The 72,089-nt window shown below is 37.2% G+C and overlaps 1 protein-coding gene and 1 pseudogene across 1 annotated transcript; one reads left to right on the top strand and one right to left on the bottom strand.

Annotated features, from left to right (window-relative positions):
* The first annotated feature begins 30,843 nt into the window (after positions 1-30,843).
* LOC149842647 (SPX domain-containing membrane protein At4g22990-like) lies at positions 30,844-45,031 on the top strand. The gene is made up of 11 exons (XM_089999338.1): positions 30,844-31,097; positions 35,847-35,921; positions 36,128-36,248; positions 36,431-36,742; positions 36,883-36,987; positions 37,169-37,626; positions 38,725-39,026; positions 39,127-39,317; positions 40,217-40,407; positions 41,034-41,167; positions 44,571-45,031. Exons 2-11 carry the CDS (start codon positions 35,869-35,871, stop codon positions 44,810-44,812), a joined length of 2,109 nt encoding a protein of 702 aa, XP_089855464.1. The 5' UTR covers positions 30,844-31,097; positions 35,847-35,868; the 3' UTR covers positions 44,813-45,031.
* On the bottom strand, positions 45,016-45,129 carry LOC149842646 (U2 spliceosomal RNA; annotated as a pseudogene).
* Between the last annotated feature and the right edge of the window lie 26,960 nt (positions 45,130-72,089).

The following is a 72,089-nucleotide window of genomic DNA, read 5'->3' as shown; positions in this document are numbered from 1 at the left end:
ATTTTAATCCTTAGATATAAGGGTGTCAACGGGGTTGGGTTTGGTTAAGATTTATGTAGAATCAGACCCAAACCTAACTTTAGATTATGGTATTGGGTCTGGAACCGAACTATACCTAGTAAAATAATACTTTTTTAGCATTTTTACATTGAAAATTTGTGGATCTTAATTGGAACTTGGGTCAAGCCCGAGTCTGATATGAAATTTTACAAACCATAATCAGATCCATATATTAATCAGACCCGAAGTCCGACCTGGATTCTAATCAAGACTTCTTGTTTATCACCAAACCTTGATCATATAGGGTGTGATACGGGTCGGCTCTGGGTCAACCCCAACCCATTGACATCCCTACTTAAATATGAGCGCACTAAAATGCAACTATAATAGAAGAATGAAGACAAGGTAGGTTTCAAAAAAACAAAACAAAAAAGTATTTAAGTCTGTCTTGTTCGACCCTTGACCCGGGTAAAACACAAAATTCAAGCTCTGATGATGCTATAAGGCCAGTTGTCCGAGATGAGATCATATTAAAGATTTGGGGAAGGAGATCCATTAGCTTGTAATGTCGCAACAAATAACAATGAAGGCTTGTTTTTCATATACACTAATGAATCGTGACATCATTTTGTGCAGTATTTGATGAATTAAAGAGCCTGATTCATTGTTTTTTGCTCTTGCAGGAAGGGGGGTCCGGGGGCTCCCCCCGGCGCGAGTCTAGAAGAAATTTTTTTGGACTTATGTTTGGGACCCGGTTTCGAGTGGATCAGACCCGATTTGGTTAGGGTTAGGGTTGTCGCCCTTACCTTGTTTATATTCTTGCTTTTCTTTCCCCATCTTGTAACTCTTGGATAAGAGTAATAAGATTTTTCTCTGGGCAGCCGTGGTTTTTTACTCTCTCTCAAATTTGAGGAGAGGTTTTTCCACATAAATTTGTGTTCTTCTTGGTTTTTGTTTGATCGTTCGTGTTCTTTGTTTCTTTTTGGTTGTTTCTTGCTCATGGTTTTCCTAACAATATTATTAGTGCAAACTATCACAAGTTTCACCTTCAAATATTTCTTTAAACCATTGTGATTTGTGAAGGTACTGTATGCATTTTCTATGTCTAAAAACCTGCCTCTCAGAAGAAAAAAAAGGGAAATTTTCAAAACAAGACCAACTTTTTTGTTATATCTGCTAGTCTCTCTCTCTCACTCTCTCTCTCTCTCTCTCTCTCTCTCTTTCTCTCTCTCTCTCTCTCTCTCTCTCTCTCTCTCTCTCAGATGAGAGATCTATTAGTTAAAAGCCGTTAAAAAAAACTAATCTTATGCAACCACCCCCATCATCTCGAACACACGATCCAAAGTCCAAACAATGCAATGCAAGTAGAGAAACATCAAATAATTTAAGACGAAGGAAGAAACACAAATTTTATGTGGAAAGCCCTCCCTACAAAAGAAATAAAGCATGGATGCTAAGGAAAATCTATTATTGTTGCAATACTTATGTTCTAAAACTTGTTCTCCACTCATATAAGAATCTCTCTCTCTTTCTCTCTCTCTCTTTATTCAAAGTAGGTAAAAGAACCTCAGTCTCTATCTCGTCTCCCCACAAGGAATGGAGAACTAAAAAATATTAGACCTATTTACTTAAATCATGGCCAAAAAGTAAACTTTCGTAAATCAAACCACACAATTGACCCTCTATACAAGAGGGCTCTCGAAATGGGCCACCCAAATAAGGATGGATCAACCCAACCCAATAAGAACATTTTCACTCAACTATGAAAGGGAATTCCAGTGCATGCATGTGCAGTCCAAATGTGCTCAGCTCCAATTCCTAGGAGTTATCCTTGCTAGGGGTGTCAATGGGTCAGGTTCGACCTAGACCCAACCCGGGTCAGGGTTTGGTGATAAATAAGAAGGTCCGATTACAATCCGGGTTAGACCCAAAGGGTCCGATTAATATATGGAGTCGGGTATGGTTTGTGAAATTTCATACCAGACCCAGGCTTGACCTGAGTTCCGACTAAGATCCACAAATTTTCATTGTAAAAAGAATAAAAATATTATTTTGCCGGGTATGGTCTGGGTTTGGTTCCCTGAACCAAACCAGACCCGTTGACACCCCTAATCCTTGCCCTTCATTAGAGCTTTCACTTTTCAAGTGCTATCAAGGGTATGAGGAGAGGGTGGATTAGGAGAAAATTAAGAAAAAAAAAGGATGAAAAATGCTTTTTTTATTTAAACCGCATCCAGAACAAAGACCTGCACTACAAGAAAAACTTTAATTAGCGACGGATGTTTGAGACGGAAATAATCCGTCGCCAATTTGTGATGGATTAGATAGAGAAAACTATCCGTCGCTAACATTTGTGTAATTAGCGATGAAAAAATTCTGTCTCAAGTTCCTTCGTACTTTAGCGACGAATCATCGGCAAAAAAATTTCGTCGCCAAGTAGCGATGAAGTAGAGATGAAATTATTTCGTCACTAATTTCCCCCGTAAAACCCTAATGCGAGCCTCTTTTCCCTTTCTGTTTCATCTGTTGCCCGCCCGCCGCCCGACGACCTCCTCTCTCATTGCTCCCCTTTTGTGTTTTCCGACGAGCCCCGTCCGGTGACCTCCTTTCTCATTCCCCTCTCGTTCTCTCTCTCGTTGCTCCTCCTCTGCATTTTTGGCGAGCCGACGACCCCAGCCTATGATGACCTTGCCAGTGACCTCTTGTCGACGCCTCCTGCATGTAACCCTCTCCCTTTCCCCCTTACTTTTCCCCTTGAAATAAGGGTCGTTGGCGGTCCGACAGAGGGTCGCCAACCTTTGCAGAAGCCTCCCCCTTCCCCCTATGGTTGTTGGAGGGCCAGTAACGGCCTGACAGCCTCTGTCGGGCCCTCCCCACCCCTCTATAGTCGACGAGGGCTGGCAGAAGCCCCGATCGCCTCTATGAGGCCCTCTCCTTGCCTCAATCTCTGGCAGGACAAGGGGCTTCGCCCTTGTCCTTTCGAATACCGACAGGGGGCTTCTCCTCCTGTCCTCTTGACTTCTCTGGCAATGGGGCTCCTCCCCTCTGTCCTCATTATGATCGGCATGGAGAGAAGCCCCTTGCTCTTTTGTTTTCTCTGGCAGGGGGTGGCTTCGCCCCCTCTGTCCTCGATAATTTTGACAGGGGGAGAAGCCCCCTGCCCTTTTGTTTTCCCTGGCAAAGGGTGGATTCCCCCCCCCCCCCCCCCCCCGATCCTCGATAATTTCGATAGAGGGAAAAGCCCCCTGCCCTTTGTTTGTTTTCCTGATAGGGAGAGGAACCCCCTGTCGGAAAATTTTGCCTCGGTAGGGGGCGAGACCCCCTACCTCATGATTGATTCCTGGCAGGGGGCTCAGCCCCAACCTCATGATGCTTTCCTTCGAAGGGTCTCACCCCTTGCCTCTTGTGAATGTTCCGACAAGGGGTTTTGCTCCCTGCCTCAACCTTACTGCCGGCAGGGGCAGCGTCCCTGCCTGTCTCGCTTTCAGCAGATGGTTGTGTCTCCCTGTCTGGGCTCATTTCTGACAGAGGGTGTCACTCCTCTTGTCATTGGGTAATAAACTTTATTTTAACACAGTGTCTTTTGTAGATTTCACAACGGATCCTGCTTGTGCCCCGCGACTCGTGGTGCGTAAGTGACAAAAGCAATGCAAATTGGGTAGATATCCGTGGTGAGTAAGTGATGCATGACTATCATATGTTATTTAATTTTTTGAATGCAACACTTTTCTGTTCACACACTCACTTAGTTGTAGATATCTAGGACTGCTTTGATGGAGTTCGGAGATCATGTTGAGCATGATTTTAATGTATGAAAATAGAAGTGTTCTTATTTTTGGAGTTCGAATTCCATGCTAGTCATGGTAGTACTTAGCAGGATATTGGAGTGTGTTTGTTGTAAGTACATGTTTGACATTATTTTGATATAAATAATTTGAATGTATTGCAATGTTTTATGTGATTGTATTGATGCTTGCATGAAGTTACTTTCAATTTGATTATGACTTTCATGTGAAATTGTATCATGCAAACATGCTTCAAATGACTTCCATGTTATGAATGAGTTTGCACATAAAAATGAATGATAAGTTATCAATGCATGCATCATAGTTCTTGTGATTGAATGACATTATATATATATATATATGTGTGTGTGTGTGTCAAATCATTACATCTACCACGAATGCATAATAAATTTGATATTTTCTTTATTATAGCATTCTTATGATTCTCTTTTAACTAGTTAGGATAATATATGTAACATCATAGGACAAAATGACTATAAACCATGAATGAATGCACCATAGGATAGTTGACAAGGAGGTATCGCTTAAATATATGGATAGTGTTGGCAATTTTATTGAATTTACAACAACAAGTGTCAGTAGTGTGGATCCCACAGGTCAAATTATGTGTCCTTGCACGATGTGTAAGAACAATCGATTTATAGAACCTCATGGCGTTAGACATCACCTATACAGGAAGGGTTTTGTGAGTGATTAGCAGAATTGGATGCTTCATGGTGAAGAATTTATGAACAATTTTGATGCACGGGTGGATGTGGTGCACGATAATCTATATGTGGATTTGATATTTGATGTCTCAAAACCAGAACTGAGTTCTACTATGAATCCTATTGATGTACTAACTGGGATAGAGGAAGAATCAGCAAACGATGCAGCTTATGATTTACTTAGAGATGTTGATGAGCCACTTTGGAATGGTTGCGAGAGTCACACTATCTTGTTTATAGTTCTTCAACTAGTGAATGTATTGCAATATTTGAATGTCTTGCATGAAGTTATTTTTTATTTGATTATGTATCTATGAAGATATAAAGTTGTGTAACTGATTTAATTGTATTGCAAGTCAAGGATAAGTTATCCATGATTAGCAAGTGATGTCATATCTTATGTTTTAATGTATTGCAATATTTGATGTGAATGATTTGAATATACTAAAATGTATTGCAATCATTTGAATGATTTGACGGTATTGCAATGTTTGAATATATTGCATGAAATAATTTTTTATTTGATTATGTATCTTTGATAAGTATAGAGTTATGATTTGAATGTATTGTAATGTATTTGAATGATTTGAATGTATTGCAATATTTGAATGTCTTGCATGAAATTATTTTCGATTTGATTATGTATCCATGAAAATATAGAGTTGTGTAACTGATCCAATTGTATTTCAAGTTAAGGATAAGTTATCCATGATTAGAAAGTGATGTCATATCTTATGTTTTAATGTATTGCAATATTTGATGTGAATGATTTGAATATATTAAAATGTAATGCAATGATTTGAAGGTTTTGCAATGTTTGAATATATTGAATGAAGTTATGTTCGATTTGATTATGTATCTTCAATAAGTATAGAGTTATGATTTAAACGTTTTGCAATGATTTGAATTATTTGAATGATTTGAATGTATTACAATATTTGAATATCTTGCATGAAGTTGTTTTTTATTTGATTATATATCCATGAAGATATAGAGTTGTGTAACTGATTCAATTGTATTGCAAGTTAAGGATAAGTTATCTATTATTAGCAAGTGATGTCATATCTTATGTTTTAATGTATTACAATATTTGATGTGAATGATTTGAATGTATTGAAATGTATTGCAATGATTTGAAGGTATTGCAATATTTGAATATATTGTATGATGTTTTTATTTGTTAGAATATGGTTCGTGAAGGTCACAGTGGTAGCCAGTCTCAGTCTTCATCTTCATGGGTTGCTTCGATAGGTATATCATTTATCTAATTATATACTTGATTAGTTTAAATGCACATTGTGTGAATTTCTAACTTATTTTTCTATAGATGATGTTTCGCCTGCACATGACCTACCTACACTAGCTATTCATACACGTCTCGAGACAACATCAGATGCAGGGTCTTCTCAGTCTGACACACGATGACTCATTCAAATAGTGCATATCGATAATCGACCGTAAGTATTTCATTTTCACTTATCCTATACTTATCTTATAAATATTGTATATTGATAGTTAATGTGTACCAATTCATGTGCAGAGCGAGGTTCGAGCCACAAGAAGTAATACGATAGATTAAGCAATCACTAGTTCAACATCTACTAGGACTGGTCGCTCAATGAAAAGAGTACTCAAAGGAGGTGTTGGACAGATTGTGGTTATCATTCATGGTATATAATCGTTTCTTATAGTTAATATGTTTCATATTTAATTTTTTGTTATAGTCATGTCTACTAACTTTCTAAAATTATTTGTAAGCTTCGAATCGCTTTGCGACTATGATGGAGAAGCAGGACGCAAAGAAGGTATAACAGAAGGTGAATGCCAGTCAATTTGCAGACATGTTGCACAATATGAATACTATAACAAGAAAAGCATCTAGTGGGATAGATGATCCACTGCAGTAGAGGAGCCATATCCCTCCTACTATCAGGTCAGATTTTTAGGATGCAATGTGCGACAAGTGGGCGGAGCATGAATTTCAAAACTGCTCAATGAAGGCTGCACAAAACCCAGCGAAGCTGCCCGATGTCCATCTACACACAGGTGAATCTAAGACTTCTCGGAGCCACCTGAAGAAAATGATAACTCATCAATATATATATTGTTAAATTTATAAGTATTGTTGCATAACTGTTAAATAATTTTTTTATCATTTAACTTCGCAGGAAGCAGAAAAAGGAGGCATTGTGCCATACAAGGATGTGTTTATTGAAACATATAAACGTAAGACCACGGGAGAGTTCGTATTGGAGAAGGCAAGAATGACAACGATATGCATTTATTGTAATAATAAACATTGTAATATACAAGTTATCATAAATATTATAATTTTTAATTATTAATCCACACTGTAATCATTACTTTGTAGGAGTCATACGAGCAACAGATGGTAGAGCGATATGGTGATGACTCCACTCAGCATCCACCTTTTGATCCTACAGCATGGGTGACTGCAACAGGTGAACCCAAAAAAGGGTCGTGTATTTGGGTTTGGGAATAATATGAACACCTCACCAGTCATTGCCTCCTCCAGTCAAGGCTCTCGGAGTTCTCCCGTCAGCATCAGCTTCAAGCATCCGACTGACTCGCCTAATTCTTGAGATGGTGTCCGCCAGCTTGTTAAGGACACAATGCGTGACTATTTACATGAAGCAATTTTCGACGTTGTCCGTATTGAGTTGTACAACTTTTTTGGGGACATGAGAACTTCGTCTGCAGGTGTCTGTCAGGTATGAAAGTTTCATGTCATTTATTTTATGTCATTAGATTTTAAGCTAGTATATGCATGCTTTCATTATATATGAGCATGATTTCATCACTATGAAAGTTTTTGACTGCCTTATAACACATATATGCATGATTTCATCACTATTAAATTTTTTTTACTACATTAGAAGACATATAAGCATGATTCTATCACTATGAAAGTTTGTTTACTACCTTAGAACACACATATGCATGATTGAATCACTATAAGATTTTTTTAACAACCTTAGAACACATATTTGCATGATTGAATCATTATGAATTTTTTTCTGTCAGCCTTAGAACACATCTGGATTCTGTTAATATCCTTCACTTTATTGTTAGCTAGACTATGTGTAATTCACTCATGTTACTTTGATTGCCTTAGCTTAGGTGCATTGCATATAATTTATTTTATTATATTTTGTTTATCAATACTAACATTTCTTTTCTCTTGTAGGATACTGAAGATAATCAGCACAAAAGAGTTGAAGGGGCAGATCAAGACACTGAAGAAGACGACGCACAAAATCTTGGTGATGATTAGATTCATGTGTTAGAATTTGTTTTACCTTCTTGTTGTTTCAAAAGAAACTCTTTGTAAATGTTCACTTATAAATAATTAAAACTTGGCAAGGATTATAGTGGATTGATAAATTGTTTTAGTTGCTTTGTATATGTATTTTTTATGTGTACTTTATTTTTTATACATAGAATATATAAATTGTATCACGAGAATTTTTTTCTCGATATTTATATTTTAAACATTTTTTTTAGTTTTTGTGATGGATTTTATCCGTCGCTAATTAGTATTAGCCTCCAATTTAGCGACAGATCAGAGACGAGTATTTAACCGTCACAAAACTAAATCCACTGATGTGCGATGAATTTTAATCCGTCGCTACAATAGCGACAAAATTAGCAACGAATTTATATCTGTCACACTAAATCTCTGCAGATTAACGATAGCCTTGCGACGAATTATAGCATTCGCTAATTCATCACAATTTAGCGATGGAAGTAGCGACATATATGTTCCATCGCTAATTAGCGACTAGAAATTTGCGATGAAGGTTAGCTGTCGCTAAACTCTACAACGACGGATTGACGATGAATTAACGATGGAATGTGACCATCGCTAATCCATAGATTTCTTGTAGTGCTGGTTGCGCTGGCACAACCCGCCATACCTATGGTGATTGTGTTGGCATTATGAAACTCCGATGCTAGGATCCCTGCCCCCGAGGCCTATGTTATCCATTGGCTTGTGCAGAAGGGCAACACCAATGGATATCGAGTCTTGACTGCCCCCAACACACTACGCCAACCCCACTTGGGGCATTTAAATCAATGCTTCCTTACCAAAATTTTAGTTTTAATATCAACGTCTCACATGGGGGCATGTTATATGCCCCCCCCCGAACATGCATTGTAGTTACAGTGCATTTTCGGGTCCCGACTAAGCACCGCGTGGCGCTCAATCGGGTGTACGGAATCTAGGCGAGTGTACGGGGCATCCCGTACACTTGAATGAGCGTCACGCGGTGCTCAGTGAGGACCCCTGAACACGCACTGTAGCTACAGTGCATGTTCGGGAGAAAACACGCAACACCCTCTTGTCTCACATGGTTTCATATAAAAATGAGATCTCATTAGAACTAATTTTTTTTCCCAAAAGGCAAGCTGGGGTTAGGCAGGCATCTACCAGTTTACAACTATACCATTGGGTTTTAAACCTGCAACGTCCCAACACAAGGTGACGGGCACTAGCTGCTCTTACCAAACAAGCATAGCCCCCCGTTGGTAGATCTTATTAGAACCATGCATACATAATTGGTTCATCCTTCAAATCATATCACATTTGACATTAGACGAAATAAGATGAATTGTGACAGTATTATGTATACACATAATTATCTTGAATTCATTTCTTGATCTGTCACGTCCAGTACACATCAACCATGACGCTCAGTACACCAAGATGTAACTTATCCATCAAAATGGACAAAAAAACACGCTGGCTTTATGAGACCAAGCATGAGAGAAGCGTTTTTTTTATCCACAATAACGACCAACACGTAGGGACCAAACACAGGGCAAATGTTTTTCAGTCTGACTCTGTCGAAAGTTAAAAGGTGATAATTGATAAAGGTGGAGGGCTAGTGATGTTATCAAAGATAATCCAAACGATAAACTCAATAAGCTTGCAGGTCACGATAATAATAAAGTCTATCCAAGATCATCTTGCGTCAAACGGGAAACTTGATAAAACCCGAGTTTATCACCCTAACAGCAGGTCATGATAATAATAAACTCGATAAGTTCAAGTTTATCGTCATAGCTTAAGAGGTCAACATGATTAAGGATATCGTTCCAGCTCAAGAGGCCAACATGTTGATGATAAGAATAGAGTTCAAGAGGATCAAGTCACTGAAAAAAAATAACAGCAGCTAAAGAATCAGTTGATAATCTAATCATATATAATCAAATGGATAATAATAATCAAAATAATGATAATCTGCTAAAAAAAATTGATAGACAATGTAACTATTTTAATAGTAAAAAACTTCACACGTAGAGTGTTACCACATTAATCTCGTGGAATTTGTCTCTCGTGTGTTTTTTTTTTAAGTGATGTGACCCATTTGAATGTGAAATCACTGCATAAGACATGAAGTCTTTGGCCAGTTGTACCGTGGACTATTATCAAAGTGAGATCTGGCGGTAGAGCTCCTTTAGATGCGGTTAGTCTCAAGATGAACGGCATCCAAATCAGAAACCTATGCCCATCACTTGGATGGGCCCCACTCTACCACCCATGCCATTCGTGTTTACGATGGACAGCATCTAAATGGTCTACAATGAACGGCTCACAATGAGCCTTGTTCATTATTGGATGGGTGTTGGAGTCATTCAAGGCTCCTCAGAAAGCTCTCAACCTGATCCTTTATCATTATTATGCAATCAGTGTGGATGGCAAAATGAGGGAACTTTTTTGCAGCTACAAATGCAGAGATTGTCTATGCCAATTTCAAGAAAAAAAAAAGTTAGAATCTCAAAGTGTATGGACAACCACAATGGGATGTCCACAATTTTTTTGGATTTTCTTACTCTGTATTTTTTTTTTTAAAGGCAAGCTAGGGTTAGGCGGACCCCTACCAAAACAACTGTCACCCTATGTGGCAGAGGGATTCCATCATGGGCCTTCAGAGACCCCGCTTACCACGTGGGATACAAACTGGGTGGTTACTTTCCAATTTTCTTTGCCTAATTGGGAACGTGACATTTTGCAAGTCCAAAACTATAAAATTAAGATTCCGTCAAGGACCATGGTTTTAAAACTCATTGACTCGTCTCTCCGCTCATCCTTGAGTGACCCGCGACTCAGCCGGGTCATGTTAACTTTATATTTTATATAAAATTATATAAATATATGTATATATATTATATATATATATATATTAATATATTATATATATATATATATTAATATATTATATATAATATGCATTATATGAAATATGTATAATCATATTTTTATATATAATATATATGTATATATTTATATTATATTTTATATAATATATATATAATTATATATAAAATATATTATATATGTATGACTCGCCCATGACTCAGCTGACTCGTCTGACCCATCCATGACTCGCCCCAAATCCCTATTAGGTGCCAATACTGTAAAAATCCATGTTAGGCAAGACCAAGATTGTCAGTGAAAGCCAAGCCCTATCAAGTTTCAACCAACTTAGACTGTGTTTGAAAGTCTCAGATCTCAAATGTAAGAGAGATTCTCCGATACGAGGTATAAAGCATTTGACAATGGACCCCTCACTGTTCATTTTCAAATCCGTGGATTTGGCATTTATTCTCTTTATATATATATATATATATATATATATATATATATATATATATATATATATATATAGAGAGAGAGAGAGAGAGAGAGAGAGAGAGAGAGAGAGAGAGAGGTTTACATCCTTGCCTCAGTTGAATAGCCTCGAATTTGGACGTGGGGCCAATACATACCCGACCCATCAGGGTGTATCTACTCATCCAAATAATAAAGTGTCGGGTTTGGATTTGGGTTCTGGTTTCCCGGGCTAAAAATGAAATTTTGAACGTGGATTTGTATAATGTCACAAGTTTACTTTGGGTTAAAACAGTTATAAAACGCTCAAGTCAGGTCAAGTACCCGGCAAAAACTATAACCCAAACCCATCCTGCATATTGCTTGGGTTGGGTTTGGGTCAGCATTTTTTATTCTCATACTTAATAATTGAGGTTTGGTCTCAGATCAGGTACTCGGTACAAACCTGACCCATTGACATCCCTAACATCAAGCCCTCGTATTTGAAACCATGCTTTCAAATACCCCGTCAATGCTGCTTAGGGATGGCAGTGGATCAGGGAAAATGGGGTCCCACCCCACTCCACCCTGTTTGGATCTGGGATGGAGGAGGGGATAGAGGTTAAAATCAAAACCCATGCAGGGATGAAGGCGGCGGGGATGGACTTATGCTTTCTCCCACCCCGCCCCATCCTGTCCAGGTCTCGATCCCTGCCCTGCCCCGTCTCCATCCCGATCCCCGCCCCGCCCTGTCCCATCCTGTCCCCAATACTTCTTTAAGGATTGCAATGGACCGAGGGAAAACGGGCCCCGCCCCATCCTGTTTGGATCGGGAATGGAGTACATGAAACCGGGATGGAGGCGGGGATGGAGGTTAAAATCAAAACCCGTGCAGGGATGGAGGCGGGGATTTTGATACGGGGCGGGGGTGGAGAGTCACCCGCCCCCGCCCCGTCCGCTGCCATCCCTAGTGCTACTTGAAAGGCTAGAACCCCCAATATTCATATTTATAAAACTATCCTTAAAAAACTGACATGAGCAAAGACTGTAAGTACAGAAGGCTGAGTCAGTGAGGCCAGGTCTCTGCACCGACACACTAATGAAGAAGATGTAATTCATGTCAAATGGGGCAAATTAAATAATACAACCAAGCTGGCAGAAGTATGAAATTCATGTCAAATAGTCAAATTAAATAAAGCAACCAAGACTGCTGAAATTAAAAATGATTGTGTAGGCGGTCAAGAATTTGGTTTTGGATGCCTTCTTTTAATTTTTTCAAAAAAATTTAAACACACACCTAAATTTTGAATAATAATAAAAAACAGGACTATGTTTTGTATATTGTTAAAAACACATCTAAATTTTTTCATGGTTAATAAAACAAGCCCAAGGTTTGCTTCAGTGTGTTTTTAACCATTGCCAAAATTTTAGGTGCATTTTTGAAAAACTTTCCAACAATAAAAAAAAGATTGCATCATGAGCATAAATCAATAACTTTATTTAACTCAAACTTGGGTTAATGATAACCCTAGAAAAAATTATGAAAGTGTAATTTTTTTAACGGAGCATAAATTTAGGTGTGCTTTTAATAATATCAAAAGCTGATGTATTTTTTATTATCATAAAAAACTACAGGTGTGTTTTTGAAAATTTTCCTTTGTTTCCAAGTGCAATTTCATCTTCATTTCGTATTCAAAAGGGTCTGATCTGCTCAGCTGTGAGGGAAAAAATGCTTGAAGCACCCTGAAAAGACCAAACACATATGATTAGGGGTGTCAACGGTTGGGTTTGCCCAGACCCGACCCTAAACAAACCCTATGGGGTCCGGGTATAGTGTTAAATAAGAAGACCCGATTAAGACCCGGGTCCAGACCCAAAAGTCTGATTAATACATGGAGTCGGGTATAGTTTGTGAAATTTTATACCAGACCCGGGCCTGACCCGAGTTTCGATTAAGTCCCACAAATTTTCAATGTAAAAATCATATCAATTTCGGGTATGGTTTCTCTTATGGTGGATCCGATTAGACTCGGATCAGAACCCGATATCATACTCAAAATTCATGGCCAGGTCTGGTTTCACCTGAATCTGAACCAAACCCGACCAATTGACACCCCTACATATGATCAAACATGGTCCCATCAAGGGCTGCAATCTGGCTGGATTCGTTATCTTTCACTATCTAATTCAGAAACAGAAAGCTAAACCAAATTTGGCCCTGAATCAATGGAGACCTATATATTTGGATATGGATTTTGGTTGGTAGATCCATACCTGTTAAAAGAGAAAAGTTGGATGTGAGTCGAAATATGACACATTATTTTGGATCTTAAAAAGAGATCTACATGTGTATATTGATGAAACGTGACGCATTCGAAAACATGGAACAAATAAACGATATAAAACTAGTTACAAATCTGGTGAATAATATACATAGTTTGGTTCTAGTTCTATTTAAAAAGCCAAAAAAAAATTGCTCACTGGAGATCCGCTCATCTGGTAGAGGCAACTTGCCAGTGCCACACATCACTTGCTCGGTATGGGCCCTGCATCGTTAGGCTACCGATTCAGCTGTATTGTCCGAAACCTATCTTCAGTTCTCTGTATCGGCCCAAAAATAATAAAAAATTATTATGTGTCAATCATAACGTGACAATGTTAAAACTAGGGGTGTCAATGGGTCGGGTTTACCTGGACCCAACTCGGACCAAACCTTATAGGGTCCGAGTATGGTAACAAATAAGGAGACTCGTAAGACCCGAGTCCGAACCCAAAGATCCGATTAATACATGGACCCATGTATAGTTTGCGAAATTTTATAGGCGGCTGAGCCATTTAAAAAATCATGCGTCATGTAAGTTCTCATCATAGTTTTAAAACTTAATGACTCGTGACCCACCTCGGATGGGCTGACCCATGATCGGCCTGAGTCATGTCAACTTTACAGTGAAGTCCTCCCCCATCGCAAACCATTGCTCTATTTTACATAAATTATGCAAAAAAATTTATATAAATATTTTCATACATATTTATTACCAACATATTATGTATGATATGCATATTATATGTTATATATATTTGCATATTTATACACACACACATACACATACACACACATATATATATATATATATATATATATATATAGTTATTTATTTATTTTTATATATATATATATACCATTTATTTATTTATGTAGGACTCAGAATGACTTGACCTATTCATTAGCTGACTCGGCTGAGTTAAACCAAGCCAAGTATTTATTCTTCACATTCAACCTGATGAGCATATTTTACGAGTGTTACGAGCTTTACTGTAATATCTCGTAATTTTACACTTAGTTGAATTTGAGTTTTTGAAATTTTGGTTAAGTATAGAAGAAAAAATTTGGGTAAACCTCGATAATAGGCCAGTGTTCTTTGAGCCTTGAATCGACCCAGGTCTGATCGACAAGGTCTAAACGAGTCAATCAAAAGGTTTGAAAAAGTTATATTTTTGACCTTTAAATTCAAGCGAATTTTGAAGGAAATTCAGGTGAACTTCAAAAACGAAATTCAAAGTATGTGCTGTTGGATGCGTCTCAGAATCCCAAGTCCAACGATATTTGACTTTTCCCAATACGAGCTACGGTTGGTTCGAAAATCATTTTTTCAAAAAGGGACCGCCTCGATGGGCCACATCTGGATTTGGATCGAGCTAGATCCAATGTCTTTGATCCAAATTTACATGGATCTAGACTCTGTTCAAGACCCATAATTAATTAGGATTTTATCTAGCCCAGGATCCAAATGGGGTTTGGATTTGGATATTGAATTTGGATCCAGATCTAAACCCATACCCAATAATAACATAGCTACTAATTCATTTTTATATTAAATTTAAAGTTAAATTAAAGTTAAAAAGGCCCTCAGAGGGATAAGATACCCTTTGGAAGCTTCTGGATGCTTATTTAGTAAGAAATAAGTCATAAATAATTAATTTATTATTTGATAGGTATTAATTTCGAATTTCAAAACTTACCTTATAGTTATTTTTAAGAAGATTTTACCCTAACCATGGAATGATGAGAGAAAAAGGTATAAAAAGGGATAAAGAAGAGCAATTAGTGAAAAGGAGAAAGTACTAAAAAGGGTTTAAAAAGGTTAACAAAAATTGTTGAGGAAAAATGGGGAAGGTGGGATTTGGAGATAGAGTGAGACTCTAATTCCAGCCCACCATATAGGGAAACCCTAATTTGTATGCAGATCTGTCTACTTTTAGAAGAAAACAGATTTGCACAAATCGGCCACTAGTCTAACATACACATGCGTGAAACAGATTGACCATGACTGCCATACGCAGATCTATCCCAGATCTACTGTAGGGTAAGATTAATACAAAAAAATTGGCTTATTCATATATAACCCAGTTTGATAAAAATGAATATGCATTTGAGTGCATATTGAATGATTTCATAGTTGCGTGTTCGTTATGGTTTTTGCCTTTGATGCATTAGTGGTCAAATTGGATTCACTGTAAGTCGTGTGGGCCTTGAGCATGTGTTGCTCTATGTTTAGTCTATGCATCACAAGAATCAACTTAGTGTTTTTAAATAAATTACATTATTTCATGTGATAACTAGTTGTGGTCCCGTGATGAGTTTTGCATATTGAATTGTGAAATGAATGTTTGGCTTTTGCATGCTGAATTGCAAAACGAAGAATTTAAATAAAGCATTATTTCAACTGAAAAGATAAATGAGAAAACAGTGTAATTAATGTTTTCCTGGATGTCCCTTTTTTAGTGTGGGAATCCTAAACTACGGTTTTGGGGAACCGTGATGATACTAAAACTCCGTGTGCATTTGTGCCCCTGAACCCAACTAGGTAATTTACCTCCCTGCCACGATTTTAGAGAGATTCTGCCACTTTGCTTGGGGTTGGTGTGTAGATATAGTTATGGTCATTGGTACACCAAAAGAGTGGCATTAGTAGATGCTGATTTCCCTAATGTCTCGACATTAGATGTTAAATTCTAATGTTTTGATGAATGGTGCTGAATCCTGAAGTCGGTCGAGGGCTAAGTAGAAAACTCAGTATTAAAATACCAATTTGTGTGTTAAGCTATAACTGGGGATCCAACTTAAACTCGGAAGTTGTTTCTCCGATTTGAGTATCAGTAGGTTATGATAATAAAAAGAGAAACAAAAATGTGTGCCTTAAATAGGGACATGCATACATAAAGAAAACTCTGATAATAACTTAATAAGTTATTCATGCATGAGCATTGAATCCATACATCTTATTGTTCTATATTAGATCATGCAACATTATTGCTTTTTCTGAATTATGATGTTCTTGGTTACATAATTCTTGTTCTTAGAATGTATAAATGATCAAATAAAGCGTGATGTAGTTGTTACATTTTCTCTATTATTATGCGTGAATCTCATTTATATTCTCTTATTCTTATTTGAGTTGATAGAGGGATTCGTACGCAGGATTTTACAGACACCCTACTTATTATATTTTTTACAGTTGTTGAGACTCAATGATGGGACTTGCTACTCTAGGATGCCACGAGGGCTACATGACTGTTAGACTCACGATCAGTTTGGACAGTGGGGCTCTACTTTAGAGACTTGTTTTTAATTTTGGCTATTGTTATTATTTTTCATGTTCATGTCACTAGACTTTTCATATTGAATAAAATTAGATTGTTTTCAGTATTGGTAATGTAAGATCCCTTGTAGTTGTGGATATGGTTACGACTGTAAGGCCGTGCCTTTGGGATTGTTTCTATAATTGTTTAAAAAAATGCCATTTTTTTACGGGTCAGAGTTGGGATTGTTACATCTACACTAGCTAGATATGAGTTGAGCCACGAGCGGCTTAGCTTGTTTCCCAACCCTACACCTAGTTTCAATATTGTGATAAAAGTTAGTGTCATCTGCATTTGTTCATAAATTTAAAGTATAATTTTTTTTCAGCATTTTAGAAAAAGAACAAAGCTTAAAACCTTTTTTCGGGTAACTGTGAAAAGACTATCTCAATCACCAAGGGGTGTTTGCATGTCATGGAAGAGGAAGCAACAACACCTTTTCCCGGTTTTTTCTTTCGCAAAAACAAAATCGAACCCTCTCCACGAGATCGCTTTTCACAAAAAAGGGGGTCCAACATGCTTTATGGCATGCTTATCGAGGTAATTGTTGCCTAGAAAATTAGACAGTGTTATATGCGATAACTGAGAGGCATCATGACACCGTTGGAAGTCTTGCCCAAGTAGAATTCTGCAGAGCTCCTCTTTCGTTTTTGGTCTTATCTTTATCATGCTGATGATCTTATCTTTATCCCTTGTAGTCTCCACCGTTGGTTAGATTTGCTTTTTTTTCCTATATAAGGGGATGTCCTGTATGTGGCTATTCATTGAGCTGGTAATAGCATAAGGCAATTTGCCTCTTCTTTTTGTGGACGTAGGCTCATATGGCCGAACCACGTTAGTTGTTGTCTCTCATTTGTGTGTGTGTGGGTTATTTTTAACATGGTATGAGAGTAGGTTCATGATTCTTGATAGTGTTCGTTGGTCGGAGTTTCTCATGGCAGAAGACGAAAGATCGAGTACCTACAATACAATGGAAAGATCGACAAACGATAATGGTGGAGCGTCATCGTCTAATACTGCGGTTACGAAGATCAGTTATCATGATCAAAATCACCAACACCCTCTTCTCAGGGACTGATTACCTAAGTTGGGCAAAGGCTGTAAAACTTTTTCTAAGTGGAAAATTCAAAGTTGGATACATCACTGGAAAAAAATGTGAAGCCTGATCCCTCAGATTCCACCTATGAAAAATGAGAATCTGAAAACGATATGGTCATGAGTTGGATATTAAACTCCATGAAGCCAGTCATTGCTAGAAGTTTCTTTTTTATGAACTCTGCCAAAGAAATTTGGGATGCGGTGCAAGAGATCTATGGTAAACAGTTCAACCTTGAAAGAGTTTATTAACTGCATGTTAAAATTGCTAAGTATAACCACGAAGACAAGCCCTTTAGTGTATACATTGGCACCCTTAAGGGAATGTGGGATGAATTGCTCCAATATTATTCCCCAATAGGTGACATTGTTGAAAACAAGAAACGCCTCGAGGAAGATAATTTTTTTAAAGTTCTGGCCGGCCTTGGCCCTGACTATGAGAACTTGCATTGCCAGATTTTAATGTCAATACCCCTACCATCATACAACACTGTCTTTGCCATAGTTCAATGTGAAGTGACCCGTAGGAAAGTTATGAATCCAAGACCATAGCACAAGGAAGAGCAATCAGAACAAATGGTATTTTCGGTAGGTTTCAAAAAAAATCAAAATTCCGTTAAGACAACCAACAATATTATCAAGGACTGTTTCAAAACAAGGCCTAAAATCAAATGCTCCTACTGTAAGAAAAGTGGTCACACCAAAGATCATTGTTGGGATCTCGTTGGTCGGCCCAACCGTGACAAAGAAACGGGTACAAAAAGGGATTATGCTAACTTTGTTACTAAAGATGATTTGACTCGGTTCTTCCAGCAGATGGCCATGACTAATCTTGTCACCTCGTCTCCGATCAACGATGTCCCTGCAGACCAGCAAGGTAAGATTCAAACTTTTTCTCGTGTTTCTTAAATAATGAATGTATTGATGATTCCAGAGTCTCAGACCACATGACAAACCGCTTCAACGGTATGACTAATTCTGAAAAACCAGTATATACGACAGATGAGTCTATTATGATGGTCTTCGAAGAAAAAAATATTAAGCCTATCAATCATGATTCTTCAGTTCTTATTGTCCCTAAACTTGCAATTAACATGATATCTGTGAGTAAGATTAACTCATGATTGTTTGGCTATTTTCTCATCAAAGGATGTGGTGTTTCAGGACAAGAAAACGAAGAAGGTGATTAGTAGAGGTATTGAACATGATGGGTTGTACGTTTTTAGTCAACCAAGTAAAACTCTTTTATGTTGCAACAATACTTATAGTTTATGGCACTCACGTATTGGACAAGCATCAGCCAAAATTCTAAGACTTTTACTTCCTGAACTTCATAATGATATTTTATCGTGCGATGTTTGCGAGTTTGCCAAGGCAACTCAGCTTCCTTTTCAAAAAATTTCCAGCCGCAGTAGCTTGTTTTTTGAGGTTATTCACTATGACGTGTGAGGTCCGGCCCTCATTGACTCTATCATTGGTTTTAAATATTATCTTACCTTTATTGAAGATAAATCTCGTGTGACTTGAGTGTGTTTTTTAAAGCATAAATACGAGGTGGCCAAAGTGTTCAATTTTTTTTATAATCTTTTACTCACTCAATATGAGCACAAGATAAAACATCTAAGATCAGACAATGGGGGAGAATACATTAATGAAGTTCTTGGTGATTTCTTGACCTAGCAAGGGATATTGCCTCAAACCACATGGGGCGGGACTCCACAACAAAATGGAGTTGCTGAAAGAAAAAACCATCACTTACTCAATGTTACCCGTTCTCTCATGTTTCAAATGAATATGCCGCAACAATATTAGGTGGATGCTATAGCTACCACATGTTATATTATAAACCATGTTCCAAGTTTCAATTTGAATAATGAAATTCCTATGGAAATTTTGAGGAATCACAAAATTTCTATCAATCATTTGAAAGTTTTTGAGTGCAAGTGCTTCATCCCCCTTCAAGACAAATTTCAAAACAAACTAAAAAAAAAGCCATTAAATGTGTTTTTGTCGGTTATTCCACTTCAAAAGGGGTTTTAAGTGTTTTGATCTTATCACAAGATAGCTACATGTTTCGAGGAATGTGAAATTCTTTGAAAACGAAGCCTACTACCTGTGTCCCAATAAGGATGAAAACCAGCCAGATATGAGCAGTCCCATAACCTTCTTACCTATCCCAGAGACATCTTTTGAATCCATCCCTAATGATCCAGATGACTCTGAAATCCAAGCAACAGTTAGCCCTTCTATATCATATCCAAATCCCATATCTGAGCCTTATGTAAGTCAGATCAATTCCAATTCCATCCAAGAGAGTGATAATATAAGGAGATCCTCTCGACCTCCGGTCAGACTCGGAGATTACTATTCTTATTGTGCCACTGAAAATCCCAGGTCCCATTCTATAGAACTTTAATTTGATTTCTCAAGGTTGCCCAAGACTTATCAAGCCTATCTATAGAAAATTTATTCCCAACATGAACCATCTAGTTTTAAAGAAGTCATTGGAGATATCAGATGAAAAAAGGCAATGAACAACGAGATGGAAGCCCTGATAAAAAACAATACTTGGTCCCTTGTCAAGTTACTGCAAGGAAAAAAATGGTTGGATGTTGATGGATATACAAAATTAAATACAATAGTGATGGCTCTACAGAAAGATACAAAGCTAGGCTCATAGCAAAAGGGTATACACAGAAAGAAGGTATTGATTTCTTTGAAACCTTTGTTCCGGTTGCAAAAATGAGTTCTATTCGTATTCTTCTCTCAGTTGCTGCCAATAAACAATGGGGTATTTATCAACTAGACGTTAAAAATGCTTTCCTCCATGGTGATTTAGAAGAAGAAGTTTATATGGCCCCTCCACCTGGTTTTGAGTGTGATCTTGGAAAAGTGTGCAAGCTTCAAAAATTTATTTATGACCTAAAACAATCTCCTCGAGCCTGGTTTTCTAAACTCAACAAAGTTCTTGTTAAAATTGGATATAAACGTAGTACTGACGACTATACGATGTTTGTGCATATCTCCTCTCAGAGCACTGTTATCCTATTGGTCTATGTTGATGACATAATTGTAACAAAAGATAACCTAGCTATGATACAAAAAACTAAAGAGGTCATGCACTCCAAATTTGAGATCAAAGATCTTGGCAAATTAAGATATTTCCATGGCATAGAAGTGGCTTATTTTGATAAAGGGTTTTTCTTGTGTCAACGAAAATACACACTAGATCTTCTCTGTGACACTCGAACAATTGGGGCAAAAGCTATTAAAACTCCACTTGAACCTAATTGCAAACTCAAGAAAGATGATGAAGAAGCCGTTACTAACATCAAAAGCTTTCAAAGGCTCATGGGAAAGTTAATTTATTTGACTATTACTCATCCCGATATCAGTTATGCAGTCAGTATTATCAGTCAGTTCATGCATCAACCACGATCAACTCACGTCGAAGCTGCCCACAGAGTTCTTCGGTATCTCAAAGGAAGTCCAGAAAAAGGAATTCTTATGAAGAAAAATAAAAACTTTGAGATTGTTAGATTTACTGACGCGGACTGGGCTGGTGATCCTAATGATAGAAGATCAACTATAGGTTTTTGTTCTTTTGTTGGTGGTAATCTTGTAACTTGGAAAAGCAAGAAACAATCTGTTGTAGCCAGATCCAGTGCTGAAGTTGAGTATCGTGCTATGATTGCGTGCATGTGTGAGCTTATTTAGATTAAAGCCCTTCTCGTTGATATGGGCCTGAAAATTTTCCAACCAATGGAACTCAAGTGTGACAATATGACTGCTATATACATCAGTGTTAATCTAGTGTTTCATGAAAGAACTAAACATATTGAGGTTGACTGTCATTTTGTGAGGAAAAAGATTCAATCTAAAGAAGTCTGTACTTCTCATGTTGGAAGTCAAGAGCAGTTGACTGATATTTTCACCAAATCCCTAAGTCGTGAGCAACACCACAAATTAAGCGACAAGTTGGGTTAGATTGACATCTACGCTCCAACTTGAGGGGGAGATTGTTATATGCAGTAACTGAGAGGCAACATGACACCGTTGGGAGTCCTGCCCAAGTAGACTCCTGCAGAACTCCTGTTCCATTTTTGGTGTTATCTTTGTCCTGCTGATGACCTTATATTTATCCCTTGTAGTCTCCACCGTTTGTTAGATCGGTTCTTTTTTTTTTTCCTATATAAGGGGACGTCTTGTACGTGGCTATTCATTGAGCTGGTAATAGCACCTCTTCTTCCTGTGGACGTAGACTCATATGGCCGAACCATGTTAATCAATGTCTCTCGTGTACTTGTGTGTGTGTGTGTGCGGGTAGTTTTTAACAGGTACCATGTCACTTTTTGCCTAAAGAAATCAGGCGTCATATAAGTTGTCAGCATGAAAAATAAGAGGACTAAATTTGTAGGAAACAAAGAGGAAAGTTGTCAAGTAAACAATAAATTGGCCATCTTGGTTAGATTCTCTAACTTGCGGTTAGCAATGGTATTTGAAATAAAAGCAAGGGTCATTTACGTTATTGTCTGTTTTATCTCTTATGACCTTACAAATGTGATGTACACTTAGGGGTGTCAATTGGTCGGGTTTACCCAAACCCGAACCATACCCTATAGGGTCCAAGTATGGTGATAAATAAGAATACCCGATTAGGACTCAGGCTCGGAATCAAAGGTCCGATTAATACATGAACCCAGTATAGTTTGTGAAATTTTATACCAGATCCGAACTCAAGCTGAGTTTCAATTAAGATCTGCAATATTTCAATGTAAAAATGATAAAAAATAATATTTTACCAAGTCTGGTTCATGTAGTTTTTATCGGGCCTGGGTATAGTTTTTCTTATAGTAGACCCGATTAGACCTGAGTCCGGACCCGATGCCATACCCAAAAATCTGGTCCTCAGGCTCGGACACGAAGGTCTGATTAATACATGGACTTGGGTATAGTTTGTGATTTTTTTTACCAAACATGGCCCCATCCCGACTTTCGATTAAGATCCGCAAATTTTCAATGTAAAAATGATAAAAAAATATTATTTTACTGGGTCTGGTTCATGTAGTTTTTATCGGGTCTGTGTATGGTTTCTCTTATGACAGGCCCGATTAGACCGAGGTCCATACCAGATACCATACCCAAAAACCTGGTCCAAGTCTGGTTCCACCTGGTCTAAACCAAGCCCGACCCGTTGACACCCTATCTACACGGTTCATTTAGTAGCACCATTTGAGCATGTTCTTATAAAGCTTCAAAAATCAACCACTTAAATTTTTTGTAAATTTCAAAGCTCATACAATAATCACTTTTCATCAAAAAAATACAATCCTACACTCGAATCTTATCAAATAAATCACGTTGAACGCATTCATGGGATCAGAATTGCAAAAAAAAATAAATAAATAAATCATAACCATCCACACCGTATGATCAGTAGGAGGAACTAATCATTCTAATTGTTTTTTTTTTAATTCTTTAAAAAAACTACTTGTTTAAACGGAGTTTTTTTTTTGGGTGCTAAATGCGTACCAGTTCAGCTACAAATCGAGCCTTCTCTGTCAACAATTTATCAAAGTAGGGTAGTTTCTTTCCATTATTATTTTCTCAGGGCGCCTTATGGAATTTTTGCTCTTTCAAGTGCCAAGAGGACTGACTTGGCCATCAAATAAATCCGTCCTTGCAGCATACAAACACGACACATGCCGATCAGCAGTCTCCATCATTTCATCAAAGGTACAATTATTCACTTTGTATAACTTATTAATAAACGCACCTACGAACATATGTGAATGTGGGGCCCAGCAGTGGTAGGGCTGCCTCTGCCTGGGCCCCATCGTTCTTAATTAACACTTCGTGTCTTTGGTATATGGTAGGGACAGGACACTGTTCCCAAACCCAGGGAATAAGATGGCCCCCCATTCAGATGGGCCCCACAAGATTTTTTTTTTATTCCGTCTATTTTCTTGTATAAACGGCATCAAGTGCTGAAAGATGAACGGCCGAATTTCATCCAAAAAAAGTTGTAAGTATTTGGGTGCCGTTCATTCTTATTGATGGACGGCATCCTATGTAGGGGTGTCAATGGGTCAGGTTTGACCCAGACCCGACCCGTACCAAACTTTATAGTGTCAGGATTTGGTAATAAATGAAAAGGCCTGATTACAATCGGGGTCGGACTCAAAGGGTCCGATTAATATATGGAGCCGGGTATGGTTTGTGAAATTACATACCAGACCCCGACCAAACCCGATTTCCTGCTAAGATCTATAATTTTTCAATGTAAAAAAGAAAAAATATATTATTTTAGCATGTATGGTTCATGTAATCTTATAAGATCTGGGTACGGTTTATCCTATGGTGGGTTCAATTGGACCCGGGTCCAGACCCAGTACCATCATCTCAAATCAGGCCTCTGGATCCGGACCAAACCCGACCTGTTGACACCTCTAATCCTTGGTGCCTTGGACGGTTTTCTGTCTCAGGCCCTTTGGACGAGGCTCTGGTTTGTTTAACAAATAAACAAGCTCAAACTGAAGTGGTAGTGCACGAACTACCTTGTCTGCAGTTAGGGATGTCAGTGGATCGGATTTTGTCCAACGTCCATTTAGTTGCATTTGGTAAGCCAAAACAATATCCAATTATATACTAGGGCAAAGACATGGTTTTGAATTTTTGCTATCCAATGCAAAAATAATAATATCTAAATTTGACAGATATCCTAATCTTTTTACATGTAAAAAAATCAGATATGGTATGAGCTTTTCACCATCTGAATTTGAAACCGTTTAGTCAACATCCAATTAATTAAATATAGTATTAGTCATATCCAATCCGAATCCGATCTAATTTACATCCCTATTTGCCAGCAGCCAGGATCAGGTCCCATCACATGACACACTTTGAAGTGTGCCGCTGCACCTGATACCCTCCATCTGGCTGGCAGTATGTCAGGTGTGGGGCTTATAAGCAGATGGAGGGCAGCGAGGTGCAGAGGCACACTCAACTCAGTGCGCCATGTGAAGGCACCTGATCCTGTTTCTTTCTGCAGTGCAAGCTTATCCCTTTAGTTTCCCATTGGCTACACTTGTAAAATCTTTTAACTTATAAATTTTGAGCTGGTCTTTGTCAAATGAATGAATGAGAGCTCCTCGTTTTGCATATGCATAAACACGCAGAAAAAAAGGTAATTATATAATGAAAAAGGCACGCAATGTGAGGTTGGTGAATAAGGGACAAGAAAGGAAGGTCCACATGTTTTTGTTAGGGTTGGCGGGTTGGCAGGTTGGCGGGGTCAGCATACCTCAACCCAAACCCGACCCGTTTATTAAACGGGTAACCCGACACGACCCGCCAACCTGCTTAATAAACGGGTTGGTGGGTGGGGTTGGCGAGTTGGCGGGTTGGCATACCCCTAACACAAACCCGACCCGTTTAATAAACGGGTTAGGCGGGTCAACCTGTTTATTAAATGGGTTCGTTTTTGCCAAACCCGAACCCGCCTAAGAGGCGGGTTGGCGGGTCGTGTCAGGTTTTGCCACCCCTAGTTTTTGTGTGGTCGTCTACATATGAGTGTAAAACCAACGTGCACCCAAAAACGTACTTTCGCTTCTTGGAAGAATTTAGGCCGTTCATTTTTCAGCGCTTGATGCCATTCATCTAAGAAATAAGCTGCATCAAAAATTCTTGTTCTGCTCATCTGAATGAGAGGCCATCTTATTTCATGGATGCCTTTCATCTTTTTGATGGATAGTATGGGAGGTGTCTTAGACAGTTTTCTGTCTACTTGCACCGGATCTGCTCCCGGGATATTGACTTTTAACAATATTCATTAAGGGCTTGTTTGATGCCTTGATCTAGATTAGATAGAACCAATGAACATCACAGACAGAACACATGTTCTGTATTAAGGCCACTGTACAAGAAATTGTGCTCTTTGTGTTCAACGTTTGTTTTACACTGTGTGCGGACAACATGAATACACCCAGATAATGGATCGGATAACTTCATTTTGGATCGTACGACTCGATCCGCTCAACCATATGAGTGTTTTAACATGTTTATTATGTATTTTGGCCTCAGATATGAATCTCGGATTTGATTTAAATACTAAAAAACATTTATAATTTGAGTAATTTGAGAAAGAATAAGAATTGATATTTTTTTGATATATAAATGCTTTAATCAATATCATATTACATCTAATTATGAAAGTTTATCATAAAAATATCAAACACTAAAATCAAATTAACTATAAAAATCAAATTATCAAATCCTATTAAATCATAAAACCTTAAAATGCAAGAAAACAAATCATAAATAAATACAAAAATTATAAATTATAAAAAAATAAACCATAAAATTAAATAACAAATCTCTAATTCAAACCTTAATCAAAGAGAATAAAATAGCCCTAATCAAATACAAGAACAACCCTAATCAAATTAACTATAATAAGCTTTCATTAAAAAAATGATTAAAAACCCTAATCATAGAAAATAAAAATAACTCTAATTATATCAAAGAAATCTCTAATCAAATTAATTATAAAAAAGTCCTAATTTTAAAAAATTGATTCAAAGCCCTAATCATAGAAAATCGAATAAAAAACCGTAATCAAATTAACTAAAAAAAACCTTAATTTAAGAAATTTGATTCAAAGCCGGTTCATAAGCTAAGTGTATCGGTTTTCTGCTGATATGATACTTATTGATACAGATTGATATGATACTATCAACATTGCTTAATCGGATCATGGCCAAACAAATTAGATGCCTAACGGGCATGACTTGGCATGCCAATTGATCTAATAATCATGGAAATCTCATGGGCCCTTGGTTTGGTCCATTTTGGGGTCCATTTAATTGCATAAGATCAATATCCAAACATCAGGATTCTGCTCAGTGTGGATACCCAACAACGTCAGTGTCATCCAATGGATCCAAACCCGACATAAATTTGGATTCTCAACACTTGTTGGGACTCATCTGGTTCAATACACTTTTTTTTTTGTTTGAAAGGCAAGCTGGTTCAGTAAATTTGATTTTTTTTTGGGGGTTTCCTGTGCCAAAAAAAAGTTGTATGATTGGCTGCATTTAAGTATTGTGCGATTCACTTTCTAGATCTCATGATGCAACCAAACGTACCCAAAGAAAAAAAAAGTGAAACTTGTGACAGTTTACACTGAAAATACTGCACAAAATGATGTCACGATCCATTAGTGTATATGAAAAACAAGCCTTCATTGTTCAAAGCAGGTTATATGCTCCCCCCCCCCCGAACAGGGCATCTCATGCTCGGGGGTCCCAAAAAGCACCACGTATTTAAGCCTGTGCATCTCGTATCCTCATGTTTGTCAGCATTAATTAGCATTGGAGTTTGATGCTATTGCAAAGACTTAATTACCCTCTCTTCCATTGGTGCAAAAAAAAATAATGATTGTAGAAAAGGAGTGATTGTAAAGACTTAAGTGCCCCGAAGATGATTATTTAAGACCCAGTCTCTGCACTGCAGGATTATCCGAGAAAAAAATCTCTCCTGGAGGAGGCCATGAACATCAACCCTCTCTCCTTTCTCTTTCTGCTTCTATGCACATCTAGCAGAAGATCCTACATTGCTCCATCAAGCACCGACTAACCTGCACATTGACTGTTGTGGAGCCTGATTCAGAGTTTTTACCCTTACAGGAGGAAGGTTTGGGGGCTCCTCCCAGCGTGGGTAGCATCATTCAACTAAATGAGTTGTGGATATAAACTAGACACATAGATAAATAAAACATTTTTACGGATTTGGAAAATGATCTCCCGTTAGGGAGATATGACTCTTACAAAATGAACTAAAAACTGTGTCATTCAAATAAGGCAAACTGATAGAGGTCTAGTTTTTTATCCAAATGGAGTATCAAATGACCATATAAATCTCTAAAAATTTACAGGAATAAATTAGACTTCATAACAAAGACACCACTTTATACGGATTTGAAATCCGATCTCTGGTTAGGGAGATATGGCCCTGACAAGTTGGTCCTAATTTTGGTAACGATATATAGCGATTTGTATCGCAAATCGCTGTAGTGTTTAGCGGAACATTACAAATCGGTATAGCGAGGTCCAATAACACAATAAATCACTGTGGGTCTCGTTAGAGACTCGAAAACACTATAAATTGTAGTTAAAAGATCAGACAACACTATAAATCGTTGTAGGGGTCGTTGGAGACCCGAAAATACTATAAATCGTAGTTAAAAGACCGGACAACATTATAAATCGTTGTAGGGGTCGTTGGAGACCCAAAAATACTATAAATCGTAGTTAAAAAACTAGACAATACTATAAATCGTTGTAGGGGTCGTTGAAGACCCGAAAATACTACAAATCGTTGTTAAAAGACCGGACAACACTATAAATCATTGTAGGGGTCGTTGGAGACCCAAAAACACTACAAATCGTAGTAGGGACACATTAGAGACCCAAAAAAATTATAACAACGATTTGCTGAAGAATATTGTCAATCAAATAGCGATTTGTTGAAGGAGGGCTACAACAGTCATGATATGGGGGCAAAAATCAGAACATTTACAAAATCTGGATACAAGGTTCTGGTATTAAATCAAAATAAAATAGCAATTGATCATGAAAAATTCTGAAAATTTACAGAGATGAACTAGACACATAAACGAATCGAAATGAGCTCTGATTACATATAAATAGATGAATTTAAAATACACCAGAATTGAAAGTACAATCTAAAAAACAACTAAAAATGATAAGAGTCAACTGCACATTCAAAAAGAAATAACAGGTTCCAATGAATTCGAGAAACATCTTTGTATTCTCCTATACATATCAACTCTTCAAGTTGAACGATGCTACAGTCAGTGTGCAGGTCAGTCGATGTTTGATGGAACAATATAGGATCGTCTGTTGGATATGCACAGAAGTAGAGAGGGAAGGGAGAGAGAGTGTGAGGGTTGATGTTCATGGCCTTCTCCAGGGAGAACTCTTTGCCTCCCTTGATTTCTTCTCTAGAGAGAGAGAGGGGGTTTTACAGTGTTTTACGGAGAAAGAAGAAGAAGACTTTGAAGAGTCAACATCATCCTCGACTTTCTGGATGAAGGACATGTTTGTCCTTTTTTTGAACGGAGAAAGAAGAAGAAGACTTTGAAGAGTCAACATCATCCTCGACTTTCTAGATGGAGGACATGTTTGTCCTTTTTTTGAACAGAGAAAGAAGAAGACTTTGAAGAGTCAACATCATCCTTGACTTTCTGGATGGAGGACATGTTTGTCCTTTTTTTGAACGAAGAAAGAAGAAGAAGACTTTGAAGAGTCAACATCATCCTCGACTTTCTGGATGGAGGACATGTTTGTCCTTTTTTTGAACTGTTTTTTTTTCTTTTTTGAATAAAGGGCATTTTTGTCATTTTCTCAAACCATCACTTTATGAGAAGAATAGCAAGAAAGGGTACTTAAGTCTTTGCAACAACACCAGAGTTCGATGCAAAGTTATGTCAACATACACGGGAATACGAGCCCCATGTGCTTGTATACGTGGTGCTCATTCAAAGCCCCAAACACAGACGTGGGATTCAGTGAATCATCGAGGGGGGGGGACATACACCACCCTCTCTTCATTGTTATTTGTTGCGACATGTACAAGCTAAAGGATCTCCACCCCAAAATCTTTAATATGATCTCATCTCGCACAACTGGCAATATATCAACATCAGAGCTTGACTTTTGTGTTTTTCCCGGGTCAAGGTTCGATTTGTTCCCATTCTTCTATTGTAGTTGCATTTGAATGCCTCGGATCTCATATCTAAGTAAGGGTGTCAATGGGCTAGGGTTGACCCGGACCCGACCCGTATCAAACCCGGGTCAAGGTTTGGTGATAAACAAGAAGTCTTGATTAGAATCCTGGTCGGAACCCTAGGGTCCGATTAATATACGGATCTGAGTTTGGTTTGTAAAATTTTATATCAGAGCCTAGCTTGACCCAAGTTCCAATTAAGATCCACAAATTTTCAATGTAATTATAATAACAAAATATTATTTTGCCAAGTATGGTTTGGGTCCAGATCCAATACCATAATCTCAAGTTAGGTTTGGGTCTGATTCTACATAGATCTTAACCAAACCCAACCCCGTTGACACCCTTATATCTAAGGATTAAAATTGGCCTACCCCTAAAAAAAGAAAATGTGATTGTATCTGTAATGAAATTTTATACTTAATTGAAAACATATGTTACTCGATTGATAATATTTTTTTTGTAGTATTTGATTTTCATAAAATTTATAAGTTATTTTTTAAATCATATCTTACCACATTTTTCAACAAAATCCACATTCCTAAATCATCTCAGATTTGGAACCTTAGGCTTTGGGATGCGACCTCTGTGGATCCAAATTTGGGAATTAAATGAGGGTCCTATAAACTTATGCAACTAGGACAGTACAGAACCATTTCCAGCTGATTTATCCAGGTTAGATCCGACCCGAGTCCAACATATTCATCCTACATAATAGCTTCACACTTGGCTCATAAACCAGATGGACTCAGACTCGGATCTGCCCGTGGCAGGCCTCGAAAACATGGGCCCGGACTCTGTAAAATGGCATACAGATTCGGATCCAAGACCAGATCCACAAGTCAAAGATGGTTCCGATCCGTTTGGGCCTTGGGATGACAGACTGGGGCCAGCTGTCACGCTTAAAAGCTTCCCAAACATCAAGGGTTTTTTCGTAATAACACGTGGCCGGCCTCACCGGAGCCAAAAAAAGAGGCATCCAAGGATCACGAATGTCCTCTGCAATTTCCGAGATATTCCAGGAATATCCAGAACAGGGTAGTTTAAAATAATATTAAATCTTGTTTTTTATCGTTCCCCGTTTGATATTCATAAATGCGAAAACTTTCTTTTCCAAAGCCGACAAGCCGAAGGCCCGTAGTATATAGTATACATTCACATGACGCTTATCGTACGCTGGCTTAGCGTCTGCGCGGCACTCGCACCACGCGATCGCGATTTCGAGAGAAGAGCAGAAGAAGGGAGAGTAGCTTCCGACCTTCGTTTCGGTCTGTTTGTCTCTCTCCTCTCTGAGAAGGCTTTCGCAGAATCGCAGAATACGTCGCCCCCGAGAGAGCGCCCGCGAAAGCAGGAGGGAGCGAGCCTTCTCTCTCGTCTCTCCGGAATTTGATCGATTCTTTTCCTTTTGTCCTAAGTTTTTCCGGCGTAGGTGTCCCTTAAACCCTAGAAGTTCGTCAAGATATCTTGCATGAATTCGAGTTTTTTTGGCTTTCTTATGAAATAAAACGGGCTCTCTCGGCTCTGCTTCTGTTGGAGATTTTTTTTAAATTTCGGCGTGTTGCTCTGTTGCGGGAGCTCCGAGTAGCGAGATCTTTAGTTTTAGATGGAACGAGCTAAAATTTCGAGTTTGAAATCGGTTAGGAGTTTGTTTTGAGTTTGAAGGGCCTCTGATCTTATCTTCCATGCAGCAGGTGTCAAGAATTTGAGTTTTTGGACCTCTTGTGGGAATTTCTACTTACAATACATTCTTTTTCGTTGAAACGGCTTGTGTTATGATCGTAACGAATCTTTTAGCGGTAGAAGATGCCTAGGGATTTTATTTTGGAACGTCGTTTGAATACGGACATGGCTTTCTTTTGCATGCGGATGGATTCTCGGTTCGTTGATTGCTCATGATATGTTTTGCTTAAAAATCTTCCGGTTATTCGTTCAAGTATCTTTAAAACGCAGAAGTTTCTTGAGAAAATGAATTCGGAGCCTAAATATTTCTGAATCATGAGAAAGTGACTTGATTTTTCGGTTCTGGTAGAGAGATCGCGCTCAAAATTCGCAGATCGACCTAATTACGGTGCATCTCTTCTGGAGGCAATGGAACATGCCGTTCAAAGCTTGCTTTTGGTCCGAACATGTCATTCTTTTCCGTGTCTTTGAAAAAAATGTCCGGCTTGTTTGCTGAAACCTGAAAAGCGGAATCAGCTTCCCGGTTTTGTCACCGTAATCTTCTCCTTCGTCTGTCATTTAGTCTAATTGCTTAATTCCTCATCCTACAGATTTATTTGTGAAACCGTACTTCCTCGGTAAAGCTTAAGCATTCAGTGAGTCGTTTATTTTGAATACTCTTTGGAGTTCTCTTCTTATTTTGACAAATTTTAGCCTTTCTTCTGAAAATCTAAAAATTTTCAGCGTTCTGAATCTCATTTTGTTTTTTTTATTCAGTAAGCCATTTATTTCGATTGCTTTCTGCAGTTCTCTTCTTATTTTGACAAATTTTAGCCTTCTGAAAATCTAAAAATTTTCAGCGTTATGAATCTCATTTTCTTTTTTTATTCAGTGAGCCATTTATTTCGATTGCTTTCTGAAGTTCTCTTCTTATTTTGACAAATTTTAGCCTCCTGAAAATCTGAAAATTTTCTGCGTTCTGAATCTCTTTTTGTTCAACCATTTATTTCGATTGCTTTCAGAAGTTCTCTTCTTATTTTGACAACTTTTAGCCTTTCATCTGAAAATCTAAAAATTTTCAGCGTTCTAAATCTCTTTTTGTTCTTTTTTTATCCAGCAAGCCATTTATTTCGATTGCTTTCTGAAGTTCTCCTCTTATTTTGACAAATTCTAGCTTGTCTTCTGAAACTTTTAAAATTTTCAGTGTTTTGATTCTCGCTTTGTTCTTTTTGCCCATGAATCTATTCATTTGGATTAGTTGACATTTGAGCAGGTTGTGCTTTCTTCTTATGCTTAGTAAATTTCGAAGAAATGAAAAACAAAAAACTGTTTTTCATTTTTCTCTTTCTGTGGAGAAATGAATCTTTGAGATTTATATGGAATCCTTCCAAATGCTTTCCGTTCATAGATACTGATTCTGCCACGTTGTGTTTAAATGTGCTTTTCTTTTAAGGTTTGTGTCCCTGGAATGATATGTTTGTCATATCCGATTGAAAGGTCTGTTCAGTTTTGAGTTTTCACTGGTAGATTGCAGTTCACGTGAAATTTTTAGCCTTTCTTTCTCCATTTGCTTCTTTTTCCAGATCATCTCATCTTTTGAGCTATATCTTGGGCAGATCTGGTAAAAAAATCTGGAACTCTTTTCTGTTCTTCTTGATGGTCATCTAAGAGGCTTCAACACTTAGCATTAGCTAAGCACAGGGCGTCCGTAATAGCATAAGTTGAATCAGCTGTGTATGCCTGAATTTTACCATTTCTTGCTTTTGGAAGTTTTCCAGATCTTAAAGTCTGAGCTTTTTCCAGTGATGAATATGAGTCTTCCTTAAAAAAAAATCAAGAATTATGAATTCATTCTTCTGAGCTTTTGTTTGAGAACAAGATTCATTACAGAACAGATTGTCCTATAACTGATTTGATTAACACAGTAAAGGGCCGCGCTCAGATGTAAATCAGTTTTGGAATCTCTAATGTGGAAGAGCAACTGGTAGATGACTCTTGCATCATCATGTGTCCTATTCTGGGTGCCCTTTAATTTTTTAAAGTGACCCATTTTTTCTCAAATTTCCAATAATACTGCAATTGTTAGTGACTTTGAATTATCCTCATCCTACGGCAACAAGCTTGATTGGGCCATAAATGTCCTTAATAAGATTATCTTTCTCGTCTGGAATGTCCTGTTGCTGCATGAATATAGGCACTTCCTTTTTGTAAATATTTAACTTCAGAATAAATTCCATGCTTTTCATGGAGAATGATGTTCTTTTTTCCATGCATCATTCAGGTGTTTCCTAGTTAGAGTTTCCAACTTTAGTGATTATAGATGCTTCATCCGTATGCACTCTGTTTAATAATCTCATTGATGCCTTCTGTGCATGGTGAACCACTCAACAGTGGGTATCTATTGTTAGAAATTTCATCTTGTGGTTTATTTGTCAAGGTGCTCCTCTTGAAAGTTACATGCTTAACTGCTTCACTAGTTGCTGCTTGGTCAAGTTAGAATCAAAGGAATGCTGTTTCTTATGGGGCTTTTCTATCGAGTAACAATTTTATCTTAACCATAATCACAAGCATCTCTGATATTCTGAACATATCTTTATATTATTGTGAAATTATCGTGAAACAGTAGTAGTGACACTCTGTCATGATATAGTGAAAAGGTTGACAATATCCAATATGTCCCAATATTATGGGAAGGGGAAAAATCAATTTTAATAAGATATATAATGTTTTTCTAATTATTTGATATATTTCTAACACTTCTATTATTACAGAGACCTCTCTCTCTCTCTCTCTCCTTATTCCTAATTGCCCTTTCATAAAATTTGTTGAGATCTTCCTGTATAAAAAAGAAAGGAACTTGTTTTGAACTAATCCATAACTTTGAATGATGTTTTTTTCTTCTATTTTTCTACTGTAGTTTCCTGTGTTCTGTTTTTTCTTTAATTGTTGTGATCATTTTGTACCTAGGTAATTTTTAGTCAACCTGGTATAGTACCTTGTGTTTCTTTGAATATTTTATTCTATACATGTTTAAGTAACAATATGCGCCTTGCAAGACTTGATTTTGGCACCTGACAATGAGTCGGGGCTGTCACACAAATACTCCGTTTTTGGCTTCCCTTCTGTATCCTCTTCTATACTAGTCATATTGAAAACTTCATAAAAATGACCGTATTCCCGTATCTGCAGCCATATCCATGTGACATAGAGTCGGGGTGTATGAAGTGTCAAGAATTGTGGTTGAGTTGCTTATGTGCTTGGCTTTCTTGGTTTGTATTGAATCCAATCAGATTTGGGATGAAAACCAAGCTACTTAGATTTACATGTTCAGGAGTGCAAAAGAAAGCAAAGGATGTACTTCTGTTGATTATAGGTGAACTAGTAGGTGTCCACCTATTCCTAGTGCTGCTATTGAAAAAAGATTTGTGGCATCATCCTCATATTTTGGTGGTCTGGACCAAGGTTGCCAGACTAGGAAGCAGAAGCAGGAAACGATACGGAAACATAAACAACAAGCGCAGCATTTAATTTATAGGAAGCAAGAAGCAAGGAATCAATTTGAAAGTGAAATGGGAATAAAAGAGGAAGCGATATGAGAATTGCATGAGAAGCGAAATGGGAATCGATTAGGAAGCGAATAAAAATCTTTGTTCTTAAATTTCATGATTTTTTATTGTAAGAATTAAATCTTTGTCAAAATCTAAAAATGATGGTTACCTCTTTAGAGAAAGCCCATGGGAAGTGAGTGAGAAGTATAAGATTGAAGCACATAGTGAACATGAAAAGGACATGACATATAGGAATCATGTATGTAGCATGGATGAGGCGTGTGGGAAGCATAGGAGAATCAAGATTCTCATCAACTTTCAGAAGTGAGGAGTATCGTACTCCAAAGTGAGTTTTTGGAAAACATGCTTCCCACCTACCTAAGAAGCTTCCGGTAGCTGTCTGAACTATCTGGACGTGCTTATGTTATGAACTTTTAAAGTTTCACTGAGTAATTTAGTCTTTTCTATGCTCAAAATTTTAAGCTTTTGCTTTTACACGTGTGTGGTTTTAATTATATCGTAATTTTCTGTGTTCTACCTCACTTTCTATTCAATAAATAATTTGTATGTTGGATATGCAGTGGTATCCTTCTTCTTTGAATACCTTTTATGTGAGAATATATCTTTTAATAACCATGCATTCTTTTTGTGCTATTAGGTGAAATTATATTTTCATGTGAGCATATGGAAGGTGGAGGAATTTTGTTTTTGCTACGAGTAGTAGATTCATGCTTATGTTTGTGAAGTTTGAGGGTTTCATCAAACTTTTTAAATTTATGTCTTAAGAAACTCTTCCCCTGTTGGCTCTTCAACCATTGCTCTTTGTATATGGTTGAAATTATTGTCAATCTTGGTTAATGAAAAGTATGTTGGTATTATTTTGCATATACTACAATTTGGATCTTATCTCTTGGCTTAGGTAGCCTTTCTCATTGACTCTTTGTTATCTTTTATCTGCTGTACGCAGTTCATCCTTTTTTGACAACAAAATGGTAGCCTTCGGTAAAAAGCTAAAGGAGTACCAGTTTCTAGAATGGGAAAGGTATATTTTGTTATATAAGCTTGTAAAGTATTCCAATTTTGTTGTGCCTACTAATTCTAAGTCATTCTTTGTAGTTAAAGTCTTACACTATAGAAAGGCTTGTTTTTTTCCCTGTTTGACAAGAGTCCTTTCTGTTCACTTCCTCTGGTTCAATGCCATGGTTTTGTACGTGAGGATGATGTATTTTGTACGTGTAACTCTTCCAGGTACTATATCAACTACAAACTAATGAAGAAAAAGGTTAGGCAGTACGCGCACCAGATTCAGGTTGGGGCACAAGATCATCGTCATGTTATGAAAGAGTTTTCAAGGATGTTAGATCACCAGGTTTGTAAACCATGGTTATATTGAGTTATATGAATATTTGCATCTAGATCAGTAATCTTCTTTCCTTGAGTCTTGAACTACACAAAAATGATTTGTCCTGATGGAACTTATTGTTAAGTTCATGTTGGTGGTGTTTTTACATATTCAACATTCAGTTTTGTCTTTGATCTTTCTGGTTTCAGATTGAGAAGATTGTCTTGTTTCTACTGGAACAACAAGGGATTCTTGCAAGTCGCATAGAAAAGTTAGGAGAGCAACGTGAGATTCTGTTGCAGCAGCCTGATATTGCTCACATATGTGAACTTCGGGAAGCATATAGAGCTGTAGGGCAAGATCTTTTGAGGCTTCTATTCTTTGTTGAGATCAATGCTATTGGCCTGAGAAAGATACTGAAGAAATTTGACAAACGGTTTGGTTATAGATTTACTAATTACTATGTGACAACTCGTGCAAATCATCCTTATTCCCAACTTCAACAAGTGTTCAAGCATGTGGTAATATGTCCAAATTAGTCGTAAATCGTACTTTCAAATTATTACAAACAGGAAAACTCAATAGCAATTTTAATGAATTTCTGTTGAAAGTCAAGGTCTCATGCTAGATTCATCAGCTTGGTCAATGATGATATGAACAGGGCATTGGGGCTGTAGTGGGTGCATTATCTCGTAATCTTGCTGATCTCAAAGACCATCAAGGGAGCTATTTATCTATTTACGACCAGCCAGCAGCTGCTCTGCAGGTTTATAGAGTCCTGCTTTATGATTACTTCTTTCTAGATGAATTTGTAGATCTTTTTCTGTATAAGAATCTTGTATCTGTTGTTAGATGCTGAATTTGTCCTGTTGTTGATTTCTGTTTTTCGGTCATATTTTTATGCCCTATAGTTGCTAAATTTCCTTGCCTATCCTGGTTATCCGCAGGATCCTGTTATTGACTCAATTAATGCAGCTGTGGACAGGCTGACACACTCAACGAACTTCCTCAAATTTTTAGGGCGGCATGCACTTATCATTCAAGATGAGTTGCTACCACCACCATCTGAGGAACCTGTTGATGAAGAGAAATACCATTTTATGTCATTGGTCTTGAACTTGGCAAATACATTCCTTTATATGGTTAACACCTATATAATTGTCCCTACTGCAGACGATTACTCAATGAGCCTTGGAGCTCCGCCAACAGTATGTGGTGTAATAATTGGGTCAATGGCTGTTGCTCAAGTGTTCTCTTCTGTATATTTCAGTGCATGGTCAAACAAATCATACTTCAGGCCACTTGTTTTCAGTAGTATTGTTCTTCTCTTGGGCAATACATTGTACGCCTTGGCTTACGATCTTGACTCAATAAGCATACTTTTAATTGGTCGCCTTTTTTGTGGGTAGGTGCCCTTTTTATATTATTTATCTCTTTCAATGTAGGACAGCATACGATTCTTGATTTTTGTGTGTATTCCTTTTTTTGTGTCTCTATTTGGCAAGTTGATGAGTAAGTTTAGCTTCAAATGAAGCTCAAGAACACATTATTGTCTTTTAAGGAACAAACTAAATGTGAAACACTTGTGAGATTAACCTTGATCTGAGATTCAAGTTTCATTTCAAGAAATAGAATTTAAGGGACTTTGTTGACTGTAAAACAACTTCTCTCAAGAATGCATTTAGCGTCTCTTAAGTAACATTAAATCTGGAACACTTTTTTAGATTAACCTTTAAGTATTTACTATTGCACATAAAATGCTTTTTACTTATCAAATTGGCTGACTGTAAAGGAGATCTAAATTCAAATTTATCCCTTCATTGGGATTTTGGGGTTGGTTTACTGTTCAAACAAAGGGATCGTGCTAGGCTCATATTCCATCCGTGATTTGATCACGTAAATCATCCTTCTTTGTGGTTATGATTCATGGGTGCCAACTCTGTTTCCTTATTCTGTAGACCAGTAAAACTGACATCTTTTCCTCTTGATTGAAAATTTGAAAACTATTAGGAAGCCTGTCCTCTCTTTTCAAGAAAAGAACAGTGTTCATCTAGAGAGAAGGATTCCAGTTCCAGGTAATAAGCTGTAGACAGCTAAATGACCAAAAAACTCTTAATGAGATGGTATAATTGACCAAAATGTTTAGGCTACAGAAATAATTGTGCTGACAAACAAAGAAACCTTCCATGATAGAACCCTGTACAAATTGAACATAAGCTTAATGGAGGCTATGCTTCATTTAATTGAATGATCTGTTTGAGCCCTTGAATGCTCTTAGAGTATCTACTTATAGAAGAATAGGCATATCACATACCTGCATTTTCTTTGCTTTCTTTTTTTTTAGAGATCCAGTTTTAGCTATCTATGAACATGTTTTAATTGTTTACCAGCATGGGTCATAGAGTTTTTTCTTCTGTTTTTTGGGCTTGTGATATGATGATTTTCATGGACAAGGTGTATTCATTGCATGACTCTGTGTGTGGCAATCTTGGTTAAACTGCAGATTTGGGTCTGCTCGAGCTGTTAATCGGCGTTATATTAGTGATTGTGTGCCTGCCAAAATTCGAATGCAAGCATCGGCAGCATTTGTTAGTGCCAGTGCTCTTGGAATGGCATGTGGTCCTGCTCTTGCAGGAGTGCTTCAGACTAATTTTAGGTTTTCTATACTCACGATCAATGAAAACACTTTACCAGGGTGGGTTATGGCTCTGGCATGGTTGATCTATCTGCTTTGGTTGTGGATATCATTTAGAGAGCCTGTTCTTGAAGCCCAACAGAACAAATCAGCTAATGATGCTAGTGCTGGTAATATTTTATCATTTTTTGCCTGATTTTCATGAAATGCCCTTTTGTACATTTTTCCATGATGTGTGTGCATTTCTAATCAGCAACATACATCTGACAGGAGGCACAGTTGATATTCAGTCACTTGAAAATGGACTTGCACAACCCCTTCTCCTATCAACCGCAGAGGAGAAGTTGCAGGAGGAAGACGCAGATCAAGAATTTGATGGCAGTGAAGAAGCATCAGAAGAATCACACATGCCTGCTACCACTATTGCATCTGCATACAGATTACTTACTCCATCAGTGAAGGTATGGAGTACCTTGCTTTTCCTTTTCTCGTTCCCACATTCCTTTCACACTGTTTTCATCAATTGCATTATCTGTCATACTTTTCATATAGAGGGTTGACTTATTTTCCTTACTTTCTTCTGCCAAACCTCTTCAAAAAAATTGGGAGTCTGAATTGGTTGGGTTCCATTCTTTATTTTGTTCAAAATAAGTTGAAAGACCGATCCCAAATTTTCTGATTTAAGGATCTAATCGTTCAAGGGCCTCTTGCTCTTCTAACATGCTGTACCTTATTTCATCTTAGCCTTTATTATTTACCCAAAGATTTCAACGGTGAGAAGCATATGCCATTTGTGTATATATATATATATATATATATATATATATATATATATATATATGGTTAATATTTGGTGCTATTGAGCTGGAAATCATAGGTTCAAGCTGTATCGTCTCAATCTGAACACATAGATTTGTTCAGCATAGTTTGTTGGCTAAGGATCAAACCTTAGATCGTGTTATTTCAATCTAAAAATATGATTTAAGTCATGAAATTTTAATGCATTGTGGGCCGTTGATTTTTTAAGCCCTTAAAAAAACTGCTTACATGTCACAGTCACTATTCAAAACTCATTTTCTATGAAGCGAACATTGTAGATCACATCCATAAGGTCTCATGTACAAAAAAAATATGAAAAGTAGGTGATTTATAGTTTTATACTCAATAGTTCTGTGCATTCAATAGCACCAAATATTAATCCACATATGTGTGTGTGTGTGTCTTGATAAATGGTTACAGTCAATAAGAGGTTGTTTGACATAATGTTTGCATTTGATTGATGCTCCTCATACTTTATCAATCTCTTAGTATTAATGTTAATGCATTAGAACTTCGGTAAATCTTCTATTTCATGTTGCAGGTACAATTATTGATTTATTTTATGCTCAAGTATGCAATGGAGATCGTATTGTCTGAATCAAGTGTCATAACATCACTCTACTTCAATTGGACGACAACCAATGTGGCCATATTCCTTGCATCCCTTGGTCTCACTGTATTGCCAGTAAATATATTTGTTGGCACCTACCTTAGCAATATGTACCAGGAAAGGTAAAAGTGGTCAAGATTTGTATGTAGCAGTTGTTTCATGTGCTTGCAACAAGTATTGTGGGTCAAGAAGAAAAATAAATATGTTGATCATGGAGAATATGCTATTTCATTGAGCCTAGAACACATTATTTACATCACACTTCCTTTTGTATGCCATGTTTGAAGTCTGGTATCCATCTACTTTGAGTCTCATTTGGAAAGAAAAATGAGTATGTTGTTCATGGAGAAATATGCTTATTTCATTGAGCCTAGAACACATTATTGGATTATTACATCATCACACCTTCTTTTGTATGCCATATTTTTAAGTCTGGTATACAACTACTTTGAGTCTGTTCATTTGCATTTAGATGTCCTTTCATCATCATCATTATTATTATTTGCATATATACATAACACCATAATCTTATTAATGACCTTGTGGTGTCAGACCTTTCACACAAACTCTATTAATTCCATAAGTAGAAAAGCTTCCGTCGTTCTTTGGTGCATGTGAACATTACATGGAGATCCAGATCCACCTTATGCTCTTACTCAATGTTGTATGAATCTGCATGCATGCTTATTTGCTGATGTCTTTTTTTTCCCTTTTCTAACTTTTTCGTTTTGGTGCAAATGTGTGGCAGGCAAATTTTATTGGCTTCAGAATTTCTTGTGTTGATTGGCATCATCATGAGCTTCCATGTTATAATCCCATATTCTATCCCTCAATATGTTTCATCTGCACTCGTCACATTCGTGTCTGCAGAAGTCCTGGAAGGTAATTGTTGATTATATGCTTACGAGTAATGGGTAGGTGCAAAATGATAGGTGCTAAATAAGTTTTTCAGGGTTTTTTGTTTTATTTTTAAATTCTGACCATACAAATGTGATCTATGTACTTGATTTTATAGAGATTAGCTCTTGAAGTGTTCAATTCCGTCACATGGGTGTGTTTTTATAAGGTTCGAAAAATCAACGGTCCAAAATCTTTGTAAATTTTTGAGGCTCCAAATATCATTTTTTTCATCTAAAACACATGGTCCAGGTGTGGATTCCTTGTAAATCGACCATGCCCAACACATTTATGGGGTCAGAATTGCGAAAAAACACCGAAAAGACAGAAACAACCATTTAGCTAGCACGTACCAATTTCGCACCTACCCATTTCTCTATATTGAAATGACTTCAATACTCTCTTTAAACTTAAGATTATGGCTGCTTCTCCAAAATCTGAAAGAAACATTGCAACCTTTAGACTCTGTTTGAGTGCCTTGAGTCGGAGGTGTATTTTGGTTTCCCCCAGTTCTCTCATCACTCTGCTGTTTGGTAACAATGGTGTTGCGAAAACACTGCATTAGGGATGGAGTTTTCAGATCCAACACCATTCACAAGAGGATGGATTTTGGCAACTCCATCTTCAACACCACATTTTTGCAACACATAGAAATGGTGTTTCCATCTCAATACAAGGCTCCCAAACACAGCCTTAATGTCTTAGAATATGGGCATGCCAGGATGGTGAATAATTTATTGGTGCAATATGAACTGAATGTAAGTACATCCATTTTGAAATACAGCAATGATGTCTGTAAGTTTCCCATGCATAAAAATCTAAATGCTTCAATCTCAAAGATGGAAGACCCATGAGGTTGGTTATGATTGTTTGGTTGGCGGGGGGGGGGGGGGCGCACACAGATGACCTGTGCCTAGGGAATGATGAGTTATCCACAATCTACACACAGTTGTGTAAAAGGAATCTTCTTTTCTGTAGGTTGAGTGCACATAAGACCTATAGAAAAGCACCTGTTGGCACTGTGCCTGTGAGAAGGTGACTCAAGATATTGCCAGTCTTCATGTCATGGGGTTGCAAATTCACCCTTCATGTTATGTGTAGGTTCAAGGACTACCTGGGATTTCTGAACTGTTTCATGGCTATGTCTTGCCATTAAGGGGAGAGGAATAAGTGAAGGTACCAGCTCAAGCAGAAGGCAGGGAGAAAGCAGCAAAGCCTGCATACCCATCAAAAACATGTGAGCCCTACAGCACTAATATTACCAAACCCAACCATCAGTAACATCGCTTCCTCTTGGTGCTGGTTGGAAATACATATAGAAGCAGAGAAAGAAGGAAATGGTGGGCGGGAACCTTCTATAGCCTAGCAGAGCAGATCCTGGTCCTTAACAGCCTCAAAAATAGAAGACCAGTCCAAACCTTGTACAACCCCATCCTTCTGCCCTGATCCGGCATGAAGTGCATCCATTAAAAATGCTGTGTAGTAGAATTTATGTTTGGGGGCCATGTGTTGGGAGACGGAAACATGGTTTCCATGTGTTTCCAAAACAAGGAGTTGAAATTCATGGTATTGCCAACTCCACAAGATGTTTGGGGGCTCATTGTGGATTTCAAGTGGTGTCAACATTTCCGTGAATTGGTGTTGGCTCCCAAACAGGTGTGCATTCATATTTTGACAGAGACAAACCACATATTGTCTATGCAAGCTAGGAAGTAAAGGAAAGCCAGCAAAACGTTTATACAAGCCAAGAAGAAGAAGATGATGAGGAAGAAGAAGAAAAAGAAGAGGATGATGAGGAAGAAGAAGAATCAATTGGTTAGGATTTTTTAGGGTGAGATAGAGAGAGGCCAGCTTGAAAGCAGTGTTGAGGCTGCATCCGATCATTGCGTTGTCAATGACTACCTATCTGGGAAGGAGTCAAAATGTTGTGTTGGGGATGGAGTTGTGTTGCCAACTCTAGCCCCAATGCATGGTTTTGGCAACACAACACCTCCCAAATGCCCCAGCTGTGCAGTGGAAACCACAATGGATTCGGTGTTCCCAAACATAGCCTTAATGATGTCACTTCATCCTCAACTATTAGAAGCCCTAGACAGCATTTATTGATAGTACTTTCAGCAGAACATAGGCTGTTAGGAAGTGGGTATAGAGTAGGAAGTCATCTGAGAGGCACTGCAAACTCTCTTGCTGCAGTTAGCCCCTTTGGTTTTCTTGAGCAATTTTTGCAGTCTTGGCTCTTTAGGAGTGAGAGTAGCAACTGGGACTCACCATGAAAATGGTCAAAATGCTAAAAGTGTGATGCTGTCCGGGCTTATGATGGCGGTGGTGGTGATATATGCTGCTGATGCTAGGATGTGCATTATGATGATTATAGTTATGGTGAGACTTTCTGTTGTTGGTGGCAGTGATAATATGATGTTAATGGTTATGCTGCATCTTGTGGCTGTCGCATGTGATGAAGATGATGGTGCATAGGGATACTTTTAGAAAAAGGGAGGGCTAGTGACTATGTACTGATTTTAGTCGAGGGGCAAATTAGAGAAGATTGAATAATGGTTAAGTAGGCTACCTAGATGGTGATTTTTCTACTACGCTTTAAACATTAACCACCTACATGATTGACAGTTATTTCCTCAAAATCTGCATCACTCCTTCCATTTTGAAGTTTCTCTCCATAGAGAATAGCTTTGTAAGAAATGTAATTGGTGCTTCCTTCTTTTATATGGATATTGATCAACCTTATCCTTCTTTTTGTTTCTCAAGCTATGGGTTGCCCCAAGTGGGATTCGGGCTCTATCTGATTGTTTTGTATGAAAATGCAGTCTGATTATATGACAGCCACAAACTATCTTTGTTGAAGGTGTATAGTGTTCTAACATATATATATATATATATATATATATATACTGATGATAATCGACAATGTTCCTTATCTAAAGATTGGACTTCACATATTAGATTTTTATCATTTATTTAGTAAGCAAAACATTTTAGATTATAAATTTTTATATTTAAATATGTTTTTTAAAGCGCTAAAAATCAATGGTTGTAAAGTTCTAAATGCATTGCACCGTCAAACATGTCTAAATGTAGTAAAGTCTTTGTTCAAAACATATTTCTTCCTAAATAAATTATAAAGAACCAATATAGAAGGTCTGATCGATGAAGTGCTCAAATATTGGAGAAGGGGATCCGTACCATGGTCATTAGTTGTAGATTTTGGACCTTATTTTTGGACGGTCTTCTAATATATATATATATATATATATATATATATATATATATATATATATATATATATATATATAGCCACTGAATTTATTCATTTGCTGGAGCCTTCACTGCTTGAGCTTGTTTCTTATTTGCGTTTGACTGTCCTTGCGCTCAGGTGTGAATCTGTCACTACTCTCTCAAGTTATGTCATCGAGGCTAGCCAGGGGTACATACAATGGTGGTTTACTCTCAACTGAAGCAGGAACATTGGCTCGAGTGGTTGCGGATGGCACGATCACTTTGGCTGGTTACTTGGGTGAGAAAATGCTTCTGAATATTACTCTTCTTCCGTCATTATTGATATGTGTTGTCTCCATCATAGCCACATTTCTCACGTACAATTCTCTTTATTATTAATTTTCGATGTATCAATGTGTATATAGTAGAGCATTGTCCATTTATTTCACATGCAAGTAGGACATTTATCATTTATTCGGGATTGTCCAAAGGGACATGGTAAGAGAGAAAAGGCGCATTGTTTTCTGTTGGGATGGCCATGAGCTTGCATCTTTATGTCTCATTTGTATTCCTTCAATGAATTTAATCTACTATTAGCTCTAGGATGTTGGAGAATAAGAATATTTTTTTTTGGGAACATGTTTTGTAATTCATTCCTCTGGTTAGACAAGAACAGATACTACACTTGATCTTAGCCAAAAGGCTGAGAAAGGTATATATATTCAGATCGTTAGACAACTCCTATCTTTTGGCTTTTGATTAATGCAATAAACATACAAGTAATTTGAAAGCTTTAATGCACTGTTCTGTAAAGAATTGGCAGACAGACAGACAGGTGAAAAACGATCTGGTTTCAAACTCCGGACAAGGCCTGCATTAACAGCTTGTTAATTAAGCAGGATCCGAAGATCAAACCGGCTGCAAAGTGAGCTCGCGCTAACTTCTGCTATTTAATTAAAGAATCATGCTTGCCTGAGCTTCATTATCGCCATTGTGGTTAAGTCTTGTGCCATCTGCACGTGGTTGGCTTGAGATCGTGTTTCTACTTTGTCAAAACTTTCATAGTCTAGGTGATTCTTATTATCATTATTAATATTATTATATTAAGGGAATATATTTAATATGCCCATAAGGGCTCAGCACATCTAGCTAGGTGGGTCTGGCTTAGAGAGCAGATCCAGTGATCTGCCAAATCACTTTAAGAAAAGTGATTTGGCATCCTCAAGACAGTGTGGTCCTCGTGGGATGAAGCAATGGACGGTGAGGATTTTCAATCACTTAAGGTGATTGACGGATCACCTGAACTGCTCTCGTTGGCTTAAGGCATTCTGTGTTCAAGGATTTCACGATTTCTTTTTTTTTTTTTTTTTTGAGGGAAAGGATGTCACGATTTCTAGGTGTGCATCCCTTGCCTTTGTTGGCCAAAACAGCAGGCTCCTTGGTGGGCAAGGGAGGCTGCCGAAGGGTTTTAACTGTCTGGGGTTGGTCATACATCAGAGTGCCAATCTCTCCTGGCCCCCACCACCTGCGCTGGGGTGTTCTCTCAATAAATATAAAAAAACGAAATATTTAATGCAGTTGTTTGTATTTACATCTACTTGGGATCTGGTGATGCAAATTGTTTTGATTCAGTATATATCCGGTTCAACACTTGGATCGTGTTTTTTCGACTTAAAGACATGATTCTTTTTGAGTTGTAAAATTTGATATGTTTAGAACCTTTATGTCCGTCGATTTTTGCATCACTTGCAAAGCACATGCATATGCAATTCAAAAGCTGATCCCTACTGAACAATGCATTTAGTTCACGTCTATGAAGTTAGGATTTACCAAAAATAAAATAGAAGAGTTTTACTAAGTTGATAGTTGGTACAATTACTTCGCCTACCTAACGAGATTGAAAGGACAGCAACAGGACACTATAATATCTCTATACACCACCTCAGATCCCGGACTAGACTACTGCTTGCTTAGCTCAATGCTCTTATCTTATTTTAGATGGTTAACTTAATACAAGAGAAATAGGGTTGCTTTGCTTGGCTTGACTTTCCCGTCCTTTCTGCTTCGCTTTCTCTCCCCCACGTTTGGTGTTCCCGGATTGGAGCAAATATATATATTCTTAGATCAACGATGCAGAACCGATGAAAACGATCTCAATAGTTTTATTGTTGGAGGCTTGATAAACCCGATTTTATCAGGGAAAAGTTAAAAAAAAAAAAGCGCACAACTTTTGACTTATTTACAAATGCACGCCCAAGCTTTAAAAAATTGCGTGTCTGCTTAAGTTAAAGGGCATTCTCTCTCAAGTAACCGCTCTGTCAACGGCGAGTGATGGAAACCATAAAGCGACACGTAAAGTTATCATTTGTCATATTTTTTTATATTTACATGGAAACCACCACCCCCATGAACAGAGATTTGGCCTCTGGCTCTGCCTGTTGTATTTATGGTCCTAACAGCGCCAAACTTCGTGGGCTTATACCTTGCTCCCAATGGGTCACCACGCTTCGGCTTGTGTAAGGGAGTGACTCCCATCATATTTGAACTTAGCATTCTAGGTCCAAACCCCTTTGGGGCCATTTACTCCTGTCATTTAACTTTACTTAGGGGTGTCAATGGGTTTGGTTGGGACGGAGATGAAATCAGACTTGGACCTGATTTTCAGGTATGGCATCAGGTTCAGATTTGGGTCTAATCGGGTCCACTATCAGAGAAATCATACCCAGACCTGATAAAAACCAGGCCAGGATCATATCTAGTAAAATAATATTTTTATCATTTTTACATTGAAAAATTGGGGGTCTTAATCGGAACTCGGGTCTGGTATAAAATTTTGCAAACTATACTCGGATCCATGTATTAATTGGACCTTTAGGTCTGGACCCAGGTCTTAATTGGGTCTTCTTATTTATCACCATACCCGGTTTGGTCTGAGTAAACCTAACCGATGACACCCCTAACTTTATCATTAACCACCTATTTTGACATGTACCTTTCTACAATTTCCCTCCACTCTCCAACTGTCTAATCCGCTTTGCTCACCGGGTGATCCGATCTTTTTTTGTAGAGAGAGAGAGAGAGAGAGAGAGAGAGAGAGAGAGAGAGAGAGAGAGAGTAACTGCAAGTCTGGAGAGAGTGATTGTGGGTAATGTAAGGGGCAAATGACCCTCACTAACCCACGTTTAACAAGGGTTACTTTAACAGTGGTCTTTTGGAGCTGTTGGTTGAGAATTAGATCCAAATGTTATGCTGTCAAACGTAATTTTTGAAAGCTTGAACTGCATTTGTAAATAGGTCAATGGTTGAGCGCCTTTCTGTAATTTGTTCGGGAAAAGTTGTATACTAGATACAACAATGTTAGTCAGTATCGGGATCGGCCACAATTCAGGTGTATCGGCTGATACCGAATACTCAATTGAATCGCTCTGTACCGGCCAAAAAATAATGTGTCAAACAAAGCATGACACGTGTTAAAACAATTAAAATAATATTAAAAAATAATTTTTAGTAATTTTTAATATTTATTAAAAGTATCCGTTTCAAGAGTAAATCGTATCGATTTTCTGGTGATGCGATATGTATGGCTGATAACATTGGTTCCACACAATTAGAATTAGGGATGTCCCTGGGTGAGGTTTAACCAGGACCCAACCTGTAGCAAACCCAGGGTCAAGGTATGGTGATAATAAATAAGAAGGTCCCATTAGAATCCGGGTAGGACTCAAAGAATCTAATTAATATATGTATCTGGGTATGGTTTGTGAAATTTTATACTAGACCCTGGCCTGACCCGAGTTTTGAGATCCATAATTTTTTAATCTAAAAGAATTAAAAAATTTATTTGACCAAGTATAGTTTGGGTCTGGTTCATGTAATCTTTATAGGATCCAGGTATGGTTTCTCTTATGGTGGGTGATTGAACCCAAGTTCGGACCTAGTATCACCATTTCAAATCAGGTTTGGGTTTGATTTCACCTGAGTTCAAACCAAACCCGACTTGTTGACACCCCTAATTAGAATACTTATATGCTTGGTTGGTGTGCTTGGGAAGTCATACAGTCCTATGTGGATCCCAGACTATTTTTTAGCCAATGAGAGAGAGAGAGAGAGAGAGAGAGAGAGAGAGAGAGAGAGAGACTATTTTTTTAAGCTGATGAATGGGAGAGTCGAAAGATATTCAACATTACCACTCATGAAGATCAACAAAATGTTGAACCCATGAACTGAACAAGCACGAAAATAAAAATAGAAAATAGGAAAGCTGAAGTAAATAACTACACATCATATCCAAGCTCAACCAGGATTCGCTAGACAAGAAGGAACCATAGATGGGTGAACTTCTATCGGTGGGAAGGGGAGATCACTAAGATGCATACGCAGAATCGCATATACATCAACCAAGATTTTATGCACTAGTTTATTAAGGACAACCAGAATTTGATGGAAAATTACATCGTTGCGCGCCATCCATACAAACCGCCATGTTGTAAGCAACCACGTCCTCCAGATCATCCTCCACCTTTTGCTTCATCTAATACGTATTGGGCCCATGATCAGATCTAGCGCAAAAGACTCCTCCTTAACAATTACTTCTGAATGTCTCCACGTCCTATTAAAAAAGTTTCACAAAGATTGGGCATGACCAGAATAAATGAAACGTTGTTTCTTGAGCAGCTTAACAAAGCACACACTCACTTGGAAACTGAAAACCCAACTTTTTTAAATTACTGTGGGTCTGAACCCTATCTTGCAAAATTAACCATGCCAAGACCCAAGATCGGGGGGAAGGGCCTTTAGCCCATAACACACTCTCTGGGATCCAATCAACCCCCGAGGTGAGCAACGATATATATACGCTTTGTAGGTGTGAAACGCACCACTTGGCGCAATCGCCCATTGCAACCACTGACCATTATTTCTTGCATCCCCAATTTGATCTCTGAAGAACGATAAAGCCCTCAACCACATGCTTCACAAATGCAAGATCGCTGATCATGCATAATATTCGCATTTTATTCATTTTTATTTATGCATGTTCCATAATAAAATCACATTTAAAACTCATTTTTATCGTTAGTTTCGAGAAACCGCATTGGAATTGAAAATATCAAGAAAATCGTGTATTTCAAATCTTGCCTTGCGTTTTTAGTATTTCTATTAGTTTTAGAATTTTCTTAATTATAATTTAGCTAGATTAGGATGCAATTAACTTATTTTAATTAGTTTAAGAATCTTTCTTTTAAACCCCTTTTGAAAAAACATGTTTTCTAAAAGAGGATTCTATTGAAAATTGTGAAAACATTTCAGTCTTTTTGAAAACTTGTGTTTTAACCTAAAATAGCATTATAAATATTTCTTTTCCAGCCAAGAGGGGTTGCTTTTTCTTGGCTGAACCACACACACACCTCTCTCCCTGTCTCTCTTTCCCTTGCTTTATCTCTCTATGTCGGTTTCTCCCTCTTTCCTCCTTTCTTCTTCTTCGTCTTGCTTCTAGCCTTGTCGTCGCCGGCAGCCTTGTTTTCATCGGGGAGGTGCGTATGCAGCCTGGGATCAGCCATAACTTCTCTTCTCAACCAGTTCGTCGGAGGTAAGCCCGTAGGTGAGCCTCTTCTCCCTTGTCTCTGTAGTTTTTAGATCATTGCATGCATATTTCTTGATATCTTTTTGCATCGTCATAGCATATATCACATCTGAATTTTATTAGCATCATTCATCATATAAAAATATAGTTTAGATGCATCGTAGTAGTATGCTTCATCTTGTTTTTCTGTTTTGTTCGATTTCGATTTCGATTTGGTCGTTGTAGATAGTTTGATTTTTTTTATGGGCTACCCTCTTCCTGTAGTTAGGTTGCTGTATTAATTTATCGTGGTGCATACTGTTACAAGAATACTTATGGGAAGGAACGATCCGATATGTCATGCTTAAGGGATCTGATCGTTAGTTGGTACTGAACACGACACGATCTTGAGTCAATCGAATGGGATGAATCTACACATCCACGAACCAACGTTTGCCAGACTCATCTCCAAACTTGGCTTGATCAAGCCATTAAAAAACACAGAACACCGTGACGTCCACTTCATGCTTTTGCTGTAGATTATTCCCTATAACACGTCTGCACTGTTTAAATAAGTTAGTATAAGATTTTTAGGTATCCTAATAGTCATAATATTCTGTAGTTAGATTGTTTATTTACTGGTAGAATACCGAGTAATTAGTTAGTTCGTTAAAAAAAAAGCTTTCCTTGAAGCAGCGTAGTACAGCGTTTTTTTTTTTTGCTTTTTATTTGTTTTGATATAATTTAAGCCATTCGGTTAGTGTGAGTTGTTAAAAATAGTTAGCTTGATTTTTAATTAGATAAAACGTGACCCCATGATGCTGCATGTTTGGTTTGTTTGTTAGTCTCATTAAAAACCTTGTTAAGTAGCTAGATGCTTTAGTATCAACGTTTTTTAATCATGTTAAGAACGGTGTTCCGTTTTCACTAGTTTTGAATTAGTTATAGGTTCTTTCAGATAGTTAGAATCAATAGCATTTAAATTAGTTGTCTTGTTTACTATAGATTAGATTAAGTTGGAATCCCTTGGGTCTATATCTTGGTTTATAATTGCTTTTTCTTTCTTTTCTTTTCTTTTGTTCTTGAAGAAAATTTGTTAATTTAGGTAGTTTTATTCATGGACAGTTAGACTGCCTTTAGTTACCTGCAGTTCACATGTTATTTACGTCATGTTTAGCCCATTAATCGGTTTTTTTTTTACATTGATAGATTGATTGATTTATTTCCAGGTTTGCTTATTCATGCTGAAGTGATTTGATTTATTTTTGGCAGATAGTTGTTTTATAATTGTTATTTAGTTTATTTCAGTTAAGTTGTTTTGGTTGTCTTCCAAGTACTTGTTATTCCACGTATCTTGTGTGTTAGTTTCATATTTGTTTCACGTAATTGATTAGTTGCATAATTTATTTCATAGCTTGTTATTGAGTTTCTTTCTTGTTATACAGTAGTTAGTTTGTTTTACTATTTCATCTTCTAGTAGTTAGTTAATTTGTTTAGTTTTTGTCTGGATTTTTTTGCTGAATTTTGTTATTCACTAACCCTTGATTTTTGTCTAGATTTGTTTTGTGTTTGCTTTGTTTCGTAGTTGTGTTTTGCAGGGAAGCGATCGGATGTAGGGTGAGCCCCCTTTCGTACCCCCAAAGAGCCCTCTGAGGTCCCCAAAAGGTCCCCTCAAAAGACCCTTCAGGCCCTCAGAATGTTTCATCAAATGAACAAAATATCAAGGAGACTAAAGACTCGAAGCACGAAAGACTTGTTTCCTTTTTCTAGATTAGGTTTATTTTATTTTATTCATTTAATTGGGTTTGTAATAAGGCCGTTATTCATTTGTTTAAAGTCCTCCGCAGAGGGTTGCACTCTCTCCTTATTTACTCAATTAATTGATTTTTCTTTTTTGACAATAAATAGTAGTTTAATTGTGTGTTTGAATACAAAGTATTTCACGTTCCTTGAGTTCGACCCGGACTTTACCACCAGTGTGAGTCAGTTTTTATGATTTGATGCACAGTTTGCACAAACATTTTTATTAAAAATAAAATTTTAAAATGCTTTATTGAAAAAGTTGCATCAATTGCCAGCCCTCGTGTTCCTTGTCGAACTAGTAATAAATCGGGAGCTCCATATTTAGCATGAAGCAAATGAGAACATGGATTACCTGGTTGATGAGCCAACCAACATTGCTTGGCAATAAGTACAATGCTCCTTTGTCTGGGTGCAAAAATCCCAAGCCAGTCATATGCCTAGGTAACACCACCGTTCGCCAACCAACCAAATGACGCTTACCCTGGAGATGACACCCAGACCATAAGAAATCCGCCAGTAGACATGTAATCTGCTTCTCCACTCCCACAGGCATCACAAATATAGACATGAAAAATTTTAGAATAGTCGAAAGAACATGTCTTATTAGAGTCAGTCGGCCAGCGATGGAGAGATAAGACGCCTGTCACGAAAATAATTTGTTTTTCACTTTTTGAATTGTTGGTGCCCATGCAGCTGAAGATAGGTGCTTCACTTGTAACGGCAAACCCAAATACGTCATCGACAACTCAGAAATCTTGCAATTAAAAATCTTTTTCCCTGCTGCAAGCATAATAGACTCAACATTGAACATAGTAAGTGAGCATTTGTTTTCATTTAGTGTAAGTCCAGATAGAGTGAGAAAGAACTGAAGGATTAGTTTGAATCTAAGCATCTGTTGTACATTTGCTCGACCAAAATAATCATATCATCAGCATAAATAAGGATATGTTCTGGAAATTTTGGAACATCTAAAGGATCTATTAATCGCTTTGTCGCTGCCCACTTAAGCAACACCACTAGTCCCTCTGCAACTGCATTGAACAACAATGGCGAGAGTGGGCAGCCTTGTCGTAATCCATGCCCGAACTTGATCTCGTCTCCTCTTACACCATTAATATTTATCATGGCCTGAGCATTTGAAACCAATTCCCTCACCCACCTAGAAAAATGATGACCAATACCAAAATTTGACAACATTTGAAATAAGGACCAATGCACAAAATCATAGGCTTTATGAAAATCTAATTTTAGAACAAAATATGGCTGACCGCTAAGTTGCAAGGAATGAATGACTTCTGATGCCATGATGAAATATTGTTGAACCCTCTTATTGTGGATAAATGCGAACTGAGAGTCCGAAAAAATCTGGTGTGCCACTATTTTTATGCTATTAGCCAAAACTTTGACAATCATACGATAGAGAGCACTCATAATAGAAATCGGGCAAAACCTTGAGATATCTGTAGCTACATCATCTTTCAGAATTAATGATATAATAGCCAAGTGAGTTTGTTTAGGCAGTCCGGAGTTACGATAGAACTCATCAAACATGTTAATCATATCAGTCTTGACACAGTCCCAAAATATTCTGAAAAAATCCACATGAAACCCATCTACTCCTAGTGCTTTCCACCCCGACAAATCTTTGATGGCCCTATAAATTTCTTCTTCAAAGAACTTCCTTTGCATAATTCTGACTTGCTCTTGTTGAATCGTCCCAACAAAAGCTCGACCAATGACGCCCTCCACTATTAACAAAACAGAATATAAATCCTTAAAATATTGAGTGACTGCTGAATTAACGTGTTGATTAAAATAAAGAACTCTTTCAATGGTGATTGAAGGAACGACTTTCCTCCTATGACAATGAGAAACATATGAATGAAAAATTTTAGTATTTTCATCTCCTGTCGCAAGCCATTTCACCCTAGCACTCTGTGATAAACTCCCTAAGATTATAGGGATGTCATTGGGTTGGATCCATAGGTCCAAACCCAGATTTGACTTTGAGGTGAGTACTGACTCGGGTCTGATCGGGTTAACATAAAGAAAATCATATGTGGGTCCTGTAAGGATTACATGAACTGGTAATAATTTTTTTATCGCTTTTATATTAAAAACACACCCATCTTAATCAGAACTCATGTCAGAACCAGGTTTGGTATGAAATTTCACAAACCATACTCAACTTCATATACTAATCAGACGTTCTTCTTTGTCACCAAACCCTGACCCTATAGACTATAGGGTTTGGTATGGGTCAAACCTGATCCGTTGACACACTTACCTAATAAGCTTGCTAAGAACCAACTTCATGCATGATTATGAGGTTGAAATGAATTAGAGGATTCATGCCATGTTATGCATTTATGGCATTTAATTTGTTTTGTATAATTGTTAGCTATTTTTTCATTGAAAAGATTGAATTGATCATGACTGTTATGAGAATAGAAAACAATCGATGTTTTCAAAATTTTTATTTCTTAATCCGAAATGTGTTTAGGTTTAGGCTTTTTTTTATATACAGGTAACATGTGAGAAATTACAGTAAAAATCTAAAAGCTAAAATCATTTGGTATAAGTTATGATAGAATCGCTAATGACTAAACAATTATGTCCTAACAACCCCGAATTGAGAACTTAGGCTTGCAAACATGCCATGGTTGCAAGTATGAACCAAATGAACATGACTTGGTTCTAGAGGTTGACTAGATGAACACCTGACCTATTGAGGTACAGTAAATAGGCCAATTGAGGTTGGGAAATTGTGTCATCAGTTGTGAACAACTTTTGAATGCTATGCTATAATTTTTTGTCATAAGGTTATAGTAGATTGTATGACATGTGAATGTATAACATGATGTGTTAATATGCTGCATAATATGTTGATATTTAGCATGATGTTATAATATGCAACATGATGTTATATGATGTTATAGTATACTATAAGACATGAAATGCTTGTATGCACATATAGATGCTCATGAATAGACTTGTGATTTAAAAGAACCAATGTGGTGCCATAAGTACACAAATATGTGTATGCCATGTGATGATATTGTGTTGTAAGACAAGAAAAATATGCATGGAGACAAAATTGCAGATAAACAAGTGTGTAGTTGGAAAAGAACCCATATGATGATAAAAGTGCATCAAATTATGAAAAATACATGTACACATAATAATCTGGTAATCGCCTTCACATGCAAGATATTCAACCAGTTTAAAGGCAATACATGTTACCATGCTCTTGACATGATGTTTAATGAAATGAATATTGATTGATATATGATTTGCAAAATGTTCATAATAAAGAACATGTTATACAATTATTGTTTTACAAAGGCTCAAACCCAAATGGGTGCCTCCCAACCTTGTGCATGGTCAACTAGACTGATATGTGTTAAGTGCTCTAGATGGGTGGTCGAGAACCTTATGATGAGTTAATTGAAATCATACGTGCTTGAAAATATGTAAATTATGCATGTATGTCAAGAAAATTAAATTAAATAATAATGAATATATATGTTAGTTCTTTTATAGCTTACAATAAAAAGGTAAACAATATACTAGGCTCTGTAAAATATTATTAAGCATGAAGGGTTGCTTCCCCAACTATGAAGATAGGGGATAACTGCCACTTGTGCCGCATGATGGTAGTGAGATTGTTTCAGTTAAAAATCATTCTGATATATCAGATTAAGGGGTGGTGGGATCTCTCTCGACATTGTCGTCCTGCACCTAATATCGTAAAAGATGAGCAAGGCCAATGTAATAAGCTACCAATTGATTAAATGTATCACCTGGATTGGGTGTCTAATCTGGATATTGTTTCAATTGTACCAACAAAGTATTATGAAAGAGAAACAAAAAGTATATTATGCATATAGTGAATCATGACATGCATCATCTAAGAAAGCAAAACATACATGAAAGAAATGTAAGTTATTCATGCTTATTGTGAACATTCTCTTGCACAGGTAAGTCATGCATGAATTGAATGATCATGCATGTGTATGATTGATGCATATGATATTGAACTGTTATGTTTCAGTTATTGACTACACTGAAAATTATTTATTTACATAAAAAGTAGTGTTATTTCATGTATGCATGTTTATATAAATTTTTGTTATGTTATTGTATTCTTACTGGGGGCTTGTGCATATCAACCCTTACAAATTACAAGTATTGAATAGTTACAGGAGCATAGCAGGAAGTAGTGGCGACGTTGAGAACTTATTTGTACAAATTTTGTAAAAATCATATGGTTCATTTTGGAATAAAAATACTCTAATTTTGATCTAAATAATTTATAAGTGTTATTCTGTCTTACTATTATCAATTGAATTTTTAACACGCTTGAGGTTTTCAACCAGAGTCAAAAAGGATATTTTTTGCTGCTATAAAAAAAGTTTTGTGCTTTTTGGGTTTTAATCTTGGGACGTTATAGTAGGACACAAGCTAATATAGGTTTGAAACCAACAGAACATGTCTTAGGATAGGTGATCTAGACCTAGATTTGACAGATAAGTTTGATAAAGTGAGAGTACCTAATCTAAGTTAGGTTCTCACACATCAGCAACATTCTCATACTTAGGATCTAGATTTAGATGTTGAACTAGGGAGCCTAGCCCTATATTTATAGATTTTTTTTCGGTATGAATCCTAACGCAATTGGGTTTGGGATCTAAAGATCTAAATCCACCTTTGGATGACATGGCAAAATCTTACAAGTTGATTTATGCTTAGAGGCTAAGATTCTAAGATGAAAGTATAGACACGATGAGTCTTTGGGATTCTTTAATTAAGGCTAGGTTTATTGCATAGAAGTTTTTAGAACTTAAAATAGGAAGGGCAAGTTTTCGAAGGCTTATCTCTAATTCTAGTGACAACATTTTTAGAGGCAGGATTAGGTACAATCACATTACACAAATGCAATGTGCCACTGCACCTGATCACCCTCAATCTTCTGTTGTACAGCCTGCCAGAGTGATGCCCAACAGGAAAAGGATGGTGATTAGGTGCAACAGTGATTTTCTTTAGTGACTCTTCGATAACCTTCTCAGGTTGAGGTTCAACATCAATATTGTTAGAAAAATAATGGGTTAGATAGAATTTTAAGTAGGTGACTAAGTTCACAAAAGTTGGGTTGGAGGTATGGGTTCAATGTGTTATCTCTAATGCAAGAGCTGCCCCCACTTAGGAATGAATCTGTAGTGAAATGAGCTTCACACAAACTCGCTCTTAAGATACAACCAAGCTTTGCCTTAGTGTAACCTTGCACTAGATGGGACCATATATTTCAACACAGTCACCATGAGCAGCCTCTGACTCATCATGACAGGAAACTCACAAAGAAAGCACTAGAAAAAGGAGGAGAAGCTCTCATTATTAAAGACAATGAGGGAGAGAAAGCTTGAGAGGTTAGGGAGAACTGGGAAAGAGGGTGGGAGAAAGCTTTAGGCAGAGCATTGAGTGCACCTGATCCCATCACACAGTTTTACTTCATGAAGTGTTCCCAAGTTCAAGAGGTTTTACCCATTTGTGGCGGATATGGTGCCAATAAGAATCGGATCACATCCGAATCCAAAACCAGAGTTGCTCATAAAGACAGACTGCGTTGCTTCAGCCTAGATCTGAGTTGGATTGGTCTTGTTTTCAACCATAACTAATGGATCCATGAATTTTAATGAAAGAATTTAATTATATCTATGTATATATATATAGAAAGAGATGCAATCTTCCTTACTGAAATTTTACTGACTCTCATAAAAATGGGTTTTTTGGAGTTTTTGTTTTTTTCAATTTGACCTTCTAAATATTTTTTTCATGTTTGATTTTATAGGAATATGTTTTTGGATTTTTTAATTATGATACATTGGTAGGTTTTTATAAATTTTAAAAAATAAATAATCTAAAACTTTTATAAAATATTTAAGCCTCAAGAAATTGTAGTTGTTCATCATAAAACATGATCCAAGTGTTCAATCATACATTTGCAAGGTTGGATTTGCAGGAAAGATGCCACAAATACCACATTTAATGTTTTGTATATTTGTATGTTTGCAACCCTAACAAGTTATCATAATCTATCTTTAAATACAAACCATTCTAGTCTTTTTTTTTTAAAAGGATACAAGACCATTCTAGTCAATTGCTAAATCTTGACCATCTTCCTTAGCTACCTAAATAATGATTTTATTGACTTCAATGGCTCTTGCATAATTCTTGAATTTAAAATTTAAGAGTTATTTAATCATTTTCTAAAATGTTTTGAGTTCAACCAAAAAACAAAATTAAAAAATAACTCTTAGCAGATTATTGGAGCAATTAACCGCATATCCGAACTACCAAAAGCAAAAGTAAGGTGTCAACATGCAACAAATTTTTTAGAGTGCTATCATCTTCTTAAATTAATTATGATATTTGGTTGACCGTCAAATTATTGACCCCATAATAGCAGTGTTGGGGACCGATGAAGTTTTATTTATCCCCTATGTCATCCCTGGCATCATATTGTTATCATCTCGACATTGTTGTGATTAAAAAAACAAATAATTACAAGACAAGAGAATTTTACGTAGTTTGGCAAAATCGCTTACATCTAATAAGAGAGTATCAAGAGCTTTTATTAATATAATTAATCATTGATACAAGAGAATAAATAAGTTACAAATGAAAATAATCGCACATTGTTTGACTCACCAAAAAGATCGATGCGTGCAACCCAAGATCTTTTTCTTCGTCATCAAGAAAAACCGACAATCCCTAAAGAACACACCACTATCTTTCTCTCTCAAGCTAAGAAACCAAGCATATTTTCTAAAACCAAGCAACACACCTTATATTTCTATTATCGATTTTTAAAACTTGAAAAAAACCCACATTTCCTCTTGAGTTTACAATCTCATCTCATATGGTAACCAAAAAGACAAAAGAAGAGTCCAAAAAAAACTCTCATGTGGTTCCATTTGGACCCATTCAAGCCACAAATCAACACATAAGGTATCTATAATCTCATAATTGCATGTTGTCATCCTTATCCTTGTTCAATTTGATAGGAATGGACCTTTGGATTGCTTTTTCTTTACCAAAATTATGATTTTTTAAATAAAATATTTTGGCAATTTTTATAACTGATGTTTTTTTAATGGCCCAACACATAGGTTGGATTTTGACAATTCAAATGCTAATATTTACTAAATGCGCCATCCAGCTCGCATCTATAGGATCAAATTTGATCAATAAAACTTGCAACAATAAGTTCGCGAGTTGGGGCATGACGATAGGGATGACCATTGGTGATGAGTGGAACTGAATTTGGTGAGGAGTCACTATCTTATGGGATTTATTTGGGGTTCATAGTAACAAAAGTTAAAGACAACAAAATATGGCAGCTAAAAACTCATAAGAAATTGATTTTTTTTTTAAATCTCTATAATAAAAAATTAAAAATTTTAAAAATAATGTTTTATAATAAAATATAAATAAAAAAATTCAAAAATAAAAAACCACACTATAAGGATGATGATCAATAGATGTGACTTTTCTCGCCGTTATTGCCCCATTTATCACCGCTATAGGTCTATAAAGATAACAAAAAAAAAGTCACAATTTTTTGGCTTTTGTTGAGTAATAATGACACCATTTATAGGTCGCCGTTAATATGTGACCCAACATTGGCGAAGAATTTTCCCATACCTGGGAAAACCAATAGTGGCAACCCACCCTATAACAACGATATTTATGTGTATCGTGTTTAAAATGGCTACACTATAATGGTCACACTATTTTTCATGATAAATAACTGATAAAAAATAAATATCGTGTTTAAATTGAGATATTTATGTTTTTTGATGAAAAACTCACAAAAATTGCCATTTTTAACTTTTTGGGTAATTTCTCATAATATTTTCATGAGGTTTTCATAAATCTCTCAAGATTTTTCACTATGTTGGGTTTTACTGGCTTTGTCATTATTTGAGAGCACTCTATCCTCTGGCTCAAAAATAAGCCAGAACATTTGCTTACTGAATTCAAACAGATATCCATATCTGACTCGAATCTGAACCATTTGTGTCCCTATTGGAATACATCTTTGTTTTGAAAATTTCATGATGAAAACACAATTAATGCTTTCAAAATGCTGGCTCTACCGGCCATACTTGCAGTCGCTATCCTAACAGCATAAAACTCCGTGGGCTTACTCCTTGTCCTCATAGAGTCACCATGCTTCAACTTGCGCAAGGGATATGCCTATGAGATTTGAACTTAGACCACCTGCCTAGCGGCGTAGGCCCCATCCCACTATGTCAAACCCCAAACCCCTTTGGGGTTGTTCATTCATTTGAATGAATGATTATCTCAAATGCCCATCCCACTATGCCAAGCCCCTTTGGGGCTGCTCATTCATTTAAATGAATGATTATCTCAAATTCTATCACTTATTTTTGTTTTCAACCATTCATTCTGCATGCTTTAGATGATGCCCATCTAGCGCATCGATGGACCTAAAAAATTTGTGGGACCCAACTAAAAAATAATTTGTTTACATATGATGCTTCAAATGCCACTCGCCAAATGGATAAACAACTTAAGAGAGAATTTTGTCAGATTACCGTAAAGGGTACCCATGACCTGATCCTCTAACCATGTGGTTAATTGGCTATGAACACATAAGAGATAAGAGATTAACATTTTTTGGTTGGCATTCTTAGGTTGTCTATGTGATAAGGGAAATTAGATTCATGTTTCGGGCAGAAGACTTATAAAATGTTCCCCCCAACTAGGGGAAGCCCCCCCCCCCCCCCCTCTCTTAAAAGGGCTGAACACTTTAGTGTTTAACTAGTTTTCTATTAAAATAACGTATAATCAGGCATCAACTTCAAAGATGATGCACCAAACAATTCCACACATTCATCTGTGTAGGGTAAATGAAGATTGATAATGAGAGCTCCCAAGGCCTGAAGAAAACCTTGAAACGATTTCAACCAGAGTCAAAAAGGTTGTTTTTCGTTGCTATAAAAAAAAGTTATGTGTTTTTCAGGTTTTAAATCTTGAAATGTTAGAGTAGGGCACAAGCTAACATATGCTTGAATCCAATAGAACAGGTCCTAGGATAGGTGATCTAGACCTAAATTTGCCAGATAAGTTCGATAGATTTAGAGTACCTAGTCAAAGTTAGACTCTCACACATCAGCAACACTCTCACACTTAGGATCTAGATTTAGATGTTGAACTAGGAATCCTAGGCATCTATTTATAATTTTTTTTTTTCAGTATGAATCCTAATTCAATTGGGTTTGTGATCTAAAGATCTAAATCCACCTTTGCATGACATGGCAAAATCCTACTAGTTGATTTATGCTAAGGCTTACTCTTATTGGTTAGAGGTTTCTTTTCTTAGAGGCTAAGATTCTAAGATGGAAGGATAGACAGGATAAGTCTTTGGGATTCTTTAATTAAGGCTAGGTTTATTGGATAGAAGTTTCAAGAACTTGAAATAGGAAGGGCGAGTTTTTGAAGGCTTATCTCTAATTCCCGTGGCTGCTGGCAACATTTTTAGAAGCAAGATTAGGTGAAATCACATTTCACAAATGCAATGTGCCACTGCACCTGATCACCCTCAATCTGTTAGAGTGAGGCCCAACAGGAAATTGCTGGTGATTAGGTGCAGCAGTGATTTTTTGTAGTGACTCTTTGATAACCTTCCCAAGTTGAGGTTCAACATCAATATTGTTAGACAAATAATGGGTTAGATAGAATTTTAAGTAGGTGACTTAAGTTCACAAAAATTGGGTTGGAGGTATGGGTTCAATGTGTTATCTCTAATGCAAGAGCTGCCCCCACTTAGAAATGAATATGTGGTGAAATGAGCTTCACACAAACTTGCTCTTAAGATACAACCAAGATTTGCCTTCGCGTAACCTTGCGCTAGATGGGACCGTATATTTCAACACAGTCACCCGGAGCATCCTGACTCGTCAAGACAGGAAACTCACAAAGAAAGCACTAGGAAAAGGAAGAGAAGCTCTCATTGTCAAAGACAATGAGGGAGAGAAAGCTTGAGAGCTTAGGGAGAACTCAGAAAGAGGGTGGGAGAAAGCTTTAGGAAGAGCATTGAGTGCACCTGATCCCATCACACACCTTTACTAACAGGATGCAATGAACAATGAATTGAGACGAGATGTAATGTGATTGCACACTTTAAGCACTTGATCACCATCTACTATTGGCCTCACAGCTGACAGGTTGTGTCCAAAGATGATAGATGATCAGGTGCAGTAGCATGGATGCAATCATAACTCTTGACATACTTCATGCAGTGATCCCAAGTTGAGGATTCAATCACCCATTTGTGGTGGATCTGGTACCAATAAGAATCGGATCACATCCGAATCCAAAACCAGGCTTATTCATAAAAGGCAGACTCTGTGTTGCTTCAACCTAGATCTGAACTGGATTGAACCTGTTTTCAACCATAATTAATGGATTCATGTATTCTATGAAAGAATTTAATTATATATATATATATATATATATATATATATATATATATATATATATAGAGAGAGAGAGAGAGAGAGAGAGAGAGAGAGAGAGAGAGAGTCTTCCTTACTGAAATTTTACTGACTGCCATACGAATGGGTTTTTGGAGTTTTTATTTTTTTTTTCAATCTGACATTCTAAATATTTTTTGCATGTTTGATTTTATAGGAATATGTTTTTGGATCCTTTAATTATGATACATCGGTAGGTTTTTATAAATTTTAAAAAATAAATAACCTAAAACTTTTATAAAATATTTAAGCCTCAAGAAATTGTAGTTGTTCATTATTAAAACACGATCCAAGTGTCCATTCATACATTTGCAAGAAAGATGCCAAAAATACCCCCTTTGTACATTTAATGTTTTGTATATTTGTATGTTTGCAACCCTAACAAGTGATCATAATCTATCTTTAAATACAAACCATTCTAGTCTTTTTTTTTTTTAAAGGATACAAGACCATTCTAGTCAATTGCTAAATCTTGACCTTCTTCCTTAGCTACCTAAATAATGATTTTATTGACTTCAATAGCTCTTGCATTTAAAATTTAGGGGTTCTTTTATCGTTTTCTAAAATGCTTTGAGTTCAACAACAAAAAATAATTTTTAGCAGATTATTGGGGCAATTAGCTGAACCTATAAACTACCAAAAGCAAAAGCAGCTGTCAACATGCTACTTTTAGAGTGCTATCATCATTAATTATGATATTTGGTCGGCAAGTCAAATTATTAACCCCATAATAGCAGTGTTGGGGACCGATGAAAATTTTTCCCTTATGTCATCGCTGTCATCATATTGTTGTCATCTCTCTATTAAGTTGGATTTGACATTGATGTGATTGGGGGAATTAACTGTTTTAAAAAATGTTTTGAGTTCAACCAAAAAAAAGTTGAAAAATAACTCTTATCAGATGATTGGGGCAATTAACTGCATATCGGAAAAGCAAAAGTATATCAACATGCTACAATTTTCTTTAGAATGCTATCATCTTTCTAAATTAATTATGATATTTGGTTGGCAGTCATTGACGCCATAATAGCAGGGTTTTATTTATCCTGTCATCATATTGTTGTCATTCCTCCCTTATGTTGGATTTGATATTGATGCGATTAAAAAAATAAATAACTAATAAGAGGATTTTGCAAAATTGCTTACATCTATTAGGAGAGTATTGAGAGCTTTTATTGATATAATCAATTATCGATACAAGAAAATCAATAAAGCTACAAATGAAAACAACCACAAATATTGTTTTACTCATTAAAAAGATTGATGCCTGCAACCCAAGATCCTTTTCTTCGTCATCAAGAAAAACCAGCACATTCTCTCATACTTCTGTCTGAACCCAAGAGAAGTCCCAGTTCCTAAAGAACACACCACTTTCTTTCTCTCTCAAGCAAAGAAAGCAAGCATATTTTCTAAAAGCAAGCAGCACACCTTATATTTCTATTCTCTGTTTTTAAAACCTGAAGAAAACCCATGCTTCCTTTTGAGTTTACCATCTCATCTCATGTAGGTAACCAAAAAGTTAAAAGAAGAATCCAAAAACAACTCTCATGTGGCACACGTGGTTCCATTTGGACCCATTCAAGCCACAAATCAACACATACCGTATCTACAATCTCATAATTGCAAGTTGTCATCCTTATCATCATTCAATTTGATAGGGAATGGACCTTTGGATTGCTTTTCTTTACCAAAAATATGATTTTTTAAATAAAATATTTTGGCAATTTTTATAACTGATATTTTTTTAATGGCCCAACGCATAGGTTGAATTTTGGCAATTCAAATGGCTAATATTCACTAAATGGACCATCTAGCTGGCATCAAATTTGATCAAAACAGCTTGCAACAATAGATGACTGTCAATAAATGGACCATCTAGCATGATGATAGGGATGACCATTGGCGATGAGTGGAACTGGATTCGGTGAAGAGTCTCTATCTTATAGGATTTATTTGGGGTTCATAGTAACAAAAGTTAAAGACAACAAAATATGGCAGCTAAAAACTCACAAGAAATTGATTTTTTTTTTTGAAAATCTCTACAATAAAAAATAAAAAATTTAAAAAATAATGTTTTATAATAAAATATAAATAAAAAAATTCAAAAATAAAAACCACACTACAAAGATGACGGTCAATAACAATGACTTTTCTCAATGCTATTGCCCTGTTTATCTCTGCTATAGGTCTATAAAGACGACAAAAAAAGGTTACAATTTTTTTTGCTTTTGTTGAGTAATAACAACACCATTTATAGGTTGCCGTTAATATGTGGCCCAACACCGATGAAGAATTTTCTAATTACTGGGAAAACCAATAGTGACAACCCACCTTATAACGATGACATTTTTGTGTATCGTGTTTAAAACAGTCACACTGTTTTTCATGATAAATAACTGATAAAAATAAATATCGTGTTTAAAATAAGATATTTATGTTTTTTTATGAAAAAACTCATGAGAAATTACCCTTTTTAACTTTTTGGGTAATTTCTCATGACATTTTCATGAGATTTTCATAAATCTCTCAAGATTTGTCACTATGTTGGGTTTTACTGGTTTTGTCATGGTTTGAGAGCACTCCATCCCCTTGCTCAAAAATATGCCTATATTCAACCAGATATCTTTTTCCAACTCGAATCTGAACCATTTACATCCCTATTGGAATACATCCGTGTTTTGAAAATTTCATGATAAAAACACAAATAATGTTTTCAAAATGTTGGCTCTACCTGACATACTTGCAGTCGATGTCCTAGAAGCATAAAACTATGTGGGCTTACTTCTTGTCCTCATAGTGACACCACGCTTTGGCTTACTCAAGGAATAATGCTCATGAGATTTGAACCTAGACCACCTGCCTAGCAGGCCTAGGCCCCATCCCACTATGCCAAACCCCTTTGGGGCTGCTCATTCATTTGAATGAATAATTATATCAAATGCTATCACTTATTTTTGTTTTCAACCATTCATTCTGCATGCTTTAGATGATGCCCATCTAGAGCATCAATGGACCCAAAAAATTTGTGGGACCCAACTAAAAAAAAAGCAGTTTACATATGGTGCTTCTAATACCACTCGCCAAATGGATAAACAGCATAAGAGGGAATTTTGGCAGTTTAACGTAAAGGGTACCCCTGACCTGATCCACTAACCTTGTGATTAATTGGCTATGAACACATAAGAGATAAGAGATTAACGATTCTTGATTGGCATTCTTAGGTTATCTATGTGATAAGGGAAAGTAGATCCATGTTCTGGGCCCCAACTAAGGGTGCCCTAGTAGTTGCTACTACTACACCACACCCCCCAACCCCCTCCCTCTTAAAAGGGCTGAACACTTTAGTGTTTAACTAATTTTCTATTAGAATACCATAATACCATAAAGAGTAAGTTGATATACATGTCAAAGAGAATTGTGTACCTTCTTTGTTGTGAGCTATAACATCAGGCATCATCTTTAAAGATGATGCACCAAACAATTCCACACATTCATCTGTGCAGGGTATATGAAGATTGATAATTTAAAACCCACATTTTTTTGAAAAAAAAAGTTTTGTATCAGACCTGGGTCAACCCTAACCCACCCCCACCCCGTGTTCTTTATAAGAATGCAGGGGAGGGGTCTCCCTTTTATGAAAAGGGAAAACCACTCTTGTCGCAACTCCCTCTTCTCCCACCTCGCTCGACGCCCCTCCACCTTCGGCGACCCACGATTGGGCTCCACCTGTCACCCGACGTCCCCCTCTCTTCTATGCACTCACCAGCGATTCTCGTCGAAGGAGCCCTCCCCAATGCTCTCTCTCTCTCTCAGTTACCTCTCCCGCTCGTGTTTTGTCCACCCAAAGTCGGGGTTGTCGCTGTCGACGACCACCCGACATCTTCTCGCAGGTAATCTCTCTCTCTCTCTCTCTCTCTCTCTCTCTCTCTCTCTCTCTCTCTTTGTTGCCTTCTTCTTCTTCTTCTCCTCATCTTTCTCTCATTTTCCAACAGGCCGGCAGAGGCAACGCCCCGTGCCGCCTATGTATAGCCAACATGCCCTTGCCTTTTGGTCTTTCGGTCGACAGGGGTGCCCTTGCCTGTGCCCTTCTTCTGGTAGGCAGAGGCGCCGCCTATGCCTTCGTGCTTTTTTGACAGGCAGGGGCGAAGCCCCTTGCCTCCCTCTTCACTGTTGTCAGGCAGAGGATTTACTCCTGCCTCTGTGCTTTTTCAGTAGGCAGGGGCGAGAAGCCCCCTGCCTCTCTCTTCGCTATTGTCAGGCAGGGGGCTTCTCCCCTGCCTCTTTGCTTTTTCGGTAGGCAAGGGCAAAGCCCCTGCCTCCCTTTTTGCCTTCGTCAGGCAGGGGCTTCGCCCCTGCATCCTTGCCTTCTTGGCAGGCAGGGGCTTGCCTCTGTATTTTTTGTCTGGCAAGGGCAAAGCCCCTACCTCCCTCCTCGTTTTTCCCTTGACAGACCGGGGTCGGGCTCACTGTCGAGCCCACCCCTCAGCCTGACAGTCGAGCCCACCCTTGTCCTTCGGCTTTTGCGAGCCAGGGTCGAGCTCGGCCTCACAGCTGAGCCAATCCCTCAGCCTTGGTTGTTTTTGAGCCAGGGTTGGGCTCGGCCTGACAGCTGAGCCCACCCTTGCCCCGCCCTTTGTATGTTTCTTTTCAAGCTTTTGCATGTGTACTCACGCTTTTCCTTTCACAGTTCACGCAACGGATCCCACTCGCGCCCTGCAGCTTGAGTCATTCATCACTTACACTCGAAGGCCTTCACAACCCTGCAACTCCCCAAGGTAGGGAAAAGTTGTGCAAAGGCAATGGACGAACTAAAATTAAGCAACTAAAACTAAAATAGGAAAAAAGATAAAAATACACACACACACACACACACACACACACACACACACACATATATATATATATATATATATATATATATATATATATATATATATATATATATATATATATATATATATATATATACGTATGCTTTTAACTCAAGGATGTGGTTTTACGATCTTTGTCATTTACTACTTTTTTGTCTTTACGTTGTTGTCGCGCTTCAGTGCACAGGCTTGCTTTCGCATTTGCTATTTCTGTCTTTACTTTGCCGTCGCACTTTAGTGCACAAACTTTTGCTTTCTGTCTTTATTGTTATTTTTGTCTTTACTTTGCCACCGTACTATTGTGTACAAGCTCTTGTTTATGCATTTATTTAGTCGGAATACAGTTTTGTATCTTGTGCACTGCTTGCGCACTTTATGCTCGATGTGCAGTTTTGCACATCAAGTCTTGCTGTGTACTTCACTGTCGCGCTAAAATGTGCACAGACTTACATTTTTTATACATGTACTTACATAAATGCAACCTCGCAGGACGCACAAGAGTGTAATCTGTTTTTGCTCTTTTTCCAAAAAGATGTGGGTTTGCGCTTGTGCTCTACAGTTCTTTAAAAAAAGGATTCCTTACAAGAATCAAGCTTTTCAAACATGCAGTTTTTGCAAAGTTAAGTTTGAAAGTCTTTCAGGTTGCAAAATCACAATAAAGCCTTCCCAAGTCAGCGCATTTGGGAGAAATGTTTTACAATTTTGGTTTGAGTTTCCAATCCAATTCGGATAACCCCAATTAGAGGCATTAGCATGTGTTTGGGTGTGATTATGTTAAGAAACCCATACCCTGTTTATCAAAACTAGTATCGTGAGACATGCACAACATGTGGATATTGCAATAGATGGATGAGAGATCCGTGGTGATCTCATTTTGTGTGAGTTGCACAAAGTTGTATCCATGGTTTGAAAGATACATCATGTCAAAATAAGATATTTGGTTACAGTGTATTCTATTTATGCTCTTTTTCAAAGGTTGCGGGTTTGCGCGTGGGCACTAAAATTCTTAAGAAAATGATTTCTTTTCATGAATCCAGCTTTCCAAATATACAGTTTTACAAAGTAGAGTTTGAGAGCCTATAGGTTGCGAAATAACAACTAGGTTTTTCCAAGTCGGCGCATTTGAGAGAAGTGTTTCACAATTCCAGTTTGAGATTCTGATACAACTTGGATAACCCTGATTAGGGCTATGGGCATGATTTTGGGCAGGGTTCCTGCCGAGAAACTTGTATCGTAAACAATATCGCAAGACATGCACAACATGTTGATACTGTGATAAATTGGATGAGAGATTTGTGGCAATCTCATATTGTACAATTTGCACAATGTTGTTCAAATGGTATAAAAGACTTGATCTTTTAGATAGGTATAGCATACGATGATTAGATGAGAGGTTCATGTAACCTCGAAGCATGTGAATGGCATATTGTGAAAATCATTTACATAGTGATGTTTCATCTTCATAAGCAAGATACTCGAGTTGGTTTGAAAGACCAGAGCATGTCAAGTCAAACTAAATATTTGTTGCATCGTTTTTTTCACAACACATTAAAGCTGGGGTTTCTTTCTGAGAAACCTAGACCCCTCTTATTGTAGCCATATTTTTAGACAAACATAGCATGTTAGCACTATGATGATTGGATGAAAGCTTTATGGTAACCTCGCAACGTGCAAAGGCATAATGATGAAATAAAAATCACATAAATGGTGACAGTTCACCTTCATAGGCAAGATGCTCAAGTGGGTTTGAAAGACCAGAACATGTAGAATGGGTCTTCAGTTAAATAACACCTAACGCACCCATTCGCCCCGCTGTTTTCAATCAAGGAAGAGGATGAGATGGTATAAAAACTTCGATGGACAGGTTGATAACAACCACCCCTTGGGCAAATGATTTGGTGTCCCCAGTCATCGAAGTTAGGGGACGGGACTACCGAAAATTTATCCTAGGTGGTAGATCTCACAGACTTCTACAGAAGTTGGATGCATCCTTTGCTACGTATGCCTTTGGGGAATTCTCTCTCGATCACTGACTGTCTCCTTAGGAGCAGACTCTGCTAGCTACCCGGGGTATTTAGCATAATAAACCCCCGGATTAGTCTCAGTTGTTTCTACGTTTTGTGCCTTGTGCGTACCCGCAGGGTAGCAAATATCGAAACAAAGTTATCCTGCTTACATTACTTGTTGAATCTAGATTAGTTCATATTACTTGTCGAATATAGATTTGTTCACGATAACTTGTTGAATTATGCATCATGTGTTAATTAACTGTGTATCTTATGTTAGTTAACTGCTTATTACTTGTACAAACCAAATGCTCATGCTAGAGATAGCTTATTGCTTGTGTAAATCAAATGCTTGTGCTAGTATAACTTATTACTTGTTAAAATTGCTTACCGTGTTAGAATAGAATGCATATACTTAATTTTGTTCTTTATTGTCTTGCTTGTGTACCTACCAGTTTTGTATGAAACTAACCCATCTTATGGGTATATGTGATGTTTAGGTTTACGATATAGGCGATGACATGATGACGTGATGGTATCAAGATGAGACTCTTTTCCTGACATTTCGCTTTTGAGGATATTTGCTGAATTATTATTTAAAACTCTGATAAAAGAATGATTACAAGGTTTTTAAACTTTTCCTAAAAAGTTTCAAGTCCTGGATTTTGGGGGCGTTACAGATAATGAGAGCTCCCAAGGCCTGAAGAAAACCTTGCACCCTACTCATAATTGCATGAGATTCAAATGATCAATATGTGGCCTCTATATGGTGCAAGAAATACAAATGCAAAATTAATAAATTTTAGTTTTAAGATAATAGTGATCAAAATTATTGCACACATGAGCGGCCTTAGAAAAGAAGAAGAAAAGGTTAATGTACATATAGGCACCCACATATGTTAAAATTTAGGTTTAGCTGCTTTAGGTTTCAAATGTTTAAGAAAGTATTTTAAGAAATTGCTCAAATGATCACTTGAGTTACTTCTTATACACCTAACTATAGTTATCTCATAAAATATGACATTTTTAACCCATCTCATTTTGCCAAATGAATATGATATGACTTCTTGAATATTTTAAGCGTATATCTCTGAGGATATATGCATCCTAAATATAATTGGCTCTGCGAAATTCTTTTGTTTCACATTTTTTGTCAATGCAATGAAATTACGTAAAATTACCTCATATTTTTATTCAAAAGTTTACTAAAAAATTACAGATCTTAAACAACCTAGACCAAACCCTATGAGATCTAGGTATGGTGATAAATAAGAAGACTTGATTAAGACTCGAGTTCGGACCCAAAGGTCAGATTAATACATAGATCCGGGTATAGTTTATGAAATTTTATACCAAATAATATTCGTCCCTAATCCATCGCTAAATTGGATGTCAATAGTAAATAACGACGAATAATATCTGTCGTTAATCTGTCGCAAACAATAAAAAAATTTTAAAAAATTTGTTTAAAACATAAATATCGAGAAAAAATTCTCGTGATACAATTTATATTTCCTGTGTATAAAAAATAAAGTACACATAAAAAATACATATAAAAAGCAACTAAAACAATTTATCGATCCACTATAATCCTCGCCAAGTTCTAATTATTTGCAAGTGAACATTTACAAAGAGTTTTTTTTTTAAACAACAAGAAGGTACAATAAATTCAACACATGAATCTAATCATCGCCAAGATTCTGTGCGTCATCTTTTTCATTGTCTCGATCTGCCCCTTCAGCTCTTCTACGTCGATTATCTTCAGCATCCTACAAGAGAAAAGAAAGGTTAGTATTGATAAACAAAATATAATGAAATAAATTATATGCAATGCACCTAAGTTAAGGCAATCAAAGTAACATGAAATCTAACGACATGCAATACATCACATGAAACTTTAATACCTCAGAGGCACCTGCAGACGAAGTTCTCTTGTCCTGAAAAAAGCTGCATAACTCATTACGGACAACGTCGGAAATTGCTTCATGTAAATAGTCACACATTGTGTCCTTAACAAGCTGACGTACACCATCCCAAGAATTAGGCGGGTCAGTCAGATGCTTGGAGCTGATGCTGGCGGGAGAACTCTGTGAGTCGTGACTGGAGGAGGCAACGACTGTTGAGGTATTCATGTTACTCCCAAACCCGAACACACGACCCTTTTTTGGTTCACCTGTTATAGTCACCCATGCTGCAGGATCAAAAGCTGGATGTTGAGTGGAGTCATCGCCATATCGCTCTACCATCTGTTGCTCATATGACTCCTACAAAGTAATGATTACAGTATAAATTAATAATTAAGAATTACAATATTTATGATAACTTGTATATTACAATGTTTATTAATACAATAAATGCATGTCGTTGTCATTCTCACCTTCTCTGATACGAACTCTCCCGTGGTCTTACGTTTATGTATTTCAACAAACACATCCTTGTATGGCATAATGCCTCCTTTTTCTGCTTCCTACGAAGTTAAATGATAAAAAAATTATTTAACAGGTATGCAACAATACTTATAAAATTGATAATATATATTGATGAGTTACCATTTTCTTCAGGTGGCTCCCAAAAGTTCTAGATCAACTTGTGTGTAGATGGGCATCGGGCATTTTCGCTCAGTTTTGTGTAGCCTTCGCTGAGCGGTTTCAAAATTCATGCCCTGCCCACTTGTCGCACATTACATCCCAAACATCTGACATGATAGTAGGAGGTCCATGGCCCTTTCACTGCAGTGGATCATCTATCCTGCCAGATGCTTTTCTTGCTGCAGTCTTCATATTGTGCAACATGTCTGCAAATCGACTGACAACCACCTTCTGCCACACCTTCCTCACATCCTGCTCCTCCATCGTAGTCACGAAGCGATTCGAA

This window comes from Nuphar pumila, chromosome 3 (genome assembly GCF_984573655.1).
Source record: "Nuphar pumila chromosome 3, dmNupPumi1.hap1.1, whole genome shotgun sequence".
Classification (NCBI taxonomy): domain Eukaryota; kingdom Viridiplantae; phylum Streptophyta; class Magnoliopsida; order Nymphaeales; family Nymphaeaceae; genus Nuphar; species Nuphar pumila.
This window is presented reverse-complemented; position numbering and strand designations above follow the sequence as displayed.

Excerpts from the sequence above, each read along its gene's own strand:
- LOC149842647 (XM_089999338.1), top strand. The coding sequence starts at position 35,869 with ATGGTAGCCTTCGGTAAAAAGCTAAAGGAGTACCAGTTTCTAGAATGG. Across the intron at positions 37,627-38,724 it reads ATTGGTCGCCTTTTTTGTGG|ATTTGGGTCTGCTCGAGCTG; the intron begins GTAGGTGCCCTT and ends GTTAAACTGCAG. Across the intron at positions 39,318-40,216 it reads TACTTACTCCATCAGTGAAG|GTACAATTATTGATTTATTT; the intron begins GTATGGAGTACC and ends TTCATGTTGCAG.